We start from the raw sequence: 72,089 nt of genomic DNA on the forward strand, positions 1-72,089 counted from the left end.
CCTTCATGTGGCTGGATAAAGTTTCCAACATGAGAAGAGGTATTAGATGGAGGATCTAAAACATTAAGTTCTGGGCTGCCCCTGGTGGCGCAGGTGGTTGAAGCGCCACACTGTGAAGCTGTCTGCAGCCTCTGTGCACCGGTTCGATCCCGGCCAGCCAGCGAGGGTCCCACATGGCACAGCAGACCTCTCCTGTCATACCCGCTGCTCCCCTCAGCAGTGTATTTCAGTCAGTCTGCCTGTTCGGCTCCCCACTCTGTCTCGGTGAATCCTCTCACCCTCCCAGACATCGTACCCTGGTTCTTGTATAAAAATAAATGAATCTTATAAAAAAATAAAACATTAAGATCTTGTGGGGAGTGTTTAAAGATGCTAGGAGTTGATGATGATATGGGGTTGTCATAAATGGTCAGAAGTTTGCCTTGATGGAACTGGAGTCCTGAGCGAGGATTTGGTGGGTGACTGTAGGGTGAGGTAAAATGTCAGGCTTTTCTGCCCTCCCACCATTAGGATAGATGACGGAACCCTGTGGTCCTGAATGCATGCCTGATGGCGGCACCTGGAGTAGGCTGTGGGCATGCGTAGATGGGATTCATCTGGGCTAAGACTGGGTTTATAAGGGTGGTGTTATGGAGACGCCAGCAGAACAGAACCACAAGAAAAACCAAAAGAGAAGCAGAGAAGCAGAAGGAGAACAAACAAGAACCAGGAGAAGCAGAACCATGAGAAGAGCAGAGAAGCAGAGACCACCAGAGAATGCCGGAGAGCCCAGACAGAGTGAAGACTTGCTGGGGGCTGGGAAGCCTGCCAGTCTCCCGGCCCCCTAGCACCCCTGCCTGCCATGTACATGGTAAATCCCAATAAAAATCTGAAAAGCCACCGAGGGCTCCAGGACTCTCTTCTCCTTTACCCCGTCTGCCGGATTAGAGAACCTGCACTGTGCCCATTCCTGCCCCTATAGTGACTGTTGAATAGATGAGTATCTCGTGAAGTTGTATAAAAGATCCTGTGAAGTAATGAATCTCAGGCACTAATAGGATGCTTGACTTACAGTGGTGATGTCACTCATTGTAGCAATAGTATTAACAGAATTTGCATAAATAAAAGGAAGGAATATTCAACAGATAGGGTAGTCCAGCAGAGAATGAGTGTCTGAACTGGTAGTGAGCTTGCTGCCACTGGGGGTATTTAAATAGGTTTGAAGACCACTTGGTATAATTCAGATGTCTCTTGTGAGCATTGGACTAAGTGGCTTTCAGATTCCCATCTGATTCCGAGAGCCAGTGATTCTAGATTCTAATCTATTTCTTAACTCCGTAAACTATTTTTCAAATTCATATTCACAATTTATCTGTTTTCAAAAATTTAACAAGTAACAGTTTTAGTGATAATTATTGCATTTCTATATTTATAGATAACTGGCACATATGGAGGTGGAATAGCACAATTTGATATTTTCTCATGTGCCAGATTTTTTTTTAATAAATATAGAAAATCCTATAGTTATGAAAAACTATTTGTTAAAATTAAACATATATGCAACTGGGCATCTGTTCTGATATATCCGATCCCTGAGAACCAGCTTTCCTGTCGCCATTGGATGGAACTCAACATTGGCCGAGTTTAAGGGCCTGACGTCTCAGAGTACCCAAATGAAAATGGAAAAATCGTTAACATTTCCTACATGTAAGGCAGGTTAAAATTTAGTTTTCTAGCTGTAAAAATAATAATAAAAAACAACCTCCTCCCTGAAAAAATGCCCTGGTGGGGGGTTTAAATTTTTCTCAATGATGAGAATTCCAAATAGCCTGGCACAGTGGGAAGGTTACCACCATGTAGGGATCCTACCTAAGAACCGCTGATACCAACTAGATTTGGACATAAATTTGGGTTCTCTCTCTTTCTACCTCTGTGAGACTGGGCAAGTTGCTTAACCTCCCAGAGTCTTCTTTCCTACCAGCAAAAGGCAGAAAGTAATCTCTGCGTTTAAGGTGGATTGTAAGGGTGACATAATTACAACAGAGTACCTTGCTTGCAGGAAACTTTTCAAAAAAGGTGGATTCCTCTTTCATATGTGCGCAGCTGTGCTTTTGGAAATGAGGACAAGGATGGCAGGACCACGGCCTAGTTATTCAAGTAGCCTCTTCCGTTGATTGATTGCTGCTGTGTGCCGAGCCCTAGACTAAGCATCACCTTGTCCAGGCCTCCCCATGGCAAGATGGGATGGTGCAGGCAGCAGGACTATTTTACAAGGGAGGAAGCTCATTCTTAGAGAAATTAACTTTAAAAGGTTCTAAGGCTTGCAAGTGGCAGAACTGGATCCCAGACCCGGAGCAGGCTCGGTCCAGAGACTGAGTTTTGAACACTTACTCTTCACTGCTGAGCTAATATTCTAGAAGAATCTTTAATGTTAAGGGCGTTTTATGCTTCATGTAGAGGATACTCTCCTTTTTGTTTCATTCAAGTGATGTTTATTTTCTTTAGGTGGTTGTCATGATCTGCTGTCTTTTTGTAATCATGACACCCACCACATTTGACAAACATTGAACCTGGGCCTACTTGGCTGATGTTATATTTTTCATTCTTCTGTTAAGTTTTTTCTGCTACTTTTATGTCTTACTTTTTCTATAGAACCAAAAATATGTATTTATTTTTCTCACATTATTAATTCTCAGGGTGAACTATCCCAGGCAGCACTATTTCGATGAAATGATGGAGCAGTAAGTCTTATCTTTTGTCCCCCTTTTTTGGGGAGCTTCACTTTGAGTCGCCTCACTTTGGGTCTGTTGGGCCCTCCACCACTACCATGCAGAGTTTCGGCTGCTTCCATTCCTGCCCCAGCACCAGGGGACAGACCCCTCAGCCCACACAGGCCAGTGGGGTCCTGGTACTTCCTGCCCGGTGACCATCTGTGACCCCAGGAGCTTACAGAGATGCCAAGAACACCTGTTCTTTCCGTCTAGAAGGACACCTCGCTCAGCTTTCATTTGAAAGTGGTGTTTAATTTGCTAACTTCCAATTTAGGTTTATTTTTGAGAATTCTAATCTCCTTTCAGACAAATTAGGTTAAACTGCTCGTGGTGAGGGAGCTATTTGACCTTGAATCATTTTCTTTTTCCTTTTTGAAGGAGAGTTGACAAAGGGGCTGACAGATGAGATTTTACACGCTCTGGAGAAACCAGAGAGAGCTTACGAGCATAAATACACAGATCAAGGAGCAAGTAAATATGTCAGAGGCTGTTGGCATCATCTCCAGAATGGAACAATCCACACCTTTTTGATGATTATATCTAGTGGCACACAAATGTCAAGGTCTGTATTTTTAAGTGGTCTTTTATATTAACCTTCTTGATAATTAACAAATTCTAAACAAATTTTAGATAGGTAATATAAAAAAATAGGAAAAGATCCCAGCATGCCAGGGGTCTAATATTTTATTTAAAATAACAACTGTGCCTTTTTCTTCTTTTGATTTTGTAAGAATTCACAACAAAAGCCCTTTGTTTTGCTGCCCAAATATAAATAGGTTTGCTAATAGATCATTGCTCTTTTACTAAGAGGCAATCATTACCTATAGAATGGTGTTTTTAAAACTGATTTGACATAACAATGTTATATTCTTTACAATTAATCATTTATCAATAAGGACAGCACTTCTCAAATTTAACACATATCAAAATCACCTGATGAACTCTCACTAGAACCTCGGGTACAATAGATTTGGGTGGGGCTTGTCAACTTGCATTTAGTCAGAAAATTCACATAAGTTACCAGGTGATGCCTCTACCACCATGTAGGTATCCTAAGATCCTTAAGTACTACTGATACCTAGAAGTGGAATTTCTGGGGCCCAGGTCAGATGAGTGGATCAAAAAGATGTGGTCTATATATATATACAATGGAATACTATACAGCTATCAAAAAGATAAACTCATGCCATTTGCAGTAACATGGATGGAGCTGGAAGAGCTTATTACTAAGCAAAATAAGTCAAAAAGAAAAAAGAGAAATAACAGATGTTTCACTTGTATGTGGAATATAGAGAAACCCAAAAAAGGTAAGATAAAGACAAGATCTGAGGAAGAGCAAGATGGGAGGTGGTGAAAAAGAGGAGTGAGAGAGCACATGGACTCTGGCTAAGGTGACCAGGAGGGGGATGTGGTGTGGTGAGAGCAAAACAGATACCCTTAAGACAGATACCATGAATGTAAATCAGTGTCACCTCAATAAATATAATTTTTTTTAAAAAAGAACCATTGATCCAGGATAACTACATAAGCCCATAACTAATTTTAACTATTTCAGTAGCCTCACAAAAAAGTACAAGGAAACAAGTGAAATAAATCATAGTATCATGGTAATGTATTTTCTGCAACCAAAAAAATCCAAAATACTATCCTTTCCACATGTACGCCATGCAAAGATGATTAATGAGATCATCTGCATGCTTTCTTCATGTTCAGTCTTTGAGAGCCAGTGTATGTTTATGCTCATGGCATATTTCAGAATTGTGGACTCTGATAAGGACTCTAATAAGCAGCCAGACTGAGCATCACTGGGCAGATAGAAACCTGATTGAAGGCTAGAACTATATATGTAGGCCCCACCTATTTATGTTTCCCTGGTCATCTGCTGTGAATGTTTCTCCTACAAAATCCTGTGCTGAAATTCTAACCCCCAAAGATGAGGGTGTGAGGAGGTGAGAGATTTGGAGGTGCCTACGTCATGAGTGCTCTCTAGCATTGGCCTGTCCTCTGGAGCCCACATTCAGATCTCTGTCCTCGGCCAGCTGCCCAGCCTCAATGTGTGGCCCATGGCCCCAAATGTGTGGCCCATGGCCCCAGCAGCCAGCCATGCTCCACGAGGCCAGCTAGTGTTTCCTCTGTTGTAGGGACCCAGCTGCCATCTTGCCATGGTTGGCTGCTGTACCTCAGACACTATCTAGGGCAAGACAGACTGCACCGGCCATGGGCTACCCTGAATATTTACTCTCTATCTCTATCTCTCTGCCCTCCTTTTTCTCACTCCCTGTAAATAAATTCTATTATTGTTACTTCCTCCTGTGTGTCTGCTATTGAGTAGTGTCCTACTCAAGTGCACAGGTAAGAACCCAACAACTGGGTCATCGCCTTTTCTCCAGGTTTGCTGTTTCAGAAGCAGGAAGGGCCATGGGCTCAATGACCTGGTGGAGGGAGGGGTGGAGACACTGAGTGCAGCTCAGGGGCAGGAGCAGAGGGTTCTTGGCTCATTGGGAATGACTATTCCACATTTCACGTATATTTATTATGAGTCCTTCTGAACAAAATATTTGTCTAAAAGTCTGTTGTGATTTTCTGTTGTATGGAACTTAGCATATTTAATATGAGGTTGGAATCTTAGAACTGAAGTGGCTTGTGCCCTTATTCATTCCCAATCACTCCATTCTCTCTATTTGTTTTATGTCTAGGACATGTCTATTTGAGTCTAAGAATTGTAAATGCATTCCAACATTTCACTTATAGGGTTTTTCTTGGCCTGCTTTTCAAGTACTTCAAAATCATTAAACTAAAAAAAGTAGGAATTTGGGTCTGTCATTCATCTGTCCTCAACATCTCCTTTAATATTAACATTGTGAGTAGATCTGCCTGATTAATGCAATTGTTTATATATTTTTGCTGTAAAGACCATGAGTGCAGCCTTAGGATCTCACTGATGAAATACTTAGCCCTGAAATATTTTCTTGAAAACTCTATGTTTGAATGCCTAGATCTAAAAGAAATTCCAATTAAAGGCTTGTTCAAATATATGTCACCAATTCTTGACATTTCATGGCTACTGTTTCAAATAAAGGGTTTTATCCATACTTTAGTAACATTAGCAAATGGTCTTTGCTATGAATCCGAAGGTATGAGAAGAAGGTAAGGATTTTGAAATCTACCTGGGTGGGGCATTTGGCCAATTTATACTAGATTCAAGTCAGAAAAAATAAAGAGAAGTTCCCAGATTGTGGATAAGTAGGAAATAAGTTAGTTGGGCTTGGTTGAATTGAGTAAACCTATACAATTAGGCAAAAGAATTTGTTACCCAAACCTTGTTCTTGATAAGAACAGGGCATTGTCATTTTCTTGCCAGGAGAGTCATATGACTGAATTTGAGCCAGGTGCTATGGGATGCCTGGTGGTGGGGAGAGGGCACTTTAGCTGCCCTCAGCATGACTTAGTCCCTCCATCCCAAGTGCCTCCAAATAACAGGCAAAAGCAGGTAGTTGTTAACTAAGTACTAGGTCCCTCCGGCCAGACTGGATTTCTCCCTTGTATTAAAGGACCCCTAGTGTGACTCATCCTGAGTTTGTTTCCTTCAGCTGAGACCTCCAAAGCTGAGGATCACAAGGTAGATGTCAAGTAGCTCCTGCTCCAAAGCTGTACAAGATCATCTCCTGCATGCCAGGAGGGTGGAGCTCTGTCCCTGCAGAACCAGCCATTCACCTCCAGTCCTTACAAGGAGATGGGTGTGAGGCTGGTCATGAGGACAGCTTGGGGGTGGTGGCCTGTGTGCTGGATATCCTGCACCATCCCCAGTATGAGGACATATGTCTCCATCACCGATGCCAACTGAAAACTGAAGGAGCTAGCTTCAAGAGAAAACAAACAAACAAATAAACAAAAAGCTTGCCTTATCTTCTGCAGCTTGGGGAATGCAGACATTGTGTAAAGGGGCATGTTGATTGGATGTTGTGAGGAAGAGAGGCCTGAGTTCCCAGTGAGTGAGACGTTAAGAGCAGCTGTCTCTGAATATGACAGACCCAACAAAGGGAGCCGACCTGGAGCTCTTGTAAAGGTGTCTTGCCCAAGCAGTGTGCCTGAATGGATAAGTTGACCCCAAAGAGGGGTGGAAATTTCATTGAAGATCAGGAAAGAGTTAACCCAAGAAGTTATTTGAAAGGAATGTAATAGACAGTACAAATTTGGTTTCTGTTTTCATCCTACAGAATGGTGCTTGTTTAATCAAATGGTTACATAAAAGCAATTTTTAAATCATTCCCAAAGATACAATAAAAGTAAAGTCATGGTTAATTTTGTAGAACCCCTGGCTTTATCTAAACCAATTGTCCCTAAGGATCATGGAGCTGTCGCACTAATTGGATTAAACAGGAAGATTTGTCTAGCAGTGGTGTGAGGGGGTGGCCGGAGGAGATTAAATAGAGAATTCTTGCCTCTCTATTTGCCTTCCCTTCTACTTCCATCAGGAGTCCTTGCATGGAGCTCCCATAATAAGTCCTGCCTATTCCATTACTGTGCTTATAAAATTATTCCTTCGTTATCTGATGATGGCTTATTGCCTGAACTTGAACCTCAGTGCTGAGATAATAGGGCTTCGTATTTCCCTTTGAATTCCCAGTACCTAGGACAGCTCCTGGCACAGTGAGCTCTAGAATTACTTGTTTCAAAGATAAATGAGTCTCCTTTTTGCCATGACTTCTTTGAAGTTTGGGGTATTCTTTGACAACTTATTTTCTTTGGGTTATGGTTTTCTTACTTGTGGAAGGATTGGTCTTAATCCCTGTATTTCTTTCAAACTACAAATCTCTTGTGCAGTAAGTATAAGAAAAGAAGAATCAAATAACAGGAAGGGCCAAAGAAAACGCTGGAAAGAACATGGGAACATGGCACCAAGAGAGAGAGTACTAATTTAAGTTAGGGCTGCTAATAAGGATATTGAAAAGAGCTTTTTCTGAAACATGCTTATCTGAAATTAAGGGAACATATCTCTTAATTGGGAACATAATTGATTGGGAACATAGCCAATTAAAAACCAGTCTATATGTTAGGTCCAAGTTGGAAATTTGGGAGTTGTACTCATACAAGTGATGGAGGGTTGGTAATGAAGTTGATTTAGAGAGAACAAAGCCGAGGAGCACAGGCAGAGCTGAGGGAAAAGTGATATCTGATGGTGGAAAAAGGAAAAATCTTTATGAAAGGGAAGAGCTGCTAAGGGTGGGAGGAGATTCAGAGAAGTGCTGCCCCATACAGACTTAATGAGAACAAGAATTCAAGGGGTGTTTGCAGAAGCCAAACATCATTGGTGCTTACACTGCCAGGTTAAAAATCGAAGTCCTTGTGGACGACCATGACCTTCTCTACCCCAATGGTCCTACAAAGTGCTGGCATCCTAAGTTTTTATTTTTTTTAAACTGTAATGCAGCCATGGGACAGAAGTTCCAAATTGAATTGGGAAAGAATTAAATTGTATTTTGACGTTTGCAATTATTGGGACAAGGAACATGTTAATTATCTCAGGGAGATTTTTTTCATGGATTAATCTTAGAGCAAGGCAGAAAGCATATAGTGTTCATAAGGTATTGTCCACCAAAGACACATTTGTTCTTCTTCCAGACATCTGTATGATGGCAGGGAGAAGAAGGGACTAAGCCTGGATCTTTTTCTTTTAAGATTTATTTATTTATGCATACAAGAGCTGGTGTACAAGCCAGAGATGTGGAGGGGTGGCATGTAAGGATTCACCAGAGACAGAATGGGGAGCAGAACAGGCAGACTGACTGAAATACACTGCTGAGGGGAGCAGCAGGTGAGACAGGAGAGGTCTGCTGCGTCATGCGGGTCAGCTCCCTGGACAGAGATCGAACTTGTGTTGCAGTAGCTGCAGATTGCTTCATAGTGCTGAGACCTAACTAACCCCTTGCACCACCAGGGAGGCCCTAAGCCCAGATATTTAAAGAAGAAAGAAAAATAGTTTTCTTGAGGAACCAGTGCATGATATTCTTTAAGCAAACCCTGGAATATAATCTAGAATTCAGTCATGTGACTCCCAACCAAAAAGTGGGGCTAAGAATTGGCTGAAATAAAGAAACTAGCACAGGAGATGGGATGACTGAGAGATTCATGAGAGAAAACCAACCTGGGACAGGAGCTTGGTAAAATAATCTAAAGTTGCACTTCAGGGATATACTAGAATTCATTACTTTATTTTTAAGGAACGGATGTGAATATACCTGTATTTCCACTAACTTTACAAGCGTCAACAGCAGGACTGATGGGAGAAGATGTTCTAATATTTCTTAACTTCAGAAAAGGACAGTCTATCCAGAGGAGGCTTAAGGCCAAGGAAGAAAAAGACGTCCATGTTAAAAAAAACAAAAAACAAAAACAAAAAACCTTTGCATACATGATGAACTTCTATAGCAAGAAATTCGTGAACAGTTTAAAAACTCCTCAGAACGCTGGGCGTGAGAGTGCTGCTCTCTCTCAAAGAATGCATCCAAAGGACCACATTTTCAAAAGGGAAAATTGCCAGCCACGCACACTATGAACAATCAACAAGAAAACAGTGGCTGATACAATCAGAGCAAAAGGAACAAATGTTAAGCATTCTCCCTTTAGCTCAGCTGGCCTATTATCCCTCTGAATACCCAGGCTGACAAAGCCTGCCCTCCCTCCCTCCAATTTCAGAAGTGTCAGACAGGAGACACAGTGCCAGCAGAAAACCTTCCACCGATCTCTTGTTAGCTAACTGCGGTGTTTTGTTCCGTGGTTACACGTCTGCGCGGGCCGTCATTGTGTCAGTCATAATTACCACCTGTTCGCCGGCTCCCTTCAGGTTCCATCACCTCGGCAGCACTAAGCAGCCAGCGGCAGGAAGCAGCGTGGATGGCCCGGGAACAGCGACTGTCAGCTCTGGGGTGCGGGGTGTAATTGCTGGCTGTGCACAAGCAGCCCTGTCCCCTCCCCGCTGGTCCCTCCCCATCTGGAAGAAAGTGCCCTCTGCAGGGGCGAACGCTGGCTGGGTTCTTTGGGTGGCGATCAGAGGCCCATCAGCTGTCGTTTTCCGCCATGAGTCACATCTGAACTTTCGCACAAAACTGCAAGTTTTTAAAAATACTTGTGCCTGCTCTCTGGTGCTCGGTGCCAAATGGATGTTTTGGGAATTGACGTGAGGTTTGGTCTCCTTATTTGCCTCTTTCTCCTACTCTTTCGGTTAACAGGTGAACAATTAATAAATGAAGTGACATTCATTGAGCACTTGCTGCGTGGCAGGCCTGGTTTCAAACATTCCACCCCAAGTACATAGGTGACTCTTCACCGCGTCCCAATCAGACAGGTGCCTTGTATTTCCTTTTCCGAGTGAGAATATCGGGGCACAGAATGGTTAGCAACTACCACTTTCTCCCCTGGGCCACTATCTTTTCTTGCCTTCGAGTCTTTGTATATGGGGTGTTCATGCAAAATGCTAGTCCTTCCCCTCATCAGGCTGACTCCTGCTCACGCCAAACTTTTTCCTCAAATAGCAGGTGCTTGGGAGAGCCCATCTTGCCCTGGTTCCCCAGCCTGGATTAAATCCTCCATGAACTTGACATATCAATTGGACAATTTCTGCTTATGCTACTGCAATCGTTGGTATTGGTTTATTACGTTCTTGTGGGCAAAGACTAGAAATCCCCAACATGTTAGTCCCTTGAGTCAACTGTCTTCTAACTTTGTGCTTTTATATCAAATTTTATATGACTTCAAAATGTATATATAGGTTACATATAAAATAAATATATATTTATGTATCGTATATAATTATGAGAGAGATGATGAAGAACACAGCTTTTTGTTTTGGCTTTTCCCTTAAGTTGCCTTAAATATTGGTTCTCTGTATTTATATTATGATCATGAAGCCCTAGTCACAAATGTTTACTGCCAATACAGTGCTGCTTGGACTTAGAATTTTTGAAGCACTTCATCTATGCAAATTGTATTTGTAGGTTCAAAGTTGTAATGCTTCGCTAAGGCAACTTGACAGGACTAAGAGTTAATTTTCCTTGCAGGAATCTTGGAGAGAGGAGAAGGGGGTCACATTGGGTATCCAGTGGTTCCCAAAGCTGACGATCCTAGGGGTGCCTGGAGAACTTTGAAACAAAGCCAATTCCTGGTGTCCTACTCCTGACCTATTAGGTCAATTGTGGAACTGAGACTCAGGAACATGCATTTTTCAAATTGCCTTAGTTAATTTTGATGATCAGTCAGTTCGGGAAGCAGTGAAGCTTTAGGCATTGAGGTGGTTTAAAGCGGAGGTTTAAGTAACGACAGCGATCATGTAACAGGTTCTCACGGGATGTGGGAAGCTCAGACCCGAGACGACAAGCAACTAAGCAACGCACTAGTCACATGAGTGTCATGAAGAAAATGAACAAAGGATGGATTTATTTTCCTATTAGGGTCCTCATTAACAGGCTCAATAAAAATAACCTGGAGGAGCTAAATGCCTATGCCCCAGGGACCACACCTGCCCATTAAATCAGAATCTAAATCTGAGGAGGACAGGTGCATTGAGATTCTTTGAAAAGCAGCCAGAAGATTCAGCCAGGTCAGTGGGGGGATGAATGACACAGTCAAGGAGTCTGAGGGAGGCATTTCAGAAATCACTGTATGTTGGAAAGACAGTCTACCTTTCAGACAGACTAACATTTCGCAAAGACTTTCAAACTCAGAACACTTCTTCCTCAAAATTCTCTGAAAACATAATTCTGTGATCAAATAAATTTGAGAAAAGCTGCCTAATGCTTATGTCCATCTTTGTGATGTAGATGTGTGGCACATATTAATGTCTCTGGAAAAACCTGTGCCCAACAAAACTATTAACTGACTGCAACATTTTTTGCAAGGAAGCCACTCTTTATTTTTGTAGCTTCAACTAACATCCTAGGAGTTTCAGAAACAAGTGCTCAAGGTGAGAAGGGTCTTGTGCTGTGTGCTGGGCTCTTCTCTATCACGTACCTGGGTGAGGAATCCAGTCCTGATGCTTCACTGCCAAGATGAAGTTGGGGAAGAAGCTGATGGAGTGGGCCCCGAATGAATGGGAATGAATGTCACCTTTTATTCTATGATGTCTTCATTTAATAGGTCAACCAGCCATTAACAGGACACAAAAGCACTCTTGGTAGAAACCATCCTTCCCCCAAGCAAAATCAGCAGCACAATCATTTGCACCAACGTGGGGTCCCAGTAGAATTGGGGATTGGTCCTTGTCTTGCCTTGGTTGCTGAGAAGTGAGTGCAACAGACAGATGTGTCCAAGCAGATGACTTCAGAGCACAGTCACGTGTCATATGAAGACTTTTGGCCAGTGAGGGACTGCATATGTGACCGTGTGCTCTCTGTACAGCCTAGCTGTGTGGTAGGCTATGCCTTCTAAGTTTGCATAACTGTACTCTATGGCATCTGCGCCAGGACAAGATCATGTAGAGGTGCATTTCTCTGAAGATATCCTCACCACTAAGCGGCACGAGACTATTCTTGTGGGCTGATCCTGTCTCCTTGGTCCTCCCTCTGCCCTGGGAACAGTTGGTCCAGGTAGATGCTGTGCCTGAAACTAGGGTTCTAGGCTCGAAAGGCACTTGGAGCTGAGCCCAGTATGGCCCAGTTCAGTCCTCATGAGACCTAAGCAAGAAGTCAGTGAAGCCAGGAAGATTGTAGCTCTGTTTATTATAATTAAATGCAATATATAAACTTTATTTGGCTCCTGATTCCAAGAAACCAAACAACCAGAACAATTATGAGGTAATCAGGGAAATTTGTATGCTAACCTTCAGAAACTGGCATCACTTTTCAGATATAGTAGAATTATTTTGTTTGTGTTTAAATAAAGAATCCTTATTTTTAGTGATTCATAATGGAATACTTTTGCATGAATTAATATAATGTGGGGACAAGGAAGTGGGTGGAATTATACATGAAGAACCTCTAGGAATTGGTAATCGTTAATCTGTGTAATGGGTAATTAGGCGTTCACTGTATTATTCTACTTTTGAGTGTGTTGGAAATTTTCTACAGTAAAATTAGAAAATCAACATTCACAAAAAATGTTTTCTATAGGTTGAAAATTGGTGGAGTTCCTTGTTAAAATTATTACAATCTTATAATTTTATAGCATTGTCAATGAGCCATTGCCACCATAAAAGAGTCAGCTGAGATATCTAATAATTTCCACCATGCAATTATTATCACTACTTATCTCCATAGAAATTGGTGCCTACTTGGCATTGGAGTGATAAGAGAGAGACGTGAACATCTAGAGAACTAAAAAGATAATTATCCTTTTTGAATATTGACACACTTGCATGTTTTTCCAGACGTAGATTTCGTGTAGGCGAAAGCTATTTGATTATAAAAGATCCGGTTTCTCCAAATTCTTTAGAGGTAAAAACTTCATTAATTAACATCAAGGAAAATGGAGCATCTGTTACATTTTTGTCAACAGATTTTAATAATATTGAACACTGCTAATTGGATAGAACTGAAATATAACTCTTTGTATGTTGAATGAGATGGTTTCTTCTGCTATTTTTTCCCCCACTAAATTTTATTTAAACCATGGCAACTCTTCTGAGTTTTCCTCAGCCACTTCAGTTAAAGTGATTTTGAACACTCGCAGATAAAAGGATTCCTGTCAGAAGATGTTGCCATGATGGCTGTTGTGATAGTTACGGTGACCTGGAAGGAGAAGCAAAGCATCAAACTCACTAACATTCCAATTCAAGAGTTTTCATGGATGTTTCTGAAGTCAGACGATGCAATGGGGACATTTAATAAACTTGAGGAGCAAGACCACAGGCAGCACTGGTCAGGGCCCCATGGAGGATGTGCCAGCACAGGAGGATAGGAGAGGGAGGACTTGGAGACAGCGGGCATTGCTGTGTAACTCACTGACCGTGGCCACCTGCTGATGGTAAATTAACCATGAATAACTGAAGGTCCATCTTGGGCTCAATTTGGTCTCAGCTCCAGCTAATGAATAGAAATCAGAGGCCCTGCTAATCGAATGATTTTGGAAAGAAAGTTAAAAAGGGACTCCTACAGTTTGAGGCTCAAATTCCGACTGCACTTTTTGGTGATGTTCCCTCTGGCAAAGCTCAATCTTCTGAGCATTAGCATCTTTGTGTTTTGATGAAGTAAAGGACTGTAGTGAGGAAGATTTTTTACAATAGTTGTCTAGTTCTTTTTCTCTTCTGCCTTCTCCCTGTAATTTCAGACAGGAGTCTGCATCAAGGGCTAGGTTAAGCCGGGCTTGTGCATCAAGAGCTCCCTATCGGAGGAAGTGGCTTAGTTCCTTTCTAAGGAATGGGGACTGTGAATGTTACCTGGCCTAACTAGGTTCTGCAAAAACTCACTGAGTGACTTAATTTCCCCCAATCCACTCATTTTGACAAGACTAGGAAAGGAAGCTCCTCCTCTCTCTCTCCTTTTTTTCCTCTCTTCCCCAACAGCATAGCAGCACTAATGTCTGTCTCCTCAGCAGTGTCAGGTCCTCCCTGAAAATATAACTCAAGACCATCGTGTACAATGGCACAGGTTGTACACTGTACAACTCAGCAGGTAATCAATGTGAATTGTGCCTCCAGGTGTCAACACTATACAGGCCACTTGGTTTGTGCTGTGGCCCTGAATTTGTGCCCTTTTCTGGCTTAGGGTGCCCAGTAACTTTTTCTTTTTCTTTTAGATTTATTTTTATTTATGCATACAATAACTGGGGTTCAGGCCAAAGGTGCGGGAGGGTGAGAGGATTCACCAGAGACAGAGTAGGGAACAGAACAGGTGGCTCTACTGAAATGCACTGCTGAGGGGAGCAGAGGGCAAGACAGGAGCAGTCTGCTGTGCCAAGTGTGTCGTCTCCCTGGGCGGGGATTGAACTCGTGCTGCAGTGGCTGCCAGAAAGCTCCATAGCGCTGACTTTAACCCCTGCACCACCAGGGAGGCCTTCATTTTCTTTTTTCCTCTCCAACTCTGCTGAGCCATAATTGACAAATAAAATTTATATATTTAAGGTACACTACATGATAGTTTCACTTATGTAACCATTGTGAAATGATTCCCACACTCTAATAAACCAATACATGAATCGTGCCAGTAATTTTACCATTTTGGCGGGGTGGGGGGTGTTGTGAGAACACTTAAGATTTATGCTCTTAGCAAATTTCAAGCCTACAGTATGGTCTTACTAACTATGACCACCATGCTGTACATTGGCTGTCCTTACCGACTCATCTTCTCACTGAAAGTTGGTGTTCTTTGATCAACATCTCCCCATTTATCGCTCTCCCAGGCCTCTGATAACTACTGTTCATTTTTCTGTTTCTATGAACTTATTTTTTTAGATTCCCCCTATAAATGAGATAATACACTCTTTGTCTTTCCCCGTCTGATGTATTTCACTTAACACAATGACCTCCAGGTGTGTTTGTGTTGTCACCAACGGCCACATTTCCTCCTTTAAAAAAAACTAACCAATGTATGTCATATATCACCCTTCCTTATCCAGTCAACCATGGAGAGATGCTTAGGTCTTTTCCATATCTTGGCTGTTGTGAACACAATAGGGGAAAGATAACGTCTTCAACAATAGTGTGAGGAACCTAGAGATACACATGCAAAAGCATAGGCCATTATTTCAATCAATATGCAAACATCAACTTGAAATGGACTAAAACCTTAAATGCAAAAGCCCAAACTGTAAAACTTCTAGAAGAAAACATAGAGGAAAGGCTCTAACATTGGTCTTGGTGATGGGTTTTTGAATATGGCAGCAAAAACACAGGAAACAAAAGCAAAAACAAACAAGTGGGATCATGTCATATTTAAAGGCTCTGAACAGCAATGGGAAACATCAACAAAGTGAAAAGGCAGCTTATGGATGGAGAGGAAAATTTGCAAACCATATGTCTGGTAAGGGATTATCATCCAAAATATATAAGGAACTTAAAAAAAACACAATTGAAAAATGGACAAAGGGTGTGAATAGACATTTCCCCAAAGAAGCCCATATAGCAGGCCATCAGGACCATGAAGGGTGTTCGGCCTCACTAGCATCAGAGAAATGCAGTCAAAACGACAATGAAATTCATCTCATGTCTGCGAGAATGACCGTGTCCACAAGAAACAGTGCTGGCCATGAGTGGAGGACAGGGAAGCCTCGGTGGGAATGTAAACTGGTGCAGCCATTACGGAAGACGGTGTGGAGGCGCCTCGACTTCCCAGTAGAACACCTGCAGGGTCCAGCAACCTCAGGACTGGGCGCACATATGAAGGAGATGAAATCTGCATCTCAGAGGGATGCCCCCACTTCCAATGCCTTTTCAAGGAGCTGGAAATCCTAGTGGGGTCTCTCTCCATGCTCCCCTGTCTGGATGCTCTGCTCACCTTTAAAATGTGCTCCCTCGGTCACAGGAAAGCCAGCCCAAGATGGGTGCCTCCTTGGCCCTGTAGAAGGCAGAGCTTCCTTCTGCCCCGTGGCTGACAAGGTCCCCAGAGGAGCCCGCACCTGAATGGCATGGCTCTGCAAGGTGCCCGCCACACACCTGCCCCCTGAGGACTTGACAAGAGGACTCCTTGGCCTTGCACTTCACTCCTTCACTCAGGTCCACTGATTAAACCTCATGTGCATCTCAGCAACGGAAGAGTCCTTGTGTACTGCGCTTGAGTGCACTGAGGTCCTGAGAACTGGCTCCTTGAGGTCTTCCCAAGTCTTCCAGAATGTTTAATCATTTGTTCATGGACCACTTAATGAACTTTAATTTTTTTCTCTTAGAAGTTTTTTTTTAATGAGAATTTTTTTCTTCTATTTTTATTTTTGTGTAGAAAAACTGGGGTGCAGGCCAGAGGTGCAGGGGGTGAGGGGATTCACCAGAGACAGAGTGGGAAGCAGAACAGGCAGACTGATTGAGATACACTACTGAGGGGAGCAGCAGGCAAGACAGGAGAGGTCTGCCGCACCATGTGTGTAGCTCCCTGACTGGGGATCCAACTCAGGCTATAGCAGTAATAGCGCTGAGACTTAACCTCTAGGCCACCAGGGAGGCTCAGAAGTAAAAGTTTTAAGGGTTACATATTTACCATAAACTTTTGATCTTTCTGCTTCCTTTCCTTAAAAGGAATCATTTGTACACACACACATACACACACATGCACATGGACACAAGAACACACACACAACCTTCACACAGTGTTATCAAAAGCAGCACTGGTTTTGTCTTCTTGGTATATTTATTTTTTTAAGATTTATTTATTTATGCATACAAGACCTGGGGTACAGGCCACAGGTGTGGGGGTGAGAGGATTCACCAGAGACAGAGTGGGGACAGAACAGGCAGATTGACTGAAATACGCTGCTGAGGGGAGCAGTGGGCCAGGCAGGAGAGTTTTGCTGCGCCATGTGTGTTGCTCCCTGGCTGGCCGGGAATCAAACTCGTGCTGCCAGAGGCTGTGGATTGCTTCATAGGTTGCGTCTTAACCCTTGCGCCACCAGGGAGGCCCCTTCTTGGTATAGTTTTCACTGGTCCTTGAATCTGCCTCTTCATGTTAGGATTTGTGGAGAACAGCACAATGTCAGAAGTCTAGCATACATTCTACAGAACTTTATGCAAGAGGCAGAAACAATTCTCAGTATGTTTGCAGGTCCTGTCCTGTAGTGGATGCTTGTGGAGATGCAAAGATGCCTGAGAGCAAGGCCCTGATCCGCGTGGGCACTGCCTCTCGCGTCAAGCACCGGCTATGAAACCTGTGACTCCTGGCCTCTTCATGGCACCATAACTGCTGGTGTCTCTATCACATGCTGGGTGCTGCGGGAAGGGAGGCGATGTTGAGGGTGTGGGAGACAGGTAGCAAAATTACCATTTAGGGACATTTTTACAGCTAATAAGTACTTTTTCATCTATTACGCTTTCAGCCCGGCCAATAATGGACCGCCTGTCCCTCCTTCCACATCTTTGTGGGGCGCCCTCTGGTGACCTGGGATTAGGGTGCCCAGTAACTTCTTTTCCTGTGAGCTGGGCCGGCCAGCGGTGCACACGCCCTCCGCAGGCTGTGCACAGTGTGGGGAGGAGGCCAGGACAAGAGAAATCAACATTCCCTGTCCAGGGGGAGGGCAGATGTTGGGGGTCTAAAGCCAGATTTGTAGAGCAGGTGGGTGGGACACGCTTCAGCCTCTGCTTAATTCAGAGAACTCAGGGCCGCTGTTAAATGGGTGGCAGCAGGTGCATGAAGGAAAGCAGAGAGAGCAGCACAGAGAAACCGGGGACACTGGAGTCCTGTGGGTTGAGGTTCACGTCTGCACCTCTCTCCTTCTGAGCCGGGTGCTTCGGATTAATTACTTCGGGTAGCTGTGGGGGGCTTAGGACAAGCCCCTGGACGTGTCTGCTGGATCTGGAGTGCCGAGGACCAGTGAGCCTGCAGAAGGCAGGGGTGGGAAGGCGTCCCTGGGCTCAGAGGCCGCAGGCAGCGAGAGGTGGACGGGCTCGGCCACTGGCCGTGGAGCAAGAGGCTCGAGGCAGGAGCCGGCCAGGCAGCGGCGGTGAAGGGCCTGGAAGCCTCGGAAGCCACTGCAGAACCCCGGCCACCTCCCCTGGACCCTCTCGCCGGGGACTAGCCTGCGCCGGGGCTCCCGGGGAGGCAGGGCCAGGGGGGGACGAGCCCAGCAGCTGTGGCCAGAAATGACGCGCCAGAGCGCCCTGGGTGCAGCATGGGGTCGGGAGAGCGAGGTGGCCAGCAGGCCCCTGGCAGCTCTGCAGGCATCTCACACCCGGGCCCCAATGGATGCTTCCTTCAAAGGAGGAAAGGTACGAACAGGAACCGAGACGAGTGCCTTAGCCCGGACCACACGTCGTGCAAATCAGCAAACTGCCCCAAAAGGTGGTGGGCGCAGAACATTTGAGCCAGAAGGGGGTGCTTGCCTGCGATGGGCCCCCCGCCGAGGGGACTCACCAGAGGGAGCACTGGGCTTCGCTGCCCCCTCGGGCTGGGAGCTTGGAGCCTGGAGTCTGACTTTAGAGTCTGTGCTGACAAGGCAAGTGGTTGACATCACCCCCCTGATTTTCACAGACAAGGAATCAGCAGCTTTGGGGGTTTAACACAACTTGCCCAACATTAGAAACCAGGATTGGAGGAGCCGGAAGTGAGGCTCAAAACGTCTGTCTCCAAATCTCACTTTCTTAAAGTCAAATTCATCCTCATGATTTTAATTGGCAAAAATCTCTCAGAATCCAAGAAATTGTGAGCTAATAACTCAGAGATTGAACACAGATGAATTGCTTTAAAGTTATGAATCGTATAGCTGAGATACGATTTTGAAATAATTAAATTGCGATCCATTTTTGTGGTCATATTTTGAAAGCTGAAAAAATGCCTGGCTTGCAAATTTGATCCGTCTTTCCCCTTAGGCATAAGTGAGTAGCGTTTTCTATAAAACGTAAGTGAGTAGCATTTTGTATAAAACAGAGGGCAATTTTGCATTATTACAAGAGTTATACAAAAATACACTTGGGCACAATAAGTACGGCAATATTTGTGAAAATGACCCCTATCGTATGGAGATTTCCAGTCACCAGTGTTCCCTAATTGTGTATTCAGATGCTAATTGCACGGAGCACTTGCCACTGCTTTGAGGTGTGTTGACAACTCTATATCCAGAACTCGTGTGTCTTTTCAGCCCCAGAACACACAACGTCATAATAATAATGATTCTAAAATGTCTATCATCTAAGGCTTACATTCTTTCCATATAATAACTGATAATCATTTCCCTACCGCCCCTCAGAGACAGCTCGCTCCTATTCATTTTACAATGAACTGAGATTTGGAATCATCCTGACTGCTGTGATGACGGGGATGGGGATCATGGGGATGCTTCCAGGGGCTTCTTTGTGGAGAAAGTACATGTGCCATGTGTTCTCTGATACCCATGGGGACCCTGTGCGGTGGGGTCTGATGGTTCTGTCTTCACTGGTGAGGGAATAGAGGTTCTGGAAGCTTGATTTCATTCATTCATTCATTTATTCATTCTCTCATTCTCTCTCTCTCTCTCTCTCTCTCTCTCTCTCTCTCTCTCTTTCTCTCTCTCTCTCTGTAGGTCCTTAGTGAGAGCTCACTCTGTAGTAGGGACCTTGCCAGGTTCTGAGAACCCAGCAGCTGACAAAAAGGGCAGAGTGTCAGTCCTCAAGATGCCTGGTCACCTGCCGTTAGCCAGCTCTCATGGCCATAACAAAATGTGGACTGGGTGACTTAACAGAAATGTATTTTCTTCCAGTTCCCGAGGCCAGGAGTCCAAGATCAAGGTGTTGGCAGGTTGCTATGCTGAGGCCTCCCTCCTTGGCCGCAGGTGGCCACACCACCTACTCACGGCATCCTCACTGGGCCTCTCCTCTGTGCACTTATGCCTGGTGTCTGTCTAGTGTCTCTATGGGTCCAAATGTCCTCTCTCTACAGGATCGGGGCCCACACTAAGGGCCTCATTTCAACTAAGTCACCTCTTTCAAGGACATTTCTTCAAATGTGGTCACATTATGGAATTAGGGGTTAAAGCTGCCACAGAGGAAGTTGAGGGGGCACAATCCAGCCCCGTGGGTCTCCCAGATACGAGGTAGTGGAGTCAGGAGTGACCTCTGCTCTTCTGCTCCCCCTCAGGAGTTGGATGTGCTGTGTGTGTGTGCCTGCCAGGTCGTGGCCTGACACACCACTGTGAGGATGCAAGGGGAGCACGTGTGTGTGTGAGTGAGTGTCCATTGTGCAGTGTGTGTGGTGTGTGTGAGAGGGTGTGAGTGGGTATATGATATATAAAAAAGAGTGTGTTTGTGTATGTTACCTGTGAGTGTGAGTATGAGGTGTGTGAACATGTGCAAATGTATCAGTGTGAGTGTTACTGGTCTGTGTGCAAAATAAGAGAGGGTCTGAGTGAGTGTGTGAGGTCTGTGTGTGGTGTGTGTGGTGTGTGTGTGGTGTGAGTGTGTGTGGAAGGAGTGCATGGTGTGTGAGTGTGTGAAGGTATGTGAGGGAGAGTGTGCGTCTGTGTGTGTGTGTGTGTGTGTGTGTGTGGTTATGACCAGACTCCTTACACAAAGGAGAAACTTGAGTTTAGCATAATTGCCCTCTGGAAGCTATGCTCTCTGGAACTTTCTGATTCACGGCTTAGATCTCACCAATTATTCTTTCCCTGTCAGCTGTCAGCTCTTGAACATTTTGGTTTCTTCTAAATCTCTTTCAATGACTTCAAAATTCACACCATTTAAAAGTAGTGGATTCAACTATTCTTTAAACCAGAGCTTCTTTCTCTTTGACACCAAGACTTTTCCTTTGATAACTTCAAATATTCCCCCTTCTGCACCAACCACTTAATGTTCATCAGAGATTTAGCTTTTCAAACACATGGATAATAACATATTTTCCATTTATATTTTTAAATCACTTTTAACTGCATTTCTGCTTGTTACGCTAGTAAACAAGACCACTGACCAAATAACATTGTTTTTAAAAAATGTCTTAAGAAATCCCATTGCTTTTTTAATGCTTCTTCTAAACATAGGCAGATCTGTGCAACTGAAATTTCCATTCTGTGCTCTTAGTATAAACTGTGAAATAAATAAAAGCCATCTTTTGCATTTGGTAACCTTGAAGTTCTCAGAGTTCTTTTATGTCCAAGGCTGTGTGAGTGTTTTTAAGGGACTCAGGGAGACAAGAGCCGGGGGTGTGGTGAATTGGGAGGAGTTTGGCTTTTGCATGAAACAAGAGCAGGACCTGCGCCAGTCAATATTCATATTAGAAGGAGCCAGAAGTGAGGGTGAGGTGGGAGGAAAGACACAGAGCGGAATAATTTGATAATTCGAGATGAACAAAAAAAAAATCATCAATTCAATATTGTAACGTGAACAGAACCTCTCACTTTATTTATTTTTAAAGATTTATTTATTTGTGCATACAAGAGCTGGGGTATAGGCCAGAGATGCTGGGAGTGAGAGGATTCGCCAGAGACAGAGTGGGGAACAGAACAGGCAGACTGATGAAACACACTGCTGAGGGGAGCAGCGGGTGAGACAGGAGAGGTCTGCTGCGCCATGTGGGTTGTTCCCCGGTTGGCCAGGGATTGAACTCCTGCTGCAGAGGCTGTGGATTGCCTCATAGTGTGGTGCTTAACCCCTTGTGCCACCAGGGAGGGCCAAAACCTCTCACTTTTTATAAAATACTTAGTTACTTCTGGAAGGCCTTTAGGTGACTTGACATTCTACCCCTTCTTTCCCACGGTGCCACCTCTGCCTGGGGGCAGCATCTCCAGGGTAGAATAGAGTCACTCTTTAATGGTAAATAACTGGGCACCTGCTTCAATGGGGCACGATAAGAGTGCCTGGAACCCAACTGAAATCGACATAAATAAATTCTGGTCTAGCCATTAGTTTATTAAATTGCTACAACAACAACAACAAGTACAACAACAAAGTCTCTCATGCTATTTTCAAAAACGTAAAACATTATTCAGGGCACTCAGAGCTACATTCCTACTATAAACATGTACTTGCTTCATACACTTAGCCATTTTAAAGCTTGTGGTTTTCGGGAGAAATAATTTGGGGGTGCCCTATTTTTCATAGATTGAACGTACATGTAATAACTTCTTCCTATCTAAATATTAAGGAAATAACTAAGGTAAATTCTGGAACAAATAAGATTGGAGTGTTATAAGATAAGCAGGGTCAGCAGGCCGATTCTATAGAACTGCAGAAAGTCAGTGTTTTAGGGTCTGCGTGTCAACCATCACTATGGCAAACACTTAGCCTCCAGCTTTGGCATCAAGGAAGCCAGAGAGAGGTGCGTGAATGGGCATGGCTGTGTTCATTACAACTTCCAGCTACACACACGGAATTAGAATTATTCATGATTTTTATGCATTACAAAGCATTCTTCTGTTTTTTTCCAATCCTTTTAAAAGGGTCAAGCATAGTCCTAGCTTGTGGCCCGTACAGCATGCCGTGAACTGTTATTTGATGACTCTCCTTCCCTCCCCACGCCACCACAAGGGCTGCACCGTCAATAGTTGAATGATGCTATTTAGAGATAAGTCACAATATCGATTTGAGGTGGGGAATGAAGGTAATAATATCAACATCACTGGAGGATCAGCTAATTGAGTTACTGTGTTATGAGGACCTTGATTTTCTGCCACATGTGTTAAAATCTGTAAAAGTGCCTCGTTCTCTTAGATTCTAGTTCTCTGTGATAGGGAGGTGGGGTTTTAGTTTTGGGTTTTCTTTTCTTTTCCTTTTCCTGATGTTTAAGCCTCATGTATTTTAATTCTCTCTGTCCCCTTCTTCCTTTAAAGGAGAGAGACGCTGCTCTGGCCTGGTTCTCCAATGTTCTCTGATGTTGAATTAGGAAAAAGATGAGGTGACAGAGAGTCAAAGAGTAAGGGAGGACCTTGCCAGGAAGGCGAGGCTGGGTTTATGGATCAGGGATTTGAGGATGTGAGAAGCTGGGACTGTCAGCGTGGGTGGGACTGTGGAGCCAGGTTTGGAATGTAGCTCTGAGGAGAGGAGTAGAAGACAATCGAAGGCAGAAGGGAAGGAATTTGAGTAGCAGAGTGCTTATTCTTTGATTCCCCTTTAATGTTCTTCTAGGAACATAAGGAGATTATAGAGTCCTAAGTCTGCTTTTTGGCTACTTCGCTATGTGAGTTTGTTGCCATCCCACAGAGCCAGACTACTGGAGGATTTATTAGTTATATAGTTGTCTAAAATATCATTAAGAGAGTCAAATCACATGCACAAGGCAGCATATATTATTTTAGTTACTCTTTTCTAAATATCTTAGAATTACTAAATATTGAATGGACTCTAAGAAAAAAGAGTGCATAACACTCACAGGGGCCATGTTACCCAAAAATAGGTTAATTAGAATTTCAGCTTTGGGTTTATGCTCAGGATTGCTCAGTGCTTTTGCTTCTCCTAAGGAGAAGGTTTGGGCCTTCGTTGTGGTTCACAGGTACAAAAATTCAGAGATATGAGTTGGGTTCCTCTAAACAATCTACAAACCAGCATTAAGTAAAGAATTAATTTTAAAAACCAGTTGCTACTTCATCAATTAAAAGGTATCTATTTATGCGCGCACACACACAGGAGAATTAAAACACAGGATTCTTATCTGATGAGAGTTTATTGTCTGAGTTCAGATAACACAAAAATGCAGAAGAGAGTGTGATATCATGGTTTGAAAGAAATACATTATTTGGTGATCATCATTCAGATACAGATCACCATAATATACTTATCATATGTATTTATTTGTTCTTCATCCACACTTGGTGGCTCACAGCTCCCCAAATCCTTGGAATTTCCTAATTATTGAGAGTAATAAAACTGCCTTGTGTTATGTGAATGAGGTGACTTTTGAGGGGAAGCAAGTAAAGATGGGGACTGGTTGCCATGGAGTTGACCAAATGGTTGTGGATTGGCACTTCCATTCACATGTGCCTGACCTCCAGGGAGAGGAGAGGGATTGAGTTTGAGTTCATTTGCCAATGGCTAACCACAACCAACCACGCCTCAGTAATGAAACCTCCACAGAAACCCAAAAGGAGAGGATTCGGAGAGTGTCTGGCTTGGTGAGCACATGGGGATCAGGGACAACAGCAGACCTGGGCAGGACATAGAAACTTTGCACTGTTACCCCATCATGTGCTGTGCGTCTCTTCTAGCTAGCTGTTCCAGAGCACAGCCTTGCAATAAATCAGTAATCTAGTGAGTTCTATGAGCTGCTCTAGCAAATGAATTGAACCTGTGGAGGGGGTGTTGAAACCTCTGATGCATAGCTAGTCAGGGTCAGAAGCCCCTATAGCAGTCTGGGCCTATGGCAGCATCTGAAGTGGAGGGTGGTCTTCGGACACTGAGCCCTTTACCTGTGGAATCTAGTGCTTTCTATAGGTAGACAGTGTGAGAACTGAGCATCATTGAATTGAATTCTCCCAAGCCCTGCTAGTGTCCCAGAATTGCTTAATTTGGTAGGGAAGGTAACCTCCATTTAAAAATGTTGTAAATTGGGCCCAGGAACACCAGCACCCTACACAGAAGTAATCTAAGAAATAAGGGCCTTATAGTGTCCTGTGTCATAATTATAAATACAGACTGATATAGAAGGTACTACAAATTTTTTAGGGAGCTATGATTTGAAACAGAAAAGAAACACAATAAAAATATGTGGCATGAATGAATGAGTGCAATAACCCCTCTGTATCCTGTCCTTGGCCTGAAGCCCTGGTTTAAGATTTACTCCAAAAAATACAGCTGTTCTTGGTAAGAGATTTGGTTTTCTTGACTATGACTGACACCATCCACGTGCTTCTGAACTCTGATAGGATCATAGCACAGAAATAGCTCTTCAGATTGCAATTAAATTTTACAATAATTTAATAACTCAAGGACAACATCCAAAGGAATGAAATTGATTTGCTTAGTTCTTTCAAACCTCAGGCAGCAATCAAATTATCACAAAGATCCTCACCAATAAGAGCAGAGAGTGGTTCTGAATAATCAAACACTTTGCAAATACATGAAACTAATTTCTCCACAAATCTCTGTTCAATACTTGCCATCTTGGATGAAAAAGATCAAGATGTTCTATGATGGCACTGGTGCATCAGGTTTCCTCCCCCATGAACTGTCTGACACCACTGTAGGTACCTTTGCCTATAACAATAGAGCTAAGCATATGCACAACTCAGTCAAACAGCCCCAGTGAGCACAGTGTACTGTTATTTACCCTTTAGTATGCTGAGATCTCAATTATAATTTTTTAAATATTTATTTATTGATGCATACAAGAACTGGGGCACAGGCCAGAGGTGCAGGGGGTGAGAGGATTCACCAGAGACAGAGTGGGGAACAGAACAGATGGATCCACTGAAATACAATGCTGAGGGGAGCAGCGGGAGAGACAGGAGAGATCTGCTACACCATGTGGGTAGCTCCCTTGCTGGCCGGGGATTGAATTCGTGCTGCAGAGGCTGCGGATATCTTCACAGTGCTGTGCTTAATCCCTCGCGCCACTGGGGAGGCCCCTCAATTATAAACTGTGTCAGGCAAATCCTTCTGCACTCCTTATAGTCAAAGGCTAGAAATGTGCTTAACAAATCATCCCTATTCCATCTCCATGTGAAGTATGCATCATGTCCTAAAACTTATTCTCATGTGTCTTGGGGTCCACACTACAGGTGCTTTCTCTTGCTCCTTAGAGATCACCAGGTGCAGTAGTTTCCAGGCATAGACCCAGGATTTAGGCAATCAGGACAGAGGTAGAGGGCTTGATTCCATTACGTGACTGGATGTTACTGAGAGCAGATTTGGTGACTCTGGGTGGGGCTGGTGTGGAGCTCCCAGTAGCCTGAAAACTCACTCTGGGTGCTAGTTTGGGCTTATAGCTGAAAGAATTCATCACCAGCAGAACCACATAGAAATGTCACAAGTGGTCTATTAGGCAGAAAAAAAGTAGATGGATAATTGGAGCCATACACGGGCATGAAGAGCACCAGAAATGCAACTACTTAGGTAAAAGCATCAGATTATTTTTTTTATCATGTAAACCTCTTTAAAATATAATTGAGTGTTTAAACAAAACAATAACAGTGCATATAAAAATAAAATATTTGACAACACTAGCATAAAGACATCATGGGCAAAATGGGAGTCTGCTATGGTAGGATGTTTATCCTGTGCATAAATAAATATAGTATCAACCCATGGTAGACTGAGATAAGTTAAAAATGTACACTGTTAACTACAGTCACCACCAGAAAAATAATATATTTATAACTAATAAACCAACAAAGGAGATAAAGTCTAAAAATAATTTTGCAAAAGGATAAACAAAGAAGAGATGGAAAAAAAAACAGAAAACAAAGAGCAAAAAGATAAACTTAAACCTAAGCATATTGATAACCACATTAAATATTAATGCCTTAAATACCATGCAGATATGGTCAAATGAAATACAAAAGCAAGACCCAACTTTACGCTGCCGGCAAGAAATACACTTCAAATGAGAAGACAAAAAATAGGTTAGAAGTAATCGGACAGAAAACAATGTAGCATACTAACAACAATCTAAGGAAATCTGTAATATTTATATTATTATCAAAGTATATTTGACAACAAAGAATATTATCAAGGACAAAGAAGATTAGTTCATGATAAGAAAGGAGTCAATTTATCAAGAGGACATAAAGAGCCCTAAATGCATGTGCAGCCAGTAACAGAACTCCAGAAGACAGTAAGCAAAAGTTGATAAAATTGCAAGGAAAAATAGAACCCTTAATTATTGTCAGAGTAATAAGAATTACTGAGCATGTGCAATGTGCCAAGTCTGTGTCGGTTGCCTTACATACGTTACATACTTTCTCAGCAAATGAAATAGCAAGTAAAAAACCAACAAGGATCTAGAAGACTTGAATAACACTACTAGCCAACTCTATCTAGCTGATATTTATATCTCTCCACCCAATGACTTTATATTCAATATTCTTAAGTCCACATGGAGCATTTACCAAGACAGACTATATTCTGGGCCATAAAACCACAAGTCTTATTACATTTAAAAGGATGTTAAGCAATAAAGTCAGTTCTCTGATAACAATTGAATTAAATTAGAAACTAACAACAGAAGGATCTATGGGAAATTCTCAAATATTTGGAAAGTAAGCAACACACTTCTAAATAAACCAAGAGTCAAAGAAAAAATCCTTAGTGAAATTAAAAAGAATTTGGATAGGAAAAATATGAAAATACAATATTTCATTATTTTTGGGATACAAAGTAGCACTGTGATGACATCTACAGCATTAAATACTTCTGTTAGAAAAGAAGAAAGAACTCAAATCAATAACCCCATCTTTTAGTTTAGGAGAGGGATAGAAGATACACAACATATGGGTTAGAATGACTTGGTTTAGCCTGAAGACATCAAGTTGGTAAAGATGTAAAGGAATGAACTGCTGGTGAAAACAAAAATTTGCAACCACTTTGGCAATTTCTTAAAATTTTAAAACTCTCCTACAAGACAATCCAATCATTCTACTCCAAGAAAAAAATAAGTATATCTCCATAGAAATATCTGCACAGAAATATTTACTATGACTTTATTGGTAAATATCCTAAAAGTTCATAAATTAGCAAATGGGTAGACAAATAATGGCACATTCATGCCATGGAATATTTCTCAGCAATGCAAATCAATGAATTATTGAGACACACAACAGCAGATATGATATCAAAAAGGAAGTAAATAATGAAGACATTTCTAGATCTACCAACATCAAATTTATTTTCATTGTTAACTAATTTTATGATTCAGTTAGTGGGTTTTCAATATTGGGGAAAACATAAAGAACATAAAGACGAAACTTCTAGGTAGTGCTCAGTAATCTACCAAATAGTGATTTTCACAGCAATATCTCATTTAGATCATTAGATGTGTTTATGTATTATTAATTACTTTTAATCCAAAATCCTGTGTCTCAACAGATATGCATATGAAAATGCATATTTTACCTTTACCTGTAAAGGCCTGTTTTGAGACTGTTGCTTCTGTGTCTGATGTGGGAGCTGAAGTCCTCAGCTGGTATCTTCAGGAAGAGATGGTGGACACAGACAGGAAGTTGGATAGACTGGAACTTCATAGAGGTCTCTTGCCACATACAAGCCTGTAGCTTCAGCCATGGAGGAGTTCTCCAACACGGTACAAGGCACACATCTGGGCCATCAGTGAGCAAGCTGGAAGTCAGTCCCATGCTGACTCACGAAGACAGAAAATGAGACAATGTATCTGAATTGCCATCCTATCCCAAGCTCTGTTGGGACTTTCAAAGAGTTAAAAGCAAGATGGCTGCTGTCCATTTCCTCCCAAATCCTGTGCAAAATTTCTCTTTGGACCAGGAAGGGTATCCTAAGACATGTAGTTCTGTTTAATTACATCAGCATACACATGTATGTACAGGCACATCTAATTTTTGTGTCTGTATATACAATATATACCACACACATGCAGTGACATCAGTCACATATTACACATTTAATTCTTTTGTGTTATGAAGAACAATGACCATTTCTGAGTACAAGCAACGTGCCCATTGTGCTGATTGCTTTATGTACATTACATACTTTTATCCGGAAACAGTCCTAGGAATAGGGATGATTGACACTATTTCATAGGTAAGAACCATGTGGGCAGAGAGGTTAAGTGACAGGTCCAAGATTTGAGGTCAGTACGTGGTAGAGAAGGGCTTCAAAGCCCAAAGCTTGTGTTTTTGACATGTGCTGTCAGCCTACATGGCAATTCCATAAAAAACAAAGGCAAAAAATATAAGTAGCAAGTTACCAGGATATATTTAAATAACCAATTAAAGAATTTTTAAAACATGGCAATGTTAAACAAATTGAAATTCCTCTGAGATAAATAACTGCTCAGATCACATTTTAAAGATTTTAATCTCATCTGTGTAGGACTCTCTTTAATTTGCACTGAGTATACACATTCCTAAAATATATGCCAACAACATGCAAATGTTTACTGACTTCAATTAAAAAAAAAGAGGAATCAGAATAGCCTTGTGGATCAGAGACAGGCTGGTGGGTGCAAGGGGAGGGAATGTGACAGAGGGAGGAAAAACAGGAACTAGAGATGGAAAGAGATGAGGGTGTGGAACAGAGAGAAGGCTTGAAGCAGAGGGAGAGATATGCAAATGCTCATCGACTCTGTAATGAAAAATCTCCTTATTAAATTGTGCTTTATCTGGGAACAGTCTTCCTTTTAGGAACATATCCAAGCAGAGATAAAGGCATCTTACTATACTCATTAAACTGTGCATGGTTTGATGCAATCAGACTTGTATAATTTGCATATGGAACAGTTTAATCTAGCTCATCCTGTCTTGCACCTATTGTTAATCATGCCTAGGCTTCTTCCTCCCACTTCCCTCCCCCCACTAGCCCTTTTATTTAAAGAGATAAATGAATAGACATAAGGACATCAACATCTTTGTGAGTGATCATCAGCCTTGTATACCCAGAACTTCCCTTGGCTTGCTGATTATGTCTTGGTTGGCATTCCATATGTTCTTGATAGTGTCTGTCTTTGCTGATTTAGAAAAGGCTGTGCTTAGGCAGATCAAGATGGGAGGAAATGTTATTAACATACATCGTGGTCCTAAGTCTTTAGCCATAAATAATATGATGAGTGTCCCTCCTTCATTATTGGATGGGAACTGCTTTCAACAAAGTATCTCTGTGTCAGTTTACTATGCAAGGTTTGATGTCTAAGGCAGTTTTTAAGAATCTATGAAAACTTTGTAATTACTTGTTGGTGGTAAGTAGTATGCAGTTACAAAGATGATGGCAATTTGATATTGAATATGTTTGTGTCTAATGAGTGTGAGAAGGACTAGTCAAAGTCTTTGCTCTGATCGGTCGTGATGTGTCCCATTATTTACATTAAGGAGCTGAGGCATGATTCATGGAATAAAGCAGCAGCCTGAGATCTGGCCTGCCTCCTTTCAAGCTGGGTCTCACTCCCCAAATCCTGAGTCATCCTCTGCGCCACATACACTTTCCCAGTGTTGGGCACAGGGTAGGAATATAGGAAAGAAGATGGTGGAAAATTTTCTCCAGAGTGAATTGCATCTGCTCAGGAAAGGTAGGAAGATGTACACACTTTAAACTATGTCAGGTTGAGTAATGGGCAAAGAGAAGCTCATTGGGTTGGCTCGGGGGCAAGGGAGTTGTGGGTAGAGGAGCTGACTGAATCCTGGGGGCGAGCAACCAGACTTGAGGGTGAAGAGGGGCAAAAAAAAAAAAAGAAAAGGCAGTCCCAGAGCTTGGGCAATAGTAAGTTCGGGAGATGTCTTTGGTGTTGGGACATGAAGTAAGGCTGAAAGCACCAGAAGAAAAGGAAGACTAATCAGAGGAAGAGAGAATTCTTCAAGAAAGAAATGAAGAAGCTTGTTTTCTGCCAAGGTGAGCGTGCTGCCCTTCTGGTTGATGCACCAGCTTTTTCTTTCTTCATTCTGCGTGGGTCTTCAGTAGAACACAGGATCCATTTGGAGGTTGAAGTGAAATACCATAGATGTCCAGTACTGTCCCCAGACCCAGTCAAAATGATGAACACCAGCAATAGCAGCCATGAGAAAACCCGAGGAACCAGGCAAAATCTTTTCTTGAGTGATCTCATTACATCTCCTCCAAACATTTTATCCTCCTTATTTTTACATTTGATGCAGGAGACTACGAAGGTTTCCTTACATACCTTGCTCAAGATCGCCCAGAAACATGTTGGTTACAACTTCCTGACAACCACGCCACTTCCTGCCAGCACCTCCGCCACCAGGGCAACTGCCCTGTGTGGTGGCTGTGAAAGAGCAATTCTTAGGGAAGCTCTTATGCCTCCTTCCCCTGCCACCTCTCTCCAGAAGCGGTGGGGGGCCAGTCCTCTGTATGTGTCTGGTCCCCTGGAGCAGGCCTAGGTCGAATTCATCCTACCAGTGCCGTTTGCTTGTGTCCTGGTCACACACGGAGAGCAGTGGGAGGAGAGGTTCACAGGGGTGGGGCAGCCAGGGTCTGGTCCAAACTGCCCAGAAGCTGGACTTCCTTGGTTTCTGCCTGGTTTTTAGCACTCAGTGTTTGGGGTTTCCTTGATTCCAGGCACCCCAGAAATCCTTAAAACAAAGACCCCTTGGGCAGCACAGTCAGACAACTGTTACCTGCTTCTCAAGTCTGGGGTGTCCATTTGCTCTCCTACCACCAAGATGCCCTCACTCTCATTGTGACGACATGATTTGGTGAAAATATCTGCTCCTTTCTTTGCAGTCCATGTCAGGACAAACCCTATGTGTCTGTGGACTTCCGCTTGCATCCTGATGGACTTTCAGTCACTCATCGATTGTGCTCACATTGTGTCCTGAACTCTGCCTTCCGTCCTCTCCCCTGCAGGTATTCTAAGCTCCTCCGTGCCTCTCTTTATTCACCAGCATTTACAACAGGACAGAGTTCCACTGGGTGTGACAGGCAACGTGCAAAATACACTCTTTCAACTTGAAATATATGTTTCCAAAGTGGACGTTTCAAGGGTGTTTTGGGAAACTAACCTTCTCCTGGCCACAGAGGGGCCCAGTGTGAAACCTCTAACACGTCCTAGAGAATTGTATGCACATTCGAATGTTTCTAAAATGGGGCTCAGTAACTGCCACCGGATTCTCAGAGGCCCAAAATAATGAGAACCAAAACTCCAGGCATGCAACTTGTCTTGTCTCTCCAATTAGTGACGCCTCCATGAGTTAGGAAACTGTCCCAATTCCTGCCCGGTGCCCTGATGACCGGCTCCAGCAGTGCTGAGGTACGGTAGCTTTCCAACATGTTCCTATCGATTACTGAGACACTCTGAGAAATGGAAAAAAAATTTACTTCAAAATGTAGGTCAAGGGTCTCCTGCCAATCATACGCTTTTCCAAAACTCAAATGCAGCCACCATGTATGTTGTTCAAAATCGTGTTCTGCAGAACTGCATTGCCTGAAAAAAAAAAAACAAAACACCCTGGCAGCAAGACATGAGGCTCATTTTTAACTTGATTGTGATTTTGGTCTGAAAACCGTGCTTTTCAGTGGCCGCCGACCCTCTTTTTTGGGTGTCAGACTTTTGCCCCACGTTTTCTGTGATCTTCCAGGGCCAATAGCAGGTATGAGAGTTTTAATTTCATCATCGCCTCACTAGGCAAGTAGCCCTGCTCCCTCCCTGCCACCAAGCTGCTAAGAATACAAAATGTCTTTTCTCATTCATAATGATTGCTATCAGACCTCTGGCAGATCTGATTGAAAAACTGAGTCTCTCTGGCCAGACTAGGAATCTGGAAATTAGCTTTTTATAGTTTCCAGAAGCCTTGGAATGAAAGAAGATGTTAGGGGAACAAGTGGCGACCAGGTCAGAATCAATATTTATTGGCTTATTAAAGGAAGGGGGATGTCTAGAACACGTCTCTCCCCGTGTGTGGGCTGGGGAATATGAGCCCATATATGCCCACTGCCCCCGCCTGTGCATACCAACTGTTAGGGTCAAGCGTTCTCATTTCTATTCTATTTACAATCTTTGAAGTTTCTCAGTGAGCAAGCCACAGGGCAGGCCTGGGAGCCATTCAGGTGTTAATGCGGCAATTATTACACCAGCAATGATTCTCGGTTTTTGTTTCATCTCCCCCTTAGTCCTAGCCCTTCCCTGCATGCTTTGTCTTTTTTCTCTTTTGGAATTTGATCTCTGTGGGGGACATTCAAGTAGGATTTTAATCTTCAAAGGCAGTTCGTTGCTGTGGTGCAGAAGTCACAGCTGTGTTCTTGAACCAGGCTCTCGCTCTATTAAGGTGCAGAGATGCGTAGACACTGAGGGTTCTGATGGGAGTGATTTCCCAGGGAATGTGGGGGGGGGTGTGGGAGGGGCCTTTCGCTTTCCTTTCCATCACCAATAAAATCCCCCTTTGTTTTTGCTGATGCCAGAAATTTCTCCTCTAAGGTTTCTTTTGGGATGCTCTCAAGGGGAGAGACCATGTGCTGAACCTTATGGCACCTCAGCACTCCTGCTAATTCATGCCATGCAGACATTCAAGATGACTTTTACTGAGCAGCTAGTTTGTACCTGGCCTGTGACCTGCTTCCTGTAGGTCACTGCATGTCATTTTCTCAAAAACCTTGAGTAGCAAACTCCTTCATTAGGTCAGTTTCACAGATGGCTCAGAAGGTTGACTGAAGGTTATTTAGCTGACAAGCAACATGACCCGAATTCAAAGTCATTTTTACCTGGCTTCAAATCTAGGGTCTTTCCATTATACAAAATGAAATAAAAACACAATCACTATGTGTAAGTACTTGGACAAGAAAATATTAGTCCCTTCACACATCTACCTGCTCCCTGATTTATAGTGGGAAAAATCACCATGAACTATAATACCTGAATATAACACCTCAGTATTTTTGGGGTTCCAGGGTAGGAGACAATCAGATACTAATATTAACTGATTCTTCTGTGCCTGGGATTTTTAGTTGCTGGGGATGTAATAGTCAACAAATCAAAGACTCCAAGTCTCAGGAAAGCTTACATTCTCATGGAGGAAAGTAACAAAAGTATATCTTTGTAAAATGCATTAAATCAGAAGAACGCCAGTGTAATGGAAAACATAAATCATGGATGGGTATTGGAACAAGGGGGACGAGTGGATTTTTAATTACAAATTTTAAATAGTACGCTGTGTAACCTTACGTGATAACGGAGCAATTGCAAGAAAGACATGCAGAGTAGGCTGTGGATGGAAGATCCCAGGCAAAGGGACTCACTGGTGCAAGGCCTGGAGCCAGCCATGTCCAGGAGTGCCCCTCCTTGGAGGCCAGTGTGGCAGACAGTGGGAGCTGAGCAGCAAAGATGAGATAGTAGAAGATGGATTAGTGAACTAATGGTGAATGGGACACATTACTGAGCTGTTTGGAGGCTGTAGATGGGACTGGAGATGGGAAATCATTGGAGGGTTTTAAACTGAGAAATGATCTGTTCTGAATTATCTTATAAAATCAGTGAGATTGCTGTTTCGTCCATAGTCTTTCAAAAGGAAATATGGAAACAGAAAACCCTGTAGGAAGGCTATTTCTGTAAGTTAGTTAAGATATGACATTAGCTTAGGTCAAGGTGGCAGTGGTGAAGGTAACAGGAGTGATTTTATTCTTGTTATGTATTGAAGGTAAAACCAATGGAATTTCTTGACTGATGGCATGTGGAAAATGAGAGAAAGAGAGGAGTCATGGATAGCTACATGTTTTTTGGCAGAACAGCTGGAAGAATGATGGTAAGAGCTCAATATTCAATATAACAAATCTGTAATACTTTACAGTGTTGATAAGCAAATAAATATCTGAGTCTGAAGTTCAAGGAAGGTAATCTCAGTTGGCAATTAAAAAAAAACCTGGGTTTCATTATAATAATATATAAATGAAGAAATTCAAAGAACTAAGAAGTTAGAGAGCTCATTGCAAAGATCTGAAAATATATATATAACAAAGAGTAGTGGGGTATTTGTAAAACTACGATAATCTGGTATTGTGGAAATTAAGTTAGGATATATCATTTCAAGGAGAAAGAAGAGGAGGTGCTGAAGAATCTGCTAAGATAAAAACTGATATTTGAGGATTGGATTTAGCAATATGGAAGGAACACCTGGAATGGAGTGGAGGGCAGTGAGTGGTAAAGGTGAGTCACCGACTGATTTCAGGAGAGAATGAGAGGTGAGGAATTGGAGACAATAACACAGATGCCTTTCAAACAGTTTTGCTGTAAGGGAAAGCAAGGTAATGGAAATTAGAGCGAAAACATGTTTTTTGTTGGGGGGGGTGTGATAGAAATAATCAAATGTTTATGTGCCAAGTAAACCAAGAGAGGGGAAGGAAACCAGACAAAATTACTGAGAGTTGAGAGAGTTATTAGAGAAATGCCTTTATATAGCTGAGGGTTGGATGACAGTGGAAAAATTGAGGATCTGACTTAGCTCAGAGTCCTCAGAGTGTAAGGGAAGGAGGCAGAGTGGATGGGCACTGCTTCTGGTAGGCAGGCAGACATAGTGGCAAGTGCTGGTAGAAGTACCAGTTAGTGGTGTACCAGTTTCATTTTCCATTGGTGCAGGAAGCAAAGTTACCAGATAAGGGTGAAAGTAAGGGCGGAAATGTAAAGGTTTTTCAGAGCTATAAAATAATTGTGTAGAAGAGTAGAATGACTTTTAGTAGGATTTAGGACCTACTTAAGATTAGTGGTCCTGAATTTGAATTTGAAGTGAAAACAGTCAGCAAATTAAAAATTGATGTAAAAAATGTCATGTGATAATTCCACTCTGCCCTAAACACATTCTATCACTAAAAGTTGTGCTAACTGGAAGAGGAGTGAATGAAATTAAGATTTGTCCCAAATGATCTCCAGAGCAGGTGCCACATGTACATTTATTAGCACCATTCTACAAATTTTGACTCATTAAAAATCTTCATCATTAAGTGTTAGCTAGAAATCCTCCCCATGGTCGTTGACCTACTCAATCAAGCCCTTCATGCATCTGACTCCAATAACCCCTTACCTTTCTGGTAATTGATCATCCTGCATTCCATATCTGTTCAGAAAATATTCCCCAAACTCCCGTGGGCTTTGGTGGTCAACCACAGTCTTTTAGATTCGCTGTATCAGCACCACAGAATGCATTTTATAAACTTTATTGGATATTAAAACTGGAAGACCCTTAACAATTGTCTTGCCTCATCTTGTTAGTAAGACAACAGAGCCCAGAAAAGAAAAGTGATTTGCATAAAACCATCTAATTTGGGAGAAAGGAAGAGCTGGTATCCAGATTTGAAACTGCTGCCCACTGTTCCTTCTGGCACATCGCTCAGCTGGCTCCTTGGACTCAGGACAGCTGAACAACTTCTCTCAACTGTGAAGTGAGAAATGGCTCTTGTGATGAATTTTGTAATGTCACTTCATGCCAAACAAATAAGCCATACTGATATGGAATTAATTTCATTTGTTTTCCAATGCTCTAATGATGAGTGATTTAAATAATGAAACCTTTAGAGAACTCGCCTAGGTGTCAGATTTTAGGACTTCATCACTAATCAGGAAGATAGTGAGACTTTTCACATTGACTATTACAATCAGTTCCATTCTCATAAACTTACTCCTTATGCTAAAATTAAGAAGTGTACTTCTAATATGTTCAATGCCCACTGGTGTCAGACTCACAATGTGAATTCTAGACCTTCCGTTATTGTTAAATTATTATTGTTAAATAATTATTGTTAAATGTGAAAAATAAGAGAGCAGCTTACTATCTACTATGTAATTGCTTTAATTCCCCAACAATAATGGTGCAACTACATAGGAGCTAACAATAGGAGGATACAACTTTATGGGACGAGTCAGCTGAGTCTGACATAATTATGGAGTGTGCCATGACTGAGAAGGGAATAACACTTTCTGCGCTGTACTTTTTGTCTAGTCCATAATGCAGTTATAGACTTGTTTCAACAATTGAGATTTGTGTGGGCTGAAGTATAAAAGAATAGAGCATTCCCTATTTATGATGTCCAATTAGCTGATGGAACTTGACTTACACTAATGATAACTCTGAGGAGAACTTTGAGTAGGTCAACCTACATGCAAAATTCCAGGGAAATGTGGTTTGAAAGTTTAAGCAGAATGAATGAACATGATTTTATTGGTTAGTGCAGATATTTGAAACCATGATCTTGACTTGGTCCCAACTGAGTCTGGTCATGTAATCAAAACTTGGGCCAGGATCACCCATCATGTTCTGTTGCTATAAGGTACAAGCCAGGGTATCTTTGTCAAAGAAAAGCTCTACTTTCAACTTCATTGTAAGCCTATTATTTGTACATTTAGAAATCTCTACAGATGCGAGGATATTTGTGTGTGTGCACATGCATATATGTGTTTGGGTTTTGTGGAGGGGGTGGCTGGAACTGGAGAAATGCTGATTATTTCTATTACAATATTATGTGAATGAATGTAACCTCATAGCTTGTGGAACAGAAGTTGAAGGATACTTGTTCTCCTGCCCCAAACCTCTGTGAGGATTTTATCAGAAAAGATCTCTGAAGATACTAGAAGGTATATTGGAAGGATTTAGTAAGGCCATATGAGTTCTTTGCTCATCTGTCCTGCCTCATACTATATGACTAAGAGAAAAATGGCTTGATTATCAATAATTGTTGCTCAGACAATCTTATATCTAAATCTATTCTTTGAATGATGACATCTTTTCCTTCTCTGTAAGATCTTTATCAAGAGATCATTCTATGTTCACAGTGGATTCTTGAAAAATATTTGGACTTAATAATGACACTTGCTACAAATTGATGATCAGGCCCTTGCTTAAATTTGCCTAACTCAAGCCGACATGATGAACTCACTAATAAATCAGTGTTGCTAAAGTAATTCATATTGGGTAGTAGTGGTCGAGCAAGGGAAGGGGCTTCAGTTTGAACTTATCCCAAGTGGAAACATGGCAATACTTATTGGGGAACAGACATGTTCTTCTGGGTCACCAGCTGCAATATCTTCCAAAATTTTTGATTGATTTTAATAGAAGGACTTGGCAAGGGAGAGATCATCTTCAAGTGAATGGTCATCTCCTTGATAAGGAATCATAAATAGAAACAACAAAGGTGGCTAGTTGGTGTTAAGAAAATGACTTTATATTATCTGACAGACGAACAAGCTCAACTTTCAATCTGTTCAGTTAGTCATGAGAGTATCTGTTCAGAGGACTGGATCCTGTTCTGCCTTGCCTGAAATGGAGGGTATGGCTCTATCCCTGCTGAGGAATAGAACCACACATAACCTTGGCATATTGGAGAAATGACTTCACCTAAAAGGAAATTGAAAGAGTTCTTCTCTGACAGCTGTGAGACTTACTGGTGTATAAATTTGAATATAAAGCCATCAATGAATCACTAATTAATTTAAAAGACATTTTTGTTCAGACACTGCACTAGGTGTAAGGGATATCAAGATGCTTTCAGTCTGGAAAGGAGAGTCTCACACACTCAGTGTTTTAATGATGTAAAAGGTATAAAGGGGAAGCTATGCAAATGAGGCAAGAGCCACATCTTAGGTGTCTACAGAAACATATGGGACAGGGTCCCTGCTTTCAAAAGTTACAGTCTGTTTGTAGCAAAGACAAGTTATCTTATTGTTTCAAGGCAGTGAACAGCCATGGAGCTGACATAGCAGTAATTGCAGTGGTTAGTCATAAAAAAAAAAAATGTGGTACATTCCAGCTGGGGTGATCAGAGATGCCATTAGCACAGGAAGGACTTCAGTCTCTTTGTGAAATTTGTCTTTCTGACAGAGGACATTGCCAGAATAAAGGCCATCTCAAGCAGGTGCAAGAGTGAAGTTCTGAAACTGGGAAAATAAAAGGCATATTCTGGGCCCATTGTTTATAATTTCCACAAGAAATCACCCTGAAAGGCTGTTCTAGGCAATTCTATAAGCTTCCTAGTGTAAAGATAGATTTTTTTGAGTGGACACTTTCTCGTGTCCCCAATATTCTGCTTACCAGTCAGGTCATTATAATCTACAAGGGAATGTTTGTTTAAGTAGGGCAATGAAGTAAGTTGAGGTGAGAGTCATTGCTGGGGTCAGATTGGAGACCCTGAGAGACAGATGGGGGCTTTTGGTAAAGGAGCAGCTGTACCCCTCTTTCTTAGGTCCCCCTGGGATTTCTCCTCTGAGTTGGTCATGACAGGCCTGCCAGAAATTATCTTAGCTTTAGTGGTAACTGGACATTGTCTATCCCCCCTTCCTCTGGGAAGCTTGGGGACTCATCTGGACCCCTCTGAATTGGTCTCATTGGTGTTATGGCGATTCGGACCCTTCGGCCTTTCCATGTTTTTGCAAGGGATTGATGCTGCTCACTGAGCCAGTAACCCCCATTCTGTTACCTTAGGACCTCAGAGATCACCTTCAAGGTCACTATGGGCCACTATGCTATGGGCCAGGATGTCAGGAAGGGAGCAGACGTTCGGGTCAGCCAGGCCTTTGTTACATCAGCCAGGTGTGGGCAGGTATCCCATCCCAGTTCCTTTATGTCCTCTTTCTCCCCGCCGGCATCCCTTCCCAGCCCCTTCCGCTGCCTCCATCACTTTCTCCTTATAATAGCACACATACAATCACACAGCGCACCCCTCCCCCCAACTCTAATACAATGAATGTTGCTGTCAGTTCAGATAAGAGCACCCGCTGGATAGAATGGCAATATTTTCAGTCCTGGCAAACACGATCACAAGTTCAGTTTATTAATATTGCAACAGTTGCACTAAATGAGATCACTTGGCTAACAAAACATTTATCAACAAAACGCTGCCACCTACTGAAGTTTTGCAAACAGCCTAGATGATTGGATAAGATCACAAATTCACTCTGTCACAAGCTTATGGTCTTTTCTGAAATCGTTCTGAAAAAAAGAATGATAACCAGCAAACCCAGACAAGACATCTCTTTCATGCAGTCTGTTTAGAAAGTGTCAGGGTAAATCCTGCAGAGCTGCATCCAAATGGGGGGTGGTGGGCGAGCCCGTTGAGGTTTAGTCTATTATGGAATTTTCTAGCAGGGGGTGGGATACTTGCAAACAGTTGCTAGAGAGGGTCGAGCCTGTTAGGAACACATTCTTTACAAACTGATTTGCAACATGGATGTTCAATCTTCACTGAAGACATACAAAACCACTTGGTTTTTGTTTTTATTCTCCAGAAAATAAACATATTCGGTACAAAACATCTCAATGAAACTCATGATGATGATAATAGCTATTTTTCATGTGAATATGTAACTCTAGAAATAACACTTTATTCAAAGACTCCTTGAACTGTGGAAACCATTTAAGAAAGGGATAATTAGGTTGTATTTTGTTTATAAAGTTCAGACTAGTGAGTGGTGTGAGAACTAATTTGTAATGCTAAGGGAGAGTCAGGAAAAGGAAATGATTTCTGTGTGATTTATTTCTTCCAAAGTTAATAGTCCCCTCTGAAAAGTCTGAGGACAAACTGTTGAAATGTTGGATATCACTGCTCACTTCCTCCACCTCAGTTGTATAAGAAAACTTGCAGGTGCGGCTGTAGAGCTGTGTGTGTATTTCTCACGCTATTTTGCACATGTGTAAAAATGTCAATTCCCATCACACCCTCCCCCCTGCATCCTGTGCCATCGCCATCCCCAAGGGCAGAGTCCTGGCCCCTTGCTTGGGGACACTGGTTTGCATATCACAATGCCCACGAAATAAGGCATCGAAGCGGTTAATAATGTATGAGATCCGTTTAGCGAGCCACGGACTATACAACCAGTTTTCTACAAGAGCCCTTGCATCCAGGAGCTTTCAGGTACTGACTTTCCCCTGTTATTTCCTGGAATTTCCTGCACCTCCCTGACAGTTATAGGTATGAGATTCCTGGCGGGATGACTTTCACTGGAGAATGCAGCCTCCCCCTCGACTCTCTGAGAAAGTTGGGGAGCAGAGGAGCCCTCCTCCGTGCCAACTAGGAGGGGCAGGAGGCCTCCTGGCCAGGACTTCTCTTGTAGCCCACAGTTCTGCTCTGCTGCTTTTCTGAATTCACATCACAAAGAGATTTTGAAAAAAGGGAGGTGGTAGAGAGAGTAGCAGACCCAATGTTGGGCTTGGGGCCAACTGAATATATAATAATCACAAATGAACTGTTAATGAAATACCTAGTGAATTGTAAACAATAATCGAGGTACTTTACCTGTATTAGTTCCATTCCTCACAATAATTCTCTCAAGGTAGTAATCATTGCACCTATTTTATAGACAAAGAAACTGAGGCCCAGAGACTTTAAATGACTAGGTTAAGTTCATCCAGAGGGAAGCTGAGGGGGGAAGTGAGATTTAATACATGTCTGGACTTGAAAGACCCTGCTCTTTGGGGGACACCAGTTTGCACATAATTGACTTCTTTCCCTCTGTGTTTGTGCGGAGGGTTAAACAGAGAGAGGGGAATAGAGGAAGTTCCGCACTCTCTTCTACCCAGGGAAGCTTCACGACTCTTGCACATGGGAGGAGAGGGTTCACAGTGTGCTAGTAAATGAGATCACGGGTAGGAAGCCCTTGGACCTCCTCAGAAGTAAGTGACTATAAAAATCCAAGCCATTTGTATTACTCTTGGAGGTGATGTGATTTCAAATGGACAGAGAGCACAGTTTGTCTTCTGTTCAAATTGGCATCCCTTCATGCCGTTCTGGGAATTAGTTCAGAACTGACTACAGGAAGCATAAATCACCTTTGCTACCCAGTACTATTTCCTAGCAGGCTGATATTTTCCCAGGAGGTTCTTTCTCTGTAGTAGATAAAAGTTTGCCTTCATTTCATGTGATCTCATTTCATTTTCTTCTTCAGTAGAAACCAGCCAATGTCCATCATTTTGGACAAAGCAGGATCCTGTCCCATGTATTTAGATTCCAGGTGGTCCTACAGAGACTTTGCTTTTTCCATTGATGCCTCCATATCTCCTATTGTTACCATGGGAATAACTCTCTTTCTCATTGAAAGGAAAAGCGCATTCTGAATATGTAACAATAACCTGCATTCAGCTCTCTGATTATAAATATCAAGTGTTATAAAAGCCCATCACTGTAGTGATCAAAGGCATGAGGGACTCACTGCAGAAGCAGCAGGTGACCCAGAACAATCGGAATAAAGGGAAATGCTGAGTAGACATGGGGTCCCGGGAAATTCACATTAAAGATTGTTTCTGATCTATTTCTGTTGTGCCTTGTAAAAGGATTTAACTAGGGAAGGAGCTAACAAGGCAGTTGATTTTTGCATGGAATGCCACCTGATCATTAAAAATAAGTTTAAGATGTACTGATCAGTGATTATAACTATTTTCATTACTAATTAAGTCAATTAGTATTTGTTATAAGAATTACTTTCACCTCAGGAAAAAATACAGAGAATTCCCACTGACACCTTTCAATGGAAGACACCGCTCTCTGGAGCTGGGAGCAATGGGGTAGAGGAGGGAGATCTAGGAAGAGCTGCCAGCCAACTAGTTAAGGAAAACTTGTTTGGTCAGCACGTTCCTTTTCCTTTCTTTCTTTTTTTTTTTTTTAAGATTTATTTATTTATGCATACAAGAGCTGGGGTACAAGCCAGAGATGGGGGTGGGTGGCGAGAGGATTCACCAGAGACAGAGTGGGGAGCAGAACAGGCAGACTGACTGAAACACACTGGTGAGGGGAGCAGCGAGGGGGACAGGAGACGTCTGCCTCACCATGTGGGTTTCTCCCTGGCCGGCTGGGGATCGAACTTGTGCTGCAGAGGCTGCCATTGCTTCATAGTGCAGTCCTTAAGCCCTTGAGCCACCAGGGAGGTCCGCCTCCTTTTCCTTTCTGAGAAAGAAATAATCCCTGCTTCCGAACCACCAGCCACACAGGTTGAACGTGCTCATCATGCGTCCACCCCAAGCCGAGTTTGGGGAAGCGTCTTACAGGAGCAACGCTCTTCTCCATCCTCCAGCGGTCACTGATTGACTTTCTTACTTAGAGCTAAAACTTGTCCCTCACAAAAACTCTTTCCCAGAGTAAAAAAAATCACTAAGGAGGATGTCTGTGGGCCCCAAGCCAGAGGTCAGTGGGCAGTATCAAGGTGACTTCATCCAATCGACACAGAACAGGAGCAGAAACACATTCTGGTGAAAAGCAATGCAAAGCTAAATATATGGATGTGACGTAACTGAATAATGACACGTACTGACAAATGCTGTTGATTGTGCTTGGGAAAGGGGAGACTTTTCATTACTATTTAGTATTGTGTAGGTTACTACTTAGTCACATTGTTAATAAAATAGGTACCAGTATAAACACACATAGATATCAGTAATAATGTGTGTGGCTATATATATATATACACACACATCAGCAATACTATATATTACGTTGTCATCACATCGATAGGTAACGCCAGCTCTTACAAGAGGAACACTCTTATGCTTCAAACTCTAAACTTGTTACCCTTGAAAATTCCATGTCTTTGCTCATGCATGCAAATCAATTAAAACTATCTGTGGAGAAGTGAAGAGCAAGAACACCACCCTGCGACCTGCCGGCCCCTCCCCTGCTCTTCTCAGATGCTCTCTGGGTGGGGCTTCCTGCTCTGGACTGCAGGAGCCCCCTGGTGCCTGGGGAGGTTCAAACCCTGGGAGGCAGGAGCAGGGAGAAGCCAGATGTCTCTCTGTTTTTCTCTGTCTCCAGCAACAACCCCGCTTCTTTTTTCCAGAGCTGGCGGAGCTGACAGCGCTCCCTGTGTGGCTGGGCTGGGTCAGGATTCTGGTAACCGCGCCACCTTCTCTCTCCTGCTGTCCTGAAATGTCTGAGTTGCCTCACTGTCCCTTCCTTGGCTTTTTAGCTCAGTTGTTATTTGTGTAATTCATTCCGTCTATTAAATTCTCACTTGACACCCCAGGAGTGCTGTCTGGGTCACTGGTTAGACTCTGACTCACACCGTGTCTCACTGGTTAATAGTCTGCTCATATGAGTCCGAGGTCTCAGTGTCCACTAAGTCACTGTGACCTGACCTTTTACCTTAGGGGATTTTATGGTTGTGATTTTTATTTTTACCACTATTGTTATTCTTCTTTATTCCATTAGACGGTCCCCTGGATTTCACAAAAGGAAAATGGATTTTTCAGGAAGGAGATATGCCTGGGGATGTTCTTATTTTAAATATCATGAAACCAAAAATTTTAAACTTAAAGTCATAAGATTCTGGATTCCTATCTTCCAGGGGAAGGGCCACTTCAGAGCAAGTTTGCTTCCACTCACAACAACAGAAAGCTACAAACACTTGATCCAGCTCCAGCTGTGAATATTCAAGGACAGCAGATCCGCATGGGTGCACTTTCTACCTGGATGCTGAGAAGTTTTCCAAATATCTTTCCAAACAAATAGGTGGTTAAACCCTTTGAATGAGCCCTGGTGCTGGAGACAAAGTCCCTTCAGTGATGATGATGGGCTGTGCAAGAGTGCAAGGCATGTTTGTTGCTTGGTGAGCAGATGAAATCATTGTCCGCAAGCAGCTTTTGTGACCAGTCTATCAACAGAAGATCTTTGCTGCTTTGAAAAAGAAAAAAAAAAACAATATCCCTAAAATATGAATATTGTCTATTATAATTTAGAAAAGATACAAATAAACACATGCAAAACACTAGAACTTGTACCTGATTCTTTTTGCCTTTTTATCTCAGGATCAGGGACAGCACCACGTTTGGGGGGAGGTTTGGGTTTCCAAAGTAGTATAGCCTGATACTCAGGCAATGTGAACATGTCCTTTTGTTTCATTTTTGGTTACCCTAAGGACTGGGTTAGTAGCAGGTTCTGCCTCGGGCCATCTTGTGACACAGGCGTGCAAGCCAGAATATGCTCTGGGGTCCCCATAATCATGATGCGCTTGGACTTTGTAACTGGAGAGATTTGAATTGAAAAATCTTCCCATCACTACCTCTGTGGTTGTGGATATGTTGTTACTTCTCCTTAAGTCTCATTTTCTTTTGAAAAATGAAAATGACAATTCTATCATAATGTTGGTGAAATAATAATCAGATGATATGTCAAAAATGTTCACTATTGTTCCCAGCACATAATTAGTATTCACCAACAGATGCGTTGAAGGTACGATAACTGAACCCCAACCAGGACAAGTCTAGAGGCACCCCTTAAGGATAACTTTTGCCAACACACAAGCTCTGTTCCCTTTTGTTTCTCTAGGCCAAAGGCATTTGCCATATTTTTTTATTAGATGCTTAGGACTTGACCTGATAATCTCAGTTTCCCCAGGACTCAGGGTGCAAACCAAGGACAATGACACAAAACTGCCAGTGTGAAAGAAGCTACAAGTAGACGCATCCTAAAGACAATTTGGTCTCTCTAGGAAGGGTTCTTGGTTTAAAATACTTGTTCTGGACTTAATATTTCTGTTCCATAGATCAATACTGAGTTGCATCATTCTTTCTTTAACTCTACTGTCAATTTTAGGGTACATGTGCTATTTATTCTACTTATTATCTTCTAAAGTATTTAATTAAGCATTCATAGTAACTGGAAGGTCACGGTGAACTTAATGACTACGTGTAGACGTTAGCACAGCTGGTCATTAGCTGCCAGGAAATACCTGATTAGGAGAAGTTTATTTCCACCAGCCTGAGAACTGTCCCTTCTCTTGCTTTGCTCTGTAGCTCAACATTGAATCCCGCGGACTGCTTCTGAGGGCTTGGGGTTTGCAAGATAGTTCATTCTGTGACATTTAGTGCCGGGGAAACAATAAATAGGAATATGGCCCTTAATCCCTGACATCTCATTAAGTCTGCCTGAGCAGAGGGGGAACTTTCTAGAAGATGCTGTAGCTCAGGGAGTGCAGGGCTGGGGTGTCAGAATGGGGAGCGATCTTGAGATGAAACTCTGCGCCTTTCCTCTCTGCAGAGATCCCAGGCCATGGCCCTATAAGTCGGGGAGGTGTGAGAGACCACTTTTTAGTTTGATTTTCTTTAGCTTTTATTGCTTTGTTCCTTTGAAATGGAATATTTTCCATAATAGTGCTTTCTCTTTTCTTTCTACCTGTTTCTCTTTCCTTCACCTGCTTTTAAGATCCAAGTCTAACTATTATCTTTTGCTATCATTTCAGTTCTTCCCTGTGCCCTTAAATCGGCCCAGGCAGTCCCTTCACTGAACAGTTGTCTCAGCCCTTCCTGACCCAAAGAGCCAGGGTCCAGCTTAATTGAGGGTCTTTCATTTTGAATTGTTGGGCACTCATAGTGCTACCTCGTCCACTTCCCTAATGCCCTTCCATTAGAAAACTCCATGTCCTTCACACAAGGGAAGATGCACTTTGCTGTGACTTTGGTCATCCTGCAATCCCACTAATAGCCTTTTACTGGAGGGAGACTATCTACAGCAGCATCTAAAAGTGCCTCCCAAGAAAGAAGCAAATAGGGGAGCTAAAAGAAGGCTAAACGTTTTGGTCTCCCCCTATAATTGCAGTTAAGTAAAGAAATTGATTTTCTGCAGAACCAGTGGGTTTTCTACCTTCAACCATATTTCCACCCCGTGATCCAGTAACTGCAACCAACATTGAAAATAAGTGCAAAGTGCAGCATCTTGACATTTCCTGACATTCGGCAATCTAGAGACAGAGAAATCTTCACAGTCAATGTTACTAAGAAAATCTATCATTTAAATTTTTCTTTAAAAAATATCAGACTAGGGCCATGTAATATCTAAAGGCACTTGTCACAGATCTATTCTATGTAGTAGAGTTGATGTTATACTAAAGTGAATTTTCATCTCAAAAGAAAAGGTATTTTTCTTTGATGCCATCTTGTGCTTGGAGCCCTGACCTTCTGCGGACGGCAGAAAACTACCCATAAAAGATAAACTGATTTCCTTCCCATGAAATTTTATCTTTGGGTTAATTTAGTTTCTGGTGGCGTTTCTTTCTGCCTCCTGCGCAGGACTGTATCTGGGCAGCTGGACAAGACTTGCCTCCTCATATGACAGTATTTTCCTTTGACTTTTACTGGCCAGTGACTTTCTATATTTCTGGTCTTGATACAGAGTAACATTCACATTGGTGTCCCCACTGGCTGGTCACAAACCCTTTCTCAGCCTGACCAACATCCTTGACCTACGCATTGGACGACTCTCCTCTGAATCTCAGCCATGTCATCTAGTCCCTACATTTGATTCCCTGCAGCACCACCTAGCAGACTTCACCTGCCAAGGCTGAAGTCAGTTCTGCATGCTTCCTTCTCTTCTTTCTGAAACTCTCAGGAAATCCATGAAAAAAATTGGCAGTGGAGTTAGAGAAGGGATGATGGCAACAATGTGGGACTGAAACATTAAGTTCAGAACAAGTATTTCAGCCAGAAACCCTCCCTACAGTGACATAAATGTCTCAGGATGTGTAGCTGCGTAGTGGAGGCATGAGGCGCACTTAAAGTTCATGGATTGCAGCCCAGGTCCTAGGAAAGTGGGGCTGTCAGGACCTGCACTATCCATACAGTGCAAAGCATGAAAGTGTCATTGGCCTAGTGGAGTAGATCCTTCCATTCCACATGGGAACCAGGGAGATGCACTTCCCTTTTGTGATGAGATTCTTTCTTTGGCCATTTTTGCCTACCGTGTGGTTGCTGCCATATTGGATATGACACTTACATAAGGATGCTTGATCTTTTGACAATCCATGACATTATTAGGGAGTGAGACAGAGGCCCGTAACCCTGGAATTCCCCCACTCCTGTTCCCGAACCCACTCCCCTGCCCCAGGGTTGTGACTGGAGGGAGAAACTTAACACTGATCTCTAATCCCTTCCATGGCTCTTCCTCATCTCTCCTTTTTTCTAGAACCAAGATTAGAAAAACTCTTCTTTCCAAAGCAGGGCATAAACTCCCTTTGTCTATGTTCTAGCATCCAAGTGGGTGAGACATCCTCTGGACATACACAAAAAAAGGCTTTGGAATCTAGAATCCATTTTTTTCTTAACAAATCCCAATTCCCAAGACAATATACTCACACTATACTTAAAAGAAAAATTTCATTTGAAACCAAATCCTAATGATGGCTGTCTTGTTCCAGGCACCTGTCTCTAGGATCCACTCATTTCCAGGAAATGCAGCAGTAAATTCCTGGGGAATCTCTAAGAATTGTGACTTTAAGGGGAGTGAAGAATGCATTGGGTTATTAATATCTGAATGTCAAAAAATGAAGGTTTAAAATATTTACAAGGGGCCTCCCCTGGTGGCGCAGGCGGTTGAGTACAGCTCTGTGAAGCTGTCCGCAGCCTCTGCAGCGCCGGTTTTGTAACAGGGTGGTCCCCAGGAAAGGGGGAGGTTCCAGGTTTCCTGCCCCATCCAAGGGAGGGTGGAGCTGAGCAGGGAGAGAAGAAGCTGCAGAGGAGACTGAGGAAGGAAGGAACCAGGATGGAGCCAGAAGGAGACCTGGAGGAGGTGCATGGAGCCGAGAGACACGTGAAGAAACTGTGCTTGCCTTTTGGTCGTGGACATGTTAGGGGAAAATGATGTCCTGAGCTAATCCCATAAAGGCTTTGTGGACCCCACCCCCACTCCAGACTAAAGCCATTAAGACATTGGGAAAGACAAATCCCGTCACCACCAAAGGGAGGGTGGCTGGGACCTGAGGGTGGAGTTAAGCAGCCAGGTTGGATATAAAAACCAAACATGTGGGCCTTGGGGGCTCTCGCGATCGCTCGCCTCCTGGCTTCATGGCTCCTGGCTCGTGGCCAGCTCTCAGAGCGCCATTTGGGATTCCTGATCGGCGGATCGGGTAGGACTCATTTAAAACTTTGTCTCCCACTTTTCTCCCTGAACTGTACATTCTCTCATTTCCCCTTCCCTTGTCAATAAACCTTTTATGAACCTTTCGCGTGTGCCTGCAGTAGAGCACTGATAAGTCCTTTTAAGCGCGTGGGTGAGAACCCACAGTCAGGCACCCCGTTTTGTATCGGGGTTGCTCTACAACAGTTGGGGTGACACAGATGTGGGTGAGACCCGTGGGGAGGTGACCATGGCAGCTTTTATCTTGATGTTGATTTTGCTCTTTTCCTTCTGGGTTTGTCTGGTTGTTTCTGACCCTTTTTTGTGGGTCCCCGCTGGAAGATGCTTTGGACTTGGGGCAGGCTTTGGGGCCTTGCTCTGGGCAGATCCCATATGGATGGACTTTTACCCGCAAGGGGACGGGTAACTTTGGATGCTTCATTTAGAAACTAGATTCTTTGCCTTTCCTGTATTGTTTCCTAGTTTTATTAAAGTTCCTTTCCATTAAAGTCTCATATGTTTTTGTGTTGATGCGGTGGATGGCAGAACCCATTTAGAATAAGCAGGTTTGCAGGGTTTGGGCTGCCCCTGCCCCTGCCCTGTAACAGATTGATCCCGGCTGGCCAGAGAGGGTGCCGCATGGTGCCGCAGACCTCTCCTGTCTGGCCCGCTGCTCCCCTCAGCAGTGCATTTCGTCAGTCTGCCTGCTCTGCTCCCCGCTCTGGCTCTGGTGAATCCTCTCACCCTCCCGTGCATCTGGCTTGTACCCCGGTTCTTGTATAAATAAATAAATAAATCTTAAAAAAATATTTACAAGAAACTGAAAACAGAATATTGTTATGACATTGGATTAGAAAAATATTTCTTACATAAGATCCCCAAAATCATACCAAAAGGCAAGCTTTAACATTGTAAAAAAGGTTGAGGTAGGAGGTGGGACATTAGAGAGGCTGTGCTTTGAGAGAGGTATCAGCTCGTTGACTCATTATTGCCTTCCAGGCAAGAGAGGCCTCCTTCTCATGCCAAGCCCAAAGGTATGTGTTTGTGGGGGAGAAGTTAAGGTGACTGCTTGGAGTTTGATGCAAACATAAGGGACTAGTGTTTGATTTATGTCTGAGTAGTTAAAAGATTTTAAAAGGCTATGGTGAGAATAGGGAGAGGTAGCTGCTTTGGCAGCAAATAGCAGTCGCCAATGATGTTTCTGCAGTCAGTGGGTTTGGAGAGCGGGGTCCTTGGGTTCACTCAGGGAAAGGTTTTCCCAGAGCTCCCCTTTCAGAGGCACGCGGCGAGTTTCCCAGGCGAGTTTCTCCACGAGATAGAGACATGAGTTACATTTAAAAGAGCAGGTTTATTAGAAAAGGGGACAGAAGAATGAAGGACACTTGCATAGACACAAGTGGGCAGAAAGAGCAGCCTCTTGGTGGGGCAGGGTTAGACTTTATAAACTTCTTTCAGTAGGGAGGGACTCATCTTTGTGGGTGGGTGTGTGTTCCTTAATCTCCATATCTTCACCATCAGGTCTGTGCTCCTGACACACCCTGCAGCATCTGATCCCTGCCTGGGTCTTGTGCCTCATGATCTAGGCTTTGGCATGGGAGGATCTTATTTTCTATAGCTGGATTAATGACTATGTTAATCCCTTCTACCCCCACCTCCTCATGTGAGACAGTTTCCTGACCTTGTGGTATCTCCTGCTCTATTCTTTCCTCCATCACCCAACATGAAGGAAGCCTACGGGGATACCCCCATGTCTGGGGATCAGAATCCTTCATCAAAGGACTCTCAGCTACAGGTTTCCAGTAGGAACTCTCAGGGGAGTCCAGCAAAGTGCCCCATGTGTTACAAAGTCACTGGGACTATTTCACACTCAACCACATCTTCATCAGATTTTATTTGTGTGGATCAGATCAACCTACCTTGTTTCCTACCTTTCGTCTTTGACTTGACCTCCCTCACTTTCAACCAGGGAAATGTCAAAAACCGAGATTAGGGGCCTCCCTGGTGGTGCAGGTGGTTGAGCGCAGTGCTGTGCAGGTGTCCGCAGCCTCTGCAGTGCTGGTTTGATGTCCGCCGACCTCGGAGCTACCCACATGGGGAAGCAGACCTCTCCTGCCTTGCCCGCTGCTCCCCTCAGCGGTGTATTTCAGTCAGTCTGCCTGTTCTGCTCCCCGTTCTCTCTCTGGTGAATCCTCTCACCCTCCCACGCATCTGGCCTGTACCCCAGTTCTTGTATAAATAAAAATAAGTCTTTGAAAAAAAATGCTATCAGGGACCTGGGGTGTAGTTGTAGAGGAGAAGTTCCAAAAAGCTTCTAGAGATTCTTTTCCTCTAAGGTAAGCTTCCTAGACTAAACAGAGAAGTTATCAGGGATTCTCAAATAAAAAGATAAGCAAACAAACAATAATCACCCACCATTAAAAGTAGAGGATAAAACACAAAAAGCAGAACTAAAGTGCAGAGAAATACAGTGAACAGCAAGAAGGTGTCTGAGTTTGGATTTCCGCAGAAGCAGATGTGTTTGAATCCAAGTAATTTGTTGGGAGGTGAAGGGAAGAGAGGGCGAAAGGGAATGAGAAACAGGGGCAGGAAGCTAGGCAAGTGAGGTAATAACATCCAGCCATCAAGCTCTCTGGCAACTGGAATTCAAGCCCACTGGGGCATATGGGATCCAGGGACAAACACCAGTCAGAGTGATCCAACCTGTGGGTGAGGGAGCCCAGCATAATTACACACCTATTACCATCCGTCATTGGCTGAACTTGTCCCTGGGGTTTAATTCCACTCCTGTAGCCTGCAGTTTTGGCAGTGAGATGGACTTCCAAGGCAAAAGAGAGCCCTCAGGCAAAAATATACAGGTGCTGGCAATTGGCTTATGTGCATGTTTATGCTAAGAATGAGGAGTTATACATAAGCACTGCGAATGCGCCTATTCCAGAGGCAAACCCTGACTCTTAAAATAAGTTAGTAGCTTCAGAAAGATGGGAGAAGAAATTGCATTCACTAACTTGTGAAAGCAAAATCTGAATAGAGGGACACTGTTATTTGGAAACAACTGAAACACACAAACACTTACAAGTGAAAGCAATTTAGTGTAAAGATGAAATTAATTTCTCCAGAAAATAATGGGAAATTATAAAAAGTTAGACAATATGATGCAAAAGTCAAAATACAAGGGATGGTCCCCAAAATACCCAGCTCTCCCAGATAAATGGGAGAGATAATGGGAGGTTACTTATGAAATAAGAGAAGAAAAATTTATTTCTGAAAGATGAGCATGCTCTTACTGAGGGTTAATAAGGATGATGTTACAACGACAAACACCTGGACAGGAAGTGTTCCTAATAGAAACCTCTTAAATACATCTATTAATATGGAAAAACATGGTACAGATGAAGTGAATTTTCAAGTTAGTTAGGAAAGAAAATTTATATCACAACTAGCCATCAATTTAGGGAATAATAGTCAGACATCATACTTTAAATTAAATGTCTAAGTAAAAAACATAAAAATATATACAAAAACACAGGATAAAATTATTGGAGTCTTGCTTCACATTTACCATCCACTAATAATAACAAAATAATCTTTTCAAAAGTGCTTCTAGGGCCTCCCTGGTGGCGCAGCGGTTGAGCGCTGGGTTGCGAAGCTGCCCGCGGCCTCTGCGGCGCCAGTTCGATCCCTGGCTGCTCCCCGGCCACCAGAGGAGGGTCCCACATGGCGCGCAGACCTCTCCTGCCACCCGCTGCTCCCCTCAGCAGTGTACTTTGGTCCTTCTGCCTGCTCTGCTCCCCGCTCTGGCTCTGGTGAACTCTCTCACCCTCCGTGCTTCTGACTGTACCCAGTGCATGTATAAACAAAAAAAAACAAACAAACAAATAAATAAATAAATAAAACATGCCTCTATAAAAAAAAAAAATAAAAAAAAAACAAAAAACAAAAAAAAAAAAACAAAAGTGCTTCTAGGGGGCCTCCCCTGGTGGCACAGCGGTTGAGTGCTGCATTGCGAAGCTGCCCGCAGCCTCTACAATGCCGGTTCGATCCCCGGCAACCGGTGAGGGTCCCACATGGCACGCAGACCTCTCCTGCCTCCCGCTGCTCCCCTCAGCAGTGTATTTCGTCGGTCTGCCTGTTCTGTTCCCCACTCTGGCTCTGGTGAATTCTCTCACCCTCCCATGCTTCTGACTGTACCCAGTGCTTGTATAAATAAATAAATAAAATAAAAATAAAATGACTAAAAAAAAAAAGTGCTTCTAGGACAATTGAATACTTACATGCAAAGAGTGAATTTAGAATCCTACCTTAAAGCATGTACAAAAACTAACTCTAAGTGGGTCAAAGATTCAAATGTAAAAACTAATTTATAAAACTCCTAATGGAAAACACAAAGGTAAATTTTTGTGACCTTGGATCTAGTAATAATGGCTTCTTAGATATGTTACCTAAAAGCACAAGCAACAAAAGGAGAACATAGATAACTTGAAATTCATCATAATTAAAAACTTGTGCATCAAAGGACAATATAAGAAAAATAAAAGACAATCCAGTGAATGAGAGAAATGTTTGCAAATAGTGCATCTGACAAGGTACTTTTGTATTTAGATATTTAAAGACCTCTTGCAACTCAATAATTAAAGTACAAATAACTCAATTATAAATGGAAAAAAAAATGTTTAGACATTTCTCTAAAGAAAATACACAAGTGACTAATAAGAATAAGAAAAAAATATTGAATGTCATAGTCATTGTGGATGTGCAAGTTGGAATTGCAATGAGGTATCACTTTATATGCACTAGGTTGGCTATAAATAAAAATCACTGTTGTTGAGAATGTGGAGAAAGTAGAACCCACATATATTGGTAGTGGGAATGGAAAATGGTGTAGCCACTTAGGAAAACAGCTGGGCTATTCCTCAGAAATTAAAAACAAAGTTGTTATTTGCCCCAAAATTTCACTCCTTGGTATATCTAAGAAAATTTAAAACATATGTTCATACAGAAAGTTGTTATTTTTCAGAATTGCACAAGAGGGAAGCAATCAAGTATTCATCAACTGATATGTGCATAGTAGGTGTGGTATATCTATACAATGGAATATTATTCAGCCATGAACAGGAAATAAAGAATATATAGATGTTACTAATGGATAAACCTCAAAGACATTATACTTAGTAAAAGAGGTCAGTTATAAGAGAATACTTACTGTATGGTGAAATTTGTTTGAAATGCCTATGATAGGCAAATATATAGACATAGAAAATAGATTAGTGATTGTCCAGGGCTAGTGGGGATGGAAGGATTGGGGGATGAAAACTAAAGTGTACAGGGTATACTTTTAAGGTAATGAAATTATTCTAAAATTCATTGTGTTGATGATTATGCAACTGTGAATAAATGAAAAACCATTGAATTGTACAGTTTAATGGGCAAACTGTAATATATGTGAATTATATCTCAATGATGTTTTTATAAAAATAAAACTCTATTTCTGTAATCTTGAAATATATAAATCTTTGATAAACATGCAAGTCACAGTTGAAGGAACAGATTGACAAATCAACATTCAAAATCTGGTAAAAGATATGATAAAGTTAAAAGTAGTGACAGGCTGGGAGAAAATACTTGTGACATATATAGTAGGGAAAGAATTAATATCCTGAGAACTTCTACAAACATCAAGGAAAAAAATAACATTCACAACTAAATAACTTAGAGTGAGTACTGGTGTGAGGAGGTGAGGGGGAGTGAGCCTGGCAGTGTCCCTGCGAGGGGAGAAGGAGCAGGGAGGGCTTCTGGCTAGAAGAGAGGGAACTGGAAGACAGATCAGCTTCCAATTGAATGAAGTAAGGAATATGTTCTTATTAGCCTCGTCATATCTTAGTTCCAGAAACAAGATCATTCCTCTGATGGAAAGACAGGGGAAGAAGGTAACGTTCTTTGTGTCACTGCAAACACAAAGGGATTTGTCAGAAATTTCATACTAAAAGTGAAAAAGAGAAGTAAAAACTTAAGAAGGCTGAGTCCTGGGCTGGGTTTCAAGTGGGAAGTCGTGAAAATGAACAAAGCTGTTTTCTGCTTCGTTAACATGTTCATAATAAACCTGTGAAGAATTACTCAAACTCAGCAGCAACTAGGAAAATGAAGTTCAAATGATACCTACTATAAAACTGTACAAAATTTTAAAAGTTGGACAAAGGTGTGGGAAACTTGTATTTTTGTGTGAGGTGGTCATATAATTTGACAGGTGACTTTGGGAAGATTAATTTGGTAATCCTTATCAAAATTTAAAATTCTCATTCCTTTTGATGCAGCAAGTCCAAATATATATCCTGTAGAAGTATTATAAAAATGGAAATAGGATAAAAACTTTTATAAACAAGAACATCCTGAATGAACTCTGGCCAGCTCTACGATGGATACAGGCTGGCTGCAGAGATGATGGAGACGCGCAGGCGCCGACGGCACGCAGCTGCCTGGTTACCTTGCGGGGTGAAAAAGAGGATTTCAGAAAAATACATATAAATGGTTTCATTTTGTTTTTAACTACATATATGTCAAAGACAGTCTCTAAAGGCACACAAAGTGCTAAAAGTGCTTTTTTTCCCGAGAAGAGGGATACAGAGAGGAAAGGGAATTTTCAAATTATTTTTCAATTTCACATTGTTTTTTATTCTTTTTTAAAATTTATATATTTTCTTTAACGTTGTTTAATGGAAACAACACGAGAAGTGCATAGTGAACCACGTATTCAATTTTAAGTTTTTCAGTAGCTAAATTAAAAAAACAAAAGGAAACAGATGGTATTGACTACAATAGTATATATTTTTAATCCAATATATTCAAAATATTATCTCACCAACATGCAATCAGTATAAAAATTATTGTTACTGTCATGTTTTATAATCCGGTTTTCCTCCAAAGTCTTTGAAACCCAGATGTATTGTAGACTGAAGGCTCATCTCAACTTGGAGAAGCCATGTGTGGCTTGTGGCTTCTATACTGGAAAGTATGGTCCTGTATTTTATGTATTTCTCTTTGTTTTGCATTATTTATCATTATACTTCTGTTTCTTTTATTATCAAAAAAACCTACAAAGTTGCAAAGAATCAGAACCTTTAAATTATTTCTAAGGAGAAAAGCTAAAAAGAAAGGAAAAAAGAAAATTCCCCAACCCTCTGCTTTGTACCCCTTGTTGTTGAAAACTTCTTGCCTCCTGGGGCCTGGATGGCTGTGACGGATGTGGGTGACTGGCACAGGGTGGGCTGTGTGGGGTCAGCAGAGGAGCAGCCATGTGGTTTAGTCTTAGGGGACATGACTCGTGAACAAGTGGTTCTCCCAGGAATTGGGTAGCTCTCTCTGATCCAGGGGCCTTGACCTCTTCTGCCCAGACAGTCATCGGATCACCCACATCTGGCTGATGGCCTCCCACAGCTGTGAACAAGTGTCTGTTGCTGGAAGTTACTATTAATCCCCCTGCTCTGGGTCTCCCTCTTCACTTGCCCAGTGTCTCTGCCTGGCTGGTGGACTTACAGCTGCCCCTTAGCTTTCTTCTGCAGAGTAAACATCCCCAGTTCCTCCAGACTCTCCAGTACAGGTATCACATGCCTCCTCTGCTACTCCTAAGGGTTGCCACCCCCCTCCCCCACCCTTTTAGTGCAAAGTCCCAACGTTGTCATCTTATTAGTGGAGTCGAAAGATTAACTTGCGTCCCCACAGTGTCTACCTGGTTTATACATCGTGGCATTTTCCTCACTTTGTTTTTTCTCCTCACACAGCAGCATTTTACTCTGCTCGTTAATCCCATATTGCATTTGTACAGAAGCTCTGAAACCAGAGTTCTTCCTCTGTTCACAGGATAATTGACTCCCCTGGCAGAAATAAGATAAATTATCCTTCCTGGAACTATCTTTCACACCTTTAAATCTCTGACATGACAAAAATTGGAATTAAAATTTGAGAGAGGCCCAGGATAACTATTCAGATTAGAGGGAAATGCCTAGATTTGAACAATACAGGTGACGGACATGAAGAATATTAAGTTAAATAGTCATTTTTATTGTGGATACATTATGCTGTGAGGCACTTCAAACCTCAGGCTCTCTTAAGTCCCGATGGTTGGGTGAAGAAGCTCTCTCGTGGATTTCCACCATATCTTGGCCCTTAAATGCTGAATCTTAATGGTCTGTTTACTATATTTACTTCTCCTGAGACTTGAGACACACCTAAACATTTCACTGAGGCCAGATGTTGGTTCAGAGTGGAGATTGTTAAAGGTAAGAGGCCCCTTGAAATAACCTGTTCTATCAAGATTGGAAAAACAGAAGCAAAGTGTTTGGAAAAGAAAGAGATGGAGGAAAAGCTCCAACACCTGCTTGGATCATCCAGAGAATTTTAGAAATTTCTTTGCACTAAAACAGAGAAATGAAATGTTTCACATTTTTGCTTTTACTGAGTTGACACTCAAAAAATGTTAATGATATTATATCTACATTACAAGGAATAATTATGAGAACAGTTAAAATTGTGTAAATATTCCACTGAGCTCTTAGGTCCTTGAAGGTGGAACTTCTCTCAGGCGTCTTGTTGGTCAACCTTTTCTAACGCAGTAGGTATTCGGTGCTCAATATGAGATTGCTGAATAAACAAGAAGGGTTAAATGAAATCACCTTAGGTAAAGAATAAGTCTTTTATGAGAATCTTACTTTTAGGCAATAGAATGCCATGATACATGGGATAGTTTCATTCATCTGGCTATAATGTTTGTTTTCCTGGTATGGAAATAGTAAAAATTAATGTTCACTTATTTTTTTGCCAACATGTTAGTAGGATACATGATATTTATACTTGTGAAACTTACTGCAGATTCCAATGTTGCTATTTTCAACTGATGTTTTATAACAATAATTGCTAATAATGTTAATGCTTTGTACTCACATGGCAATTTCCATCAAAGAATTTGAAAGCTTTCAAGTCAAGGTATTTTCAAGAACAAATTCACTTTGTATTATATTATAGAGTCTTACTTATTTTGAGTGCTTGCAGATATTGTTTCTGATTTCATTTATTTTAAATCTTCTTCTTTCTTCTTTTCACAATTCAAGAACCTGTCACCTATGCAAGCACCTCTCCTACCCCACCCCCAACATGTGTTATTCTGTATTTAGGATACTCAAACTAGTTTCCTGCTAGAAACTAGTTTCAAATAGCTCTTCATCTGCAGATGATCATTTCTATTAGAAATAACAATTTACATTTTAAATGATGCAAATTTTGCCCAAGGATCAAGAAATAAGGTGCATTACAACCACTGCATGTAGTGCCTCAGTTGTGATTAAACCTTGGAAACAAAACTTCTATTAGTTTATAGTAGAAACTCTAATTACAGAAGCTCTTATAATTCCAGTGAATGAGTTCAGGTAAGAAAGGACTTCTGGTCAAGTAAAACTGGAAATATGATGTCGGGGGCACTTGATAATGAAGTACATACTTTTCATTTTATAAAGAGTTTCCTTTTCCACATAATATATGTATGATTCTCTAGAAGACTCCAGTTGGATCTCAAACAAGTTTGGCATTTTCTAAATTTACTCAACTTGGAATATGAAAAGGATTTGGAACAGAAATGATCATATGCATATTAAGTGTTATTTTATATTAGTATCTGTGGGGTTTGCCTATCCCCCTATCCCATGCTACATACAGGTTAGGAGAGAGAGATTTGACTGATTTTTTTTTACAGTGACAATAAATCAAATTAAAACATGTTATACATAAGTACCCTTTAAAAGCATTGACTCTTCTCTTAAAGTTGCAATAACTTTGAGTAAGCACATTTGAATGAGAAAAGAAAAATGCAGTCAGTCATTCAGATGTTTTATTTGCACAACGCTAAACTACACAAATAATTGGAAACGTTTGGGTGACTAATTGAAGTATGTGAAGTAGTGAGCCTTCCATACCAAATGCTTTATTATTATTATGATTATTATTATTACTTATAATTCATGTTCTCCTTTTGAAGTTTGCAGACTAATCAAATATAGTTTTTCTTAATTTTCAGCATCTAAAATTTTACCTTTAGAACTGTTATTTCAAGAGAGGAAAGAAGTAAATTATTCAGATGGCATACTTATCCAATAGTGATGAGAATAAAACACTTTTATTGAGGGATCGGTATAGTTATTTACACATCTGCATTGATGTATTAACGCTATAGAGTCTCACACGTTTGCATTATGAAGGGGTGTGCCATTATGAATTATCTGGTTTTATGAATTAGCTTGTAAAAATAATGCAATTGCTATTGAGGCTATAATGCCTCGCGGAATTTATTTTGCTTGTTTATTTTGACAATTGAGGTTCAGTTTTATGATAATATTTCAGAGCACACCAGTAAATGCCCTGTAGTCTGTTTTGTAAAGGTAATGAAGCCTTAGTAATTCTGCTTCTGCAATCTTACTGCCGCTTCCAGATATTAAATCTTTACTTGAAAGTCAAATGGGACTGCCGGCATGTTCACTGAGGAATCTTAGGCCCAGTGAAAATGATAAGCATCACTAGCACAGATATCGTTTCAGTGAATTTACCCCGGTCATTATCATGATGCGTTAAAACAAATATTTCAAGAGCATTGTTTAGAGGGTCGATTATCTGACTTCACAGTAATAATAACACATATTTGCTGAGGACCAGCTCCTGCGTCCAGAGCATTGTCAAGCCCTGGAGGTACCGCAGAGAATGAAAACAGACTCAGGTCTCTCCTTGTGGCGCTTACCTTCTAGTGGAAGGGACATTGAAGGAAAACTATCCAAGGAAAATGCAGAGGCCAGCGAGAATCACACTCACTTTGGCTGTTCCTGAGTGGCCTCCCCAGTTCGTGCTCCACACAAGAGCAAGAGCACAAATCAAATCATGTCACTTCTGTGCTTATGTCCAAATTTTCAAAAGAAGAAAAAGGAAAAAAATCCTCAACTTATTGCCAAGGTGTCTGCCATCGTGTCTTCTAAAAGCAGGTTTGCCAAACTCAGCACTGGCTTAGTTTATGCTGTTCCCTCTCGCAAAAATGCTCTTCCCTCCATTTGTCTGTTTAGATAGTGTGGATGGAGCTAGAAGGAATTATGCTCAGTGAAATAAGTCAGAAGGAGAAAGAAAAATATCGGATGGTTTCACTTATAGGAGGAATACAGGGGAACCAAATAAAATAATCGGTGTAAAAAAACTAAACAATACAAAACACAACAAAACAAAAACAGACAATTATAAATCAGAGACATCCTGCAGGGGCAGAGGAAGGAGAGGGATCAGAGGGAGGGAGGGAGGCAAGGACTGAGGTGATGGTGCATGGGTGTGTTAGTGAAGGAAAATATTGTTTAAAAATGAACAATGATGTAAAAAATAAATAAAAATAAATGAATTAACTTAAAAAAATAGATAGCAGGTTCTCATTTTTTTGGATGCCACATGAATTTTGCCTTCTCAGAGAAGTCTTACCTGACCTCCCTGTTTCAATGCTTCCCCCCACTCCCCATGTTATGCCCTATTTCAGCCAAGATTGGTTTCCTCTGAAGTATGTGAGTAGTGGAACTTCCATACCAAGTACTTTACTGTTATGATTATTACTTATAATTCAAGTTTTTTTGAAGTTTGCAGACTTATCAAATATAGTTTTTCTTAATTTTCAGAATCCAAATTTTTACCTTTAGAACAGTTACTTTATGAGAGGAAAAAAATAAATTATTCAGATGGCATGCTTATCCAATAGTGATGAGAATAAAGCACCTACAGCTTTTGTCCTTGCTGTGTTACTTTACTTATGGCTTAGATGCTTCCGCAGCAGGATGTAAGTTGCATACCGGCAAGGACTGTGTTTGTCTGGTTTATCATTCTACCTTACTGCCACACACTGTGCTAGGCACATAGTAGGCACTCAAAAAGTTTATTGACTGATTTTGAAATATTTATTTATTATTTATGCATAGAAGAATGAGGGTGCAGGCCAGAGGTGCCAGGGGGTGAGAGAATTCACCAGAGTGGGACCAGAACAGGCAAATCTGCCTAGGGGAGCAATGGGCAAGACAGGAGAGGTCTGTTGCACCATATGGGTCAGCTCTCTGGCTAGGGATTGTACTCAGAACTCAGGCCATTGTGGAGAGCCTCAGCTCGCACTGAGACTTAACCCCTAAGCCACCAGGGAGGTCCAGTTTATTGACTGATTTTGATGGAGTTAAGGAATAAATCAGAAGAAAGAAATATGGATGCCTATATCTTCACTTTCTCCATGTGACACTTCATTTCATCATCCAACACTCCTATTAATTGTTTTTGTTTAAGAAGGCAATTCCCCTCTGTGCAATCAACCCCAGCACAGGCCAACATGAGGGACAATGTCAGATGGTGAGATTTCCCTGCTCTTTGATATTATGGCATCAAAGTCCTGTCACTGTTCTGATTTCAACTGCTATCATGTTGAAATTTTCATGTTGAAATTTTACATTACTTTAGCAACTATTTGCTTAATGTTGGCTCTTCTACATATAGGGTATATCTTAAGAGCTAAAACTATCAGTTTTGCTAGTGTTTGTGTCCACAAATCTAGTGCAAACCCTACAAATGATGGGTGTTCACTGACAATGTATTGAAAGAAAGAACAAATGAAAGTATGAATGAATGAATGAAGAGACAGGCTCTGGCAACCTATTGAATTTCTGCCAGAGTATGTTCTGTGCACAATATGCCAGTTTGACCATCTCAGAATTGTATAGACTAATTCAGAATTTAATACTCAGAGGAGTATGTACCATCAAAACAAAATGTGACCCAAGCATCCATTGACTGATGAATGAATAAACGGAATGTTGTGTAGCCACACGGTGGAATATTATTTGGTCTTGAAAAGGGAGGAAATTCTGACACATATTTCAAAGTGGGTGAAACTTGAGGACACAGTACTAGCAAAATGGTCCAGTCACAGAAAGACAAATAGGACTCCACTTAGATGACATGGTGCATGGAGGAGTGAACTTCATATATGCAGCAGGTAGGATGGATGTCAGAGGCTGAGAGAGGGAGGGAGTAATGGCGCATTATTTAATAGGTACAGAGATTCCATTTTGCCGGATGAAAAACATTCTGGAAATGGATACAGGGGTAGTTGAGATCCGTGTGAATGTCCTTAATGCCTCCGAACTGTGCACCAAACAATGGCTCTGCTGGTAAACCTTATATGTATTTATCACAACTAAGATTAATGAATTAACTACGTTCAAAATTCACACATGTGTCCGTGACCCAACAGAGACCTGGAGACTTGCAATGTGCTTTCTAACTGGTGGTGCAGATCCCAGGGACACAGTCTGCTCTGCGTTGGGGAGGCTGTGGACTCACACATCCATGCTTCTGGGGCATTGAGCACCTGCAGAGAGGTAGACATGAGTCAAGGCAATGGGAAATATGGGAGAACAGGAGTGACCAGCTTTGGGCTTCACAGAGTGTGTATCCTAGGTAGGATGGTAAAAAGCACATCAAATAACAAAATAGTGATAATACTACTTCGAAAACCAACTATTTCCTACATCCTGATCTAGATCTAGTTCATTCATTTCTACCCTCATTTGTACACTAGCCTGGCTCTTCCTCACATTCATGTACTTGTGCATTCACACACTTGTTAGCATTGGGCTCCCTACTTGACTCTGCCCCCGTTAACCAAAGTTTAACTGTAAGTGGTATGAATTGTGGCAAAGCTGATAGTTTGCAACACATGTCGTCTTGTTTTGGTTATAGAAAAAAGATGCATGAATAATAAATTAAAGTGTGTAATAATATAACTAAATCACATTTATGGGATGCTCTTTGTTTTGCAAATTAAAATGCACAAACAGCTCGGGCCTTTGTCTTTATTAAACAGTTTGCTGGATTGCCTCAACTTGGAACATGTACATAAATATTCAAATTGAGTTTTTCACTCTGAGGCAATTTTGACATTTCCATATTGGGCTCCTCAGTGTCTTATCTAGGAAAAATTAACCACATGTGACCAAATAGGATCGCTTATATTTGTATTACAATTCTTCAGTTATATATACCTGACAAGAAGATGATTTTACCAAGTCTTCCTAAATGAAAGTATTATAAAGGGTTTTGTGTCAACCACTTAAAGAATTAATAATAATATGTTTATAAGGAGATAAAACTACCATTAGCTCAAATAGTCCAATTGATATCTCTAGGGCGCTGCGTCTATTTCCTATCATCCTGACATGTTCTGGGTGTGAAGTGCTTTTCTTTAAAAGGAAGGTTATGCTAGCTGGCTGTTCAGACTGATTTCAGGGGGATATGTGAGCAGCATTAAAAAAGGAATCCTGCCAGCCGGATGCAGATGGATGCAGAAACAAAACCTGCCCTCGCCTGATCTCTCTTAAAATTCAGATGAGTTCCTCAGGGACAGCTCCTTTCCATTTCACTCTCAGCTCTGGGCTTTCGCCACTTCATAGGGGGCACTGAAGGAAGGAGCCACGTGTCCTTGACAAGGGTGGGGACTCTCGTGTGGACAGCAAGATTGGACCAGGGTCCCATGATGCAGCGGGACTAGTGACCAGCAGGAGGCCTGGTAGGAGGAGGCATGGGTGTGTGTCCAGGCTCACCACCCAGCCTGCCTAGCCACGGAGAAGCAAACACCTGACCACTAAGGATGGTGAGCTTGCCCTCCTGGCACTGTAGAGAGAAGGAAACCATCTGTGACATGAGAAAGTGTCCTGGCAGTATTTACTGGACCCTAGAGGCCACCGCAATTCATCCTGTTATTGGCACTAGAGATAAACAGCCTCCTGGTCCTGCCTCATTCACCCTCCATTTTGACTCCCAACCTCACCCAGATTCCTGCCCTTTCTGGCTGCCCGTGTCAGTGGAGTGGGCGGGTGCTGGGCTAGATCGTAGTGTCTACACAGCACACCTCGGAGATGCCTGTGGAGAAGATGGTCAGCTAGGTTTGTTAGCATAGAAAAAAGTCTTTATTCATGACAAAGCCACAAATGGGCACCTCCAACCTGTTATGCATCTGTATCTCCTCTTATTGGAGTGAATTCTGCTTTCAGGGATTCTCTCTAAAATACTAGGTCAAACTCTGCCTTGTTGACAGCAATTTTCAGGGCAAGTCCAGGGACGGTTTTTGACCTGAGGTTATTAACCCGTCATTAGTGAAAGGCTCCTTGTGCAATGTTAGAGCTGAGCATCCTGAATGATGGTTATTTTATACACGACGTTATCTCTGTCTCTCTCGCTGCACACACACATATGTATGTATATATGCAGATGTATATAAACACACCAACACATATACATATGCATAAACATCCACACACAGAGGACACTATTTATTTTACCTGAATTGACTAAGTTTCCAGGCTCTACAGGTTTATATTTTCTTGGGTTTAATGTTGCATTAATGCATTTGTGTTTGCTTGAATGAGTTATCCCCAGCCCTTGCTTGAATATGTTCATTAAGATTTCATGAAGTCAGCTCTTGATGAATTCACAAGCCAGAACGGCAACTTTCTCGCTGTTTTTGCCACGTTAAAAAGCGCAGCACCAGCTTTTCGTGCTGGTGGATGGTAGAGATAAATCCTCCAATGCCAACTCGTCACCTCGGGATGACAGAACTCCTGCTGAATTTACACAAGTCCTTTATTATGTGAAGTGATTTGAGTGAAACAAATGGGTTATTTACTGTGAAGCCGACTAAGAAGTGACTCCTTTAAGGTGGTAAACATTACACTACATCATATGGAGAGAGATGTTTTTGCCACGTCGTCTGAGGTGGCTGCCGCTGAGGTGAAAGCTTGGGATCTGAAGGCTGGTCTCTTTCTCTTTCAAGGGGCGGGCTCCGGAGAGGGACCCTCCCCAGGGATTTCTGCAGGGCTGGCATAACCCTGGTCTTGCTCCAGTTGAGAAGTTATTTTCAGATATTTCTTTCCTGAGGGTTTTAAAATCACAGAAATCCTATTTGGGGGATCACGGAGGCATTGCTTTTCCTCAGTCTTTAGCTTTTGAGCTAAGGGAAAGCACATGATTTAGGGCGGGACTCAGCGTTGTCACCCAGGCTTCTGCGCAGTAATGGATTGGGGCCTGGGAGATAGCTTGACTTAAGTGAGATCAGGACAGCGGGAGGAAGGCTGGGGGCGCCAAGGAAACTCCCCACCTCCCTTTGGGGGACCTGCTTCAGCTTTTGGCATGACAGTCTTGGTGGTGAGTATTATCCCCAGGACCGAGGGGAGATGGAGGGAACCTCAGGACCTTAGCGCCTCTCATTTCCTTTGTCCTTTACTTTTCTGAAATGTTCAAGGGATCTGGCTTCCCATAGGTCAATACAACTAACACTAAGTACACCATGGAACACAGCAGGTACTCAGGAGCAGACAATGCACACTTTAAAAAAAAAAAAAGATTTTATTTATGCATCCAAGAACTGGGGAATAGGCCAGAGGGGTGTGTGTGTGCGTGTGTGTGTGTGTGTGTGTGTGTGTGTGTTGGGGGTGTGTTGAGAGGATTCACCAGAGACAGAGTGGGGAACAGAACAGGCAGACTGACGAAATACACTGCTGAGGGGAGCAGCGGGCGAGACAGGAGAGGTCTGCTGCTCCATGTGGGTTAGCTTCCTGGCTGGGAATCAAACTTGTGCTGCAGTGGCTGCAGATAACTTCATTGTGCTGAGATTTAGCCCCTGGCACCACCAGGGAGGCTCAGTGCATTTTTTTTTTAAAGGAAACATGTAACTGCTTGCAAAGAAACTTTCATCATCACTGGTTTACTTTGAGGAAAGAAGGTTCCAGAACACATGCCTGGCAAATGGTAGAGGGTTGTCCTAAGCTGTCCTAACTCTAGAGTCTATATCTTTTCCATGACATCATTGTACCCTCACAGCCTTTAGGAACCTGACTACAAAGAGACAGAAGAAGGAAGGACATTCCTTCTTTATGAAACAGACCAGGTGGTTGGAAGGATTTCTGCCGCAAGTAATCAAGGGTCCCAGGCTGAGCAATCAGTTTTGGTGGCCAGTGGGAAGAAGCAAGTTCAGGACAAAAGCGCTGGGGAGATGATTGGAGGTTTCACAGATCAGTTCTACTTGAATGCTCCAGCCTGAAGAGGCCCGGTGTCAATGGCCGTGAAGGAGTGTAGTCTGTGGCTGGGTGGCCTGGGAAACAAGGTGACACCCAAGGGTTCTCCACTGAAAAAAAAAAAAATGGATTTTCCTTCAACCAGGTACTTCCTGGTCCCCCTGGCCTCTACATTCATGGGAAAATTGGCACAGGAACAGTTGGAGCTTTAAGGAAAAAGTGGTGAAGACAGCAGAACTGAGGGTAGCTTCTAAATTCTAGTGTTTCACCTCCAGATGTTTTATTTATCAGAATCTGAAATTTTAAATAATTAAATTTATTATCTTATATTGCTGTTCATTTTTGTACAGTGTTTGATTTCTCCCCTCAGATGCAATCCCTGTAGTTCTCCCACCACCACATCACCTGTGACCATCACCACAGTCCCTTGTGCTCTTCCCACCCCTGTTTTGACCCCTCACCCTCCCCTCCCCTGCTGCGTGCCTCAAAACTTGCAAGTTTTTTTTTTTTTTTCCTGTCAGTATATGAATATAACCTGAATATAAGCTGCCCCCAATTCTCCTTTCAGTTAAGATAAACTTGTTTCACACTAGTGACCTGCTCGTCATAATAACCTAGAAATCGGTCAGTTCCAAGGTATTAATTGTTGCAGAAGGTTGGACCAAAGTTGCTTTTGGACTATTTGGGGTTCTTCTCAACAGGGTTTTGTTACAGACCTGTGAGCTGAGCTGCTAGAATGGTTCCAGACTTTCCAATTTGGCTTATCTCCTGGACCACTTATTTCTCATCCATTAGCTGGCCTAGACTGTGAGGTTCGAACATTCCTTAGAGCTGTTGTAATCTTATGATAAACTATTTTTTTTCTTTTGGTTTCAATTGTTTTTCCATTTCTTCTGTTTTGAATTTTTCAGTCCATTTTAAATGTGTGTTGTCTACTATTTTCCCAATCTAAAAAAAATACAAAGGTTTAAATGTTCATTCAACATATTTAATGAGCCCTTACCATGTGCCATGTGTTTATGTAGACATTGGACATTCAACACTGACTAGGGCCCAGTTCCCACTTTCATGGAGCTTACACTCCAGGGTACATGGTAGAGGGGGAGGGAGGTGGAAGGCAATGGCCAGCCATGATCACACATGTCATTCGGTGACTTGTGCATCAAAGAAAAGCAGAATGAGGCATCGCTAGAGCGCTCAGTGCTGCAGGACTGGGTTATTCTGAGCAAATAGTCAGGAATGACTCTCTGTTAAAGTGACATTTAATTTGAGAGTGAAGTGAAGTGAGGGCACAAACCATGCTGATTTGGTTCAAGACAGATTCAAGTTCAAGGCAGATTCAAGAAATAGTGCCATCAGTATGCTGATAAGTAAGGTAGTGAGGAGAAGAGGGAGTCAGGAGGTATTCATCAAAGATGAATAAACCAAGCCAGAGGACTTCCAATTTTATTCTGAATCACACATTTTGAGCAGGGCAGCAATAGGATCTGATTTACACACTGTGATGATCACTCTTGCTTAGAAGTCAGTTATTCCTTCACTTTTGCTGTATTCTGTTGCTCACACAGACCAGCTCTCGGCCAATGGGTTGGTACTGCAAAAAACCATGAATACTAAGGGGCAAAGAATGTCAGAGTCCTCTTGAAGGCTAGCTAGCACATGGTTTCCAATTTTTTCAAAACTGTTTGCTGAAAAATCCATGTTTTCCCCACTGGATTACATTGTCACCCTTGTCAAATGAATCAGCCATATATATGTAACTGCATATCCTGGTCTTTCTCTTCTGTAACAAGATTCAGCATGTCTACATTACTCTAACATCATTGTCTTGAAGCAAGTTATGAAATAAGGTAGTGTAAGGCCTACAATTTAGTTCTCATTTGGGGGGTTAGTTTAGGACCTTTTCATTTCTATATACATGTTAGAATCAGCTTGTCAATTTCAACAACATAAAAGGCTATTGGGATTTTGATTGAGATTGTTTTCCACCTATAGATCAAGTAGGGAAGAATTCACATCTAACATTATTGAGCGTTTTGATCCATAAACATGATGCATTTCTACATTTGTTCAGATACTTTTAATGTCTCAGAGCAATGCTTTATAATTTGTAAGTCAAGGTCTTTGATCAGATTTTAAGTTTACCCAAAATATTTTATGTTCTTGACACTATGGTAGACTACTTCATTTCAATTTCTAATTAGGTGTTACCAGCATATGGAAATATGATTGAATTTTTATGTTGACAATTATGATCTCAGTGAACTCAGTTATTAGGTCTCCTAGCGTCTTTGTAGATCCCTTTTTTTCTTAGGTTCATTAGAAATTTGCACCAATACAATCATTGATAATTTTATGAAATAAACACAACCTTGGTATTAGAATCAGATGGAGACACCTCAAGAAAAGAAAACTGTAGGTGACTATACTAACACACACAGTGGCCAAATGTGTATTTTAGTCTTCCATTCCAAATTTGTATGGTTTTTATTTCTTTTTCTTCCAATCATTTCCTTAAATACAATGTTAAATACAAATGTTCAAAGCAGAATTATTTTGAGTCCTCCCTTTAGTGAAACTCATGTAACCTTTTACTATTAAGTATAGTATTAGGTATAAGATTGTCATCAATACCATTTCTTAGTTTGGAAAGTTTCCTTCTGATCCTAGATTGCTAAGAGTTTTTATTATAAATGAGTATTGAATTTTGTCAGTTCATGAGCTACATCTATTGACATGAACATGTATAGCTTTTATCTTCACAGTCTACTAATATGGTGAATAAAATAGTTATCTTTCCTAATGCTAATCCAACTTTGCTTCTTCCAGTTGGTCACAATGTATTAATCTATCATTTATTATTGAATCCAATTTTCTAGAAATTAAAAAAATACACATTCGGCCACTGTGTGCGTTTGTATAGTCACCTGCAGTTTTCTTTTCTTGAAGTGTCTCCATCTGATTCTAATACCAAGGTTGTGTTTATTTCATAAAATGAGCTGGAAAGTCTCCCTTCCTCTTGTATTTTCCAGAAAATTTGAGTAGAATTCCTTTTTGTTTTTTTAACTGTTTGGTAAAATTCACCAATAAAGACATTTAGACCTGGAGCTTTCTTATAGAAAGCTTTCTAGCTATAAATTCAGCTTATTCCATAGATCAAAAATTATTCAGCCTTTGTGTCTTTCAGGAATTCGTTTCACCCAAGTTGTCAAATTTATTGATATTAAATTGCTCACAATATTTTCTTACTAAGACACAGAATGTACAAACTATAGAGAATCCTTTCTTTTGTTTTCCTTGTTAGAGTTTTGTAAGTTTTCACAATAAAAGTTTTTAATTTTATTCATTTTTTTCCTCTATAGTTTTTCTGTTTTCTATTTTATTTTCATTCTCTCTTATATTTATTATTTTCTTTCTTCTGCTCACTTAGAATTTCATTTGCCCTTTTTTCCTAATGTCTTTATATACAAACTGAAATAACTAGTTTCATTGACTTAAATTTTCTAGTAGATTTTAGTGCAATAAATTTCCCTCTAAATACTTCTTCATCTGCTTCTCACAGATTTAGATTTGTTTTCATGTTCATGTCACTTAAAAAATTTTCTAATTTTTTTGTGGACTTTAAAAAAGTTTCCCATTATGTGGGACTTTCTCATAAATGTTTTCTTTTTTTTTTTTTTATTAATTTGTAGCTTACTTCCTGTTTGGTCAAATGACATGCTTTTATTTTAATCCCTTACATTTATTGAGGTTTTTTTTTTTGTTTGTTTTACAGTCCAGTATGTGATTTATCTTGGTGACTATTTCATGTGCACTTGAAAAGTATATGTTTTCTACTTTTGGTGAAGAGTTCTAAAATATCAAATGGAATTTTTTTGAAGTCTTGTTCAAATACTTTACATAATTGTTGGGTTTTGGTTTTTTTTTTTTTTTTGCCTAATGGTTCTATCAATTATTGAACAATTAGATAATGAATCACAGATGATAAAAGATCAGAGACTTTGAAGGCAGAGTGATAGGAGCAATTCAAAAATGTACAAAGAAAATGCATCAAAAAATATTAGGGGAAATGTAAGGGACAAAGATAAAAAAACATTTGAAAGTAAAATTCTTGAAGATATTTCCAATCTATGAAAACTAAAACACAAAGATGCAAGAAATCGGATGGAGCATAACAAAAGAAACAAGGGAAAACACAAAAAGACTCATCATGATCAATTTCTCTGAAACCTTGCGATAGAGAAAATTTTGTAGGGAGAGAGAAACAATATTCTCTGTATAGAGAAATGTCAGAAAGAAAGGCAGCCTACTTACTGGAATGCATGCAGGCCATAGGGTGATGATATAACATCTTTGAAATGGTGGGAACAAAAATCCATCACCTCAGTGGCTTAAATTCAACCCAAGTACTTTTGAAAAATAAAGGCAAAATAGAGACTTAAGGGCCAACATAGCTGAAGAGAATTAATCATTGAAGACATACCCTAAAGAAGTATTAAAAAACTTATCTAACATAAGAGAAATTATGTCAGATGGATACATGAACCTACCAAAAAAAAAAAAAAAAGGATAATTAGTCCCCCTAATGGTAAACATGTGGATTCATGTAAAATGTGTTTTTTCCCTTGCTTTGAAATTTCTTTAAGAGATAATTGATTGATGGGGCCTCCCTAGTCTCAACACTGTGAAGCTATCAGCAGCAACTATGGCACAAGTTCAATCCCTGGCCAGAGAACTAACCCAGATGGAGCAGAAGACCTCTTCCATCTCACCTGCTGCTCCCCTCAGCAGTGTATTTCAGTCAGTCTGCCTGTTCTGCTCCCCACTCTGTCTTTGGTGAATCCTCTCACCCTCAACCCTGCACCTCTGGTCTGCACCCCAGCTCTTGTATGCATAAATAAATAAAATAAAGCTTATTTTTTTAAAAGATAATTGATTGTTGAAAGAAATAACCCTGTATTGTGGGAATCAAAATCTGTGTAAAGGTAGAACATATAATAACAACTCACAAAGTGGGAGCTGGGGAATAGAAGTCCATTGTGAGATTCTCACCTTAGATGTGGAGGGATGCAATGTAACTTGAACATAACCTCTGCAGAGTTAAAGACGTATATTGTAAATAGATCTTGAATAATTTTTAGTTTCGATATTTACTTTATTTATAGAATTTCAATTTTTATATTTGTAAACCATATCTTCCATTTTTCTTCTCAGAGCAGCACTCAGGCTGTCATTGGCAGAGTCCTGGGATCCTCTCCGGGGAATGCCATTTCTGCCTGGTGCTCAGAGCCATGGGGCTAGCTGCTTGGTCTTCCTCCACGCTGTCTTCTCCTCCACTCGGCCCTGGTGCTGGCTCTGTGGGTTGTTTTCCCAATACTTTAGCCTGGAGCTGCCTCCAGTGGTTCCTTCGGGCAGTCACAAGGCTCTCTTGTTTTCCTTCGCTCTGGTTCCCAGTCCAATGCTGATTGTTGGCCAATGTCTGAAAACCATTGTTTTGTATATTTTGCCATTAATATGGTTGTTTACAACAAGAAGGCAATTCCATTAACCCATGATCTTTCATAGGGGGTGCATTCCCCAGAGACTCTCCCTGCATACTAGGGGGTGTTCGTTACCACCTTTCTGTGCTCCCGGGTTTGTACTCTACCTGAGGATCTTTTCACTTAGAAACACAAGGTTACTTAAACACCTTGAAAGAAGTGGCTGTCACTCATCTTTGTGTTTTTGCACTTAGTACACTGTCTGCACGAAAATGATTCTTAAAAAACATTTCTTCAAGCTTCCTGAGCTTGTGATCCATTTCCCTAAGGCCTTGAAAAATGCTGGGCAGGAACAATGACATAAGTAGCAAAGATGGCAGAGACAGGGCTGGTGTCTCGTCGCTTCCCCTGTTGAGCCCTCAGTGGACAGCAACCTCCAGGGCTTTGCTTTATATCTGAGACTAAATGCAACGTTGAATTCCTCCCTAACACAATTTTAGATATCTCCTATCAATAACTATGTTAACTCTTGTGCTGAAACTTATTTGCCATCTGTGAGCTAATATTATTCCTTTTTGGAAATGGTATTTTAATATTTTTATTAGTAAACATTTATATGACACTTATTCTAGCATCATTAAGAATTTTTTAAGCATTTATTTTTTTAAGATTTACTTTATTTATTTATGCATACAAAAGCTGGGCTGTAGGCCAGAGGTGCAGGGCGTGAGAGGGGAAACAGGGTAGGGAACAGAACAGGCAGACGGACTGAAATACACTGCTGAGGGGATCAGCAAGTGAG

At 41.7% G+C, this 72,089-nt stretch overlaps 1 long non-coding RNA gene across 1 annotated transcript; it reads left to right on the forward strand.

Moving 5' to 3' along the window:
- The first annotated feature begins 31,699 nt into the window (after nt 1-31,699).
- On the forward strand, nt 31,700-34,949 carry LOC129146348 (uncharacterized). The gene is made up of 3 exons (XR_008552917.1): nt 31,700-31,761; nt 34,545-34,649; nt 34,935-34,949. It is a non-coding gene; the product is annotated as an uncharacterized LOC129146348 (long non-coding RNA).
- The last annotated feature ends 37,140 nt before the right edge of the window (nt 34,950-72,089 follow it).

This window comes from Talpa occidentalis, unplaced genomic scaffold (genome assembly GCF_014898055.3).
Source record: "Talpa occidentalis isolate TD23 unplaced genomic scaffold, MPIMG_talOcc4v2.1 talOcc4.2, whole genome shotgun sequence".
In the NCBI taxonomy this organism is placed as follows: domain Eukaryota; kingdom Metazoa; phylum Chordata; class Mammalia; order Eulipotyphla; family Talpidae; genus Talpa; species Talpa occidentalis.